The 64879-nt window shown below is 45.7% G+C and overlaps 2 protein-coding genes and 1 pseudogene across 2 annotated transcripts in view; 2 read left to right on the top strand and 1 right to left on the bottom strand.

Moving 5' to 3' along the window:
* th2 (tyrosine hydroxylase 2) overlaps positions 1-11805 on the top strand; it is a 20821-nt gene extending 9016 nt beyond the window's left edge. The window contains exons 9-12 of the mRNA XM_073057710.1: positions 240-296; positions 1935-2030; positions 5669-5802; positions 10678-11805. Of these exons, the coding sequence (XP_072913811.1) occupies positions 240-296; positions 1935-2030; positions 5669-5802; positions 10678-10837 (447 nt within the window). The 3' untranslated portion in view covers positions 10838-11805. The remainder of the gene's footprint in view (positions 1-239; positions 297-1934; positions 2031-5668; positions 5803-10677) is intronic.
* Positions 3411-5446, bottom strand: LOC140735027 (large ribosomal subunit protein eL32-like; annotated as a pseudogene).
* Positions 11806-33607: 21802 nt separating the features above from the next.
* Positions 33608-60352, top strand: igf1 (insulin-like growth factor 1). Its single transcript, XM_073059741.1, has 4 exons — positions 33608-34085; positions 43706-43862; positions 51327-51493; positions 57936-60352. Exons 2-4 carry the CDS (start codon positions 43715-43717, stop codon positions 57999-58001), a joined length of 381 nt encoding a protein of 126 aa, XP_072915842.1. The 5' UTR covers positions 33608-34085; positions 43706-43714; the 3' UTR covers positions 58002-60352.
* The last annotated feature ends 4527 nt before the right edge of the window (positions 60353-64879 follow it).

Below are 64879 nucleotides of genomic sequence, written 5' to 3' on the forward strand. Positions count from 1 at the left end.
CTTTAGTTCTGGTCTCACCCAGCCGCAGTGGAAAAAGCCTGCTTGCATTTACCTTATGTATACCCCTCATAATTTGATGTACTTGGCATGGACTAATCTCAGGGTAGTACATGATTACATATACATACTTGAATAATGAATGTACTTTGAACTATTAACTTTGCAATCACACCAACCTCTCGGTTGTTGAACAGCTGGGGGATCAGTGTAACATTACTCCTTGTGTTATAACTGCTTAGGAACTCGGTCTTGCGTCGCTGGGAGCATCTGATGAAGATATCGAGAAACTATCAACAGTGAGTAATTAAGAGAAAGGGTTAATAACAACTCAAAAACAACCAGATCAGTCACGATCTACTGAATGGTAGATCAGATTCAATGGGCTGGATGCCCTTTCCTGTAAGTTCATACCGTGGTCACATTATTAAAACAATTCTAAATCTTCAGAGGAATTGAATAGAAGGTAACTTGAATTAGATGATGAGGCATAGGATCAAGGATCAACTTTATTCAACTCATACATACATTTACTTGTATTTGGAATTTGATGTGGTGTATTGTTTAGAGTGTGACAAGCAACAAAAAAACAACAATATCCAACAATTATAAAGAATAAAGAATCATATGCAATAAAGTGGCCACTGTGTGTATGTTTGTGGTCTTCCTCTTCTGAAGCCCATGCACTTCAAGATTCGCCATGTTGTGCATTCAGAGATGATCTTCTGCACACCACTGTTGTAATGCATGGTTATTTGAGCTCCTGTCACCTTCCTGTCAGCTTGAACTAGAAAGCCATTCTCCTCTGATATTTCTCATTAGCAAGGTATTTTTGTCGGCAAAACTCCCACTCACTAGATTAATGTTGTTTTCTGCACCATTCTCTGTAAACTCTAGAGATGGTTGTGCGTGAAAATCCAAAGAATCAATTGTATCTGAGATATTCAAACCACCCCATCTGGCACCAACACTCATTCCACGGTCAAAGTCACTTAGATGACATTTCTTCCCCATTCTGGTATTTGGTCTGAACAACAACCTCCTGACCATGTCTGCATGCCTTTATTCATTGAGTTGCTGCCACATGATTGACTGATTAGATATCTGCATTAACGAGCAGGTGTACAGGTGTACCAAACAAAGTGACCACTTAGTGTACATTTACATGTATTAGGAATTTGCTGTGGTATGTTGGCCAGGGTGTGACATTCAACAATTATAAAGAATTGTATAAATTAAGCTAGAGGTTAAAGGGTGGATATGGAATAAAATATGCATATTTACTTAAATACCAACATGTGTTTACAATGTAAACAGCATTATAAACAGTGGTTTAAACTGTTTGCAGTGCAGTACAGTCATGGGGGTAATAGAGAGAGGGGGTGGGGGCTACAGAGCGATAGATCAAGTGGACAGCCAGTGCCTTTTTCCAGGGTAGAAATTGCTAATACGAGAGAGTATAATTTTAAGGTGATTGGAAGAATGTATAGGAGGATGTTAGATATGGTCTTTTTTCACACAGAGAGTGGTGGGTGCATGGAACGTGCTGCCAGGGGTAGTGGTAGAGGCAAATACATTAGGGGCATTTAAGAGACTCTTAGATAGGCACATGGATGATAGGAAAATGAAGGGCTATGTAGGAGGGAAGGGTTAGATTGACCTTGGAGTAGGTTAAACAATTGGCATAGCATTGGTCAGATCTCCCCTCAGCCTTTGAAGTGAAAAGATGTGAAGTTTGTCCAACCTCTTGCTCCAGCTCATGCACCCTAATCCAGCCAGCATCTGCGGAACCTCTTCTACACTCTCTCCAAAGCCTCCCAATCCTCCCTGTAATGAGGTGACAGTAACTTGGCTCACCGCTCGGTAAGGTCATGGCGAATCCTTTCTCCGGTGTTATGGTGATGCACTGATGTCTTGTGTGTTGTTTCCTCCTGCAGCTTTACTGGTTTACAATCGAGTTTGGCCTCTGTAAACAGAACGGATCTCTGAAAGCCTATGGAGCTGGCCTTCTCTCGTCCTACGGAGAGTTAATGGTAAGGAGGTGAGGTACGGTGGGAAGGATACACAGTTCAATATGTCCCATGTGTGGCTGTAACAGTTACAGATGAGTCCACTTCAGATGGGAAGTGGAAGGCAATAGCTATAGAGTTATAGAGACAAATAACACTACAGCACAGATACAGGCCCTTCAGCCCATCTAGTCCATGCCAAAATATTATTCTGCCTGGTCCCATCGACCTGCACCAGGACCATAGCCCTCCCATCCATGTACCTATCCAATTTTCTCTTAAATGTTGAAATCAACCCCACATGCACCTCTTACACTGACAGCTCATTCAAACTCCCATCATCTTCTGAGTGAAGATCTCCTCATGTTCCCCTTAAACATTTCACAATAACCCATGACCTCCAGTTGTAGTCCCACACAACCTCAGTGGAAAAAGCCTGCTTGCATTTACCCTATCCTCATAATTTTGTATACTTCGATCAAAACTTCCCTGATTCTCCTACGCTCCAGGGAATAAAATCCCAATCTATTACACCTTTCCCTATAACACAGGTCCTGCAACAGCCTTGTAAATTTTCTCTGTGCTCTTTCAATCTCATTGACCTCTTTCCTGTAGGCAAGTGACTGAAACTGCAGACAATACTCCAAATTAGGCCTCACCAACGTCTTATACACCTTCAACAAAACTTCCCATATCCTGTACTCAGAACTTTGATTTATGAAGGCGAATGTGCCTAAAGCTTTTTAACTATTCTGTGCGAAGCGCAGAAACAAATATCACTGTGATGATCGTACGCTCTAGTATCAATAGTTTGGTGACGATAAAGTTAAAGTACTTACCTGTGACACCACTTTCAAGGAGGTATGGACCTATATTCTCAGATCCCTCTGTTCTACCACACTCATCAGCGCCCTATTGTTCACCGTGTCAGCCCTTCCCAAAGTGCAGACCTCACACTTGTCTGCATTACATGCTATCTGTGATTTTTCAGCTCATTTTCCCAGCTGGTCCAGATTTGACAGCCTTCCTCACTGTCCGCTATGCCCCCCAGTCTTGGTGTCATCCACAAATTTGCTGATTCAGTTAACTACATTATCATCCAGATCATTGATATAGGTGACAAACAACAAAGGTCCCAATATCAATCCCTGTGGCACTCCACAAGTTACAGACTTCCAGTCAGAGAGGAAACCATCAACTGCCACTCTCTGGCTTCTCCTACAAAGCCAATGTCTAATCCAATTTACTATCTCATCTTGAATGCTGAGCGACTGAACCTTCTTGTCCAACCTCCCTTGGGAACCTTGTCAAAGTCCATGCAGACAACATCCAGTGCCTTGCCTTTATTAACTTTCCTGGTAATATCCTAGAAGATTAAACTTGTTTTGAAGAGTTAGATGGAGCTCAGCAAGGAAGCTGGCAATTGGGATTGCTGATCTTGGTAGCAAACTGGACTGCCCTCATCACAATTGTCTTGCAGTTTTGGGGGGAGACAGTGTGAGCAGTCTCAACACAGTATGCCTTAAGATCATAAGGCATAGGAGCAGAATTAGGCCATTCAGTCCATCGAGTCTGTTCTGCCATTCCATTGCGGCTGACTTATTATCCTTCTCAACCCCATTCTCCTGCCTTCTCCCCATAACCTTTGACACCCTGATAAATCAGGAACCTATCAACCTCCGCTTTAAATATACCAAATGTCTTGGCCTCCACAGTCATTTTTGGCAATGAATTCCACAGATTCAGGACTCTCAGGCCAAATAACTTGTTCCTCCTCTCCATTCTAAATGGACATCCCTCTATTCAGAGGCTGTCCCTGCTGGTCCTAGACTCCTCCCCTATTGGAAACATCCTCTCCACATCCACTCTGTGTAGGCCTTTCAATATTCAATAGGTTTCAATGAGATCCCCCCCCCACCCTTCTAAACTCCTGTGAGTACAGGCCCAGAGCCGTCAAGCACTCCTCATATATTAACCCTTTCATTCCTGTGATAATCCTTGTGAATGACCTTTCAGCCCTCTCCAATAACAGCACATCTTTTCTTAGATAAGGAGCCCAAAATATTTTGTTACTCATGACTGAAACCGTCAGCTCTTACAGATTTTGAACCCAGAATTGTTTGAATCCCAAGGGAAACATGTGTTTGGTCTTCTTGTTGCTGCCACAACCAACGTTTGGCATAAAGATCTGACCCTTAAACCTCCAGTGAGCTCTGTTGTCAATACTCCTCGGTTTCCATCAGTTACGTGCAATTTTGACATGCTGATCTGATTGATGACTGATTAACTTCCTCCTACGTTTCTTCATAATGTTAGGCTTGGTGAGCGATCTTAGGGCATTCGTAGTAACTGCGGAGCCTCCAAAGTTTCCAAATTATGCTTCTGTAGACATAGGTACCCCAGAGCACAATGGGGCAATTATGTAATCTTTAAATTCTATTGTACAGCTCATGATAGAGGTATGTAAGATGATAAGAGGCATAGATGGAGTGGAGTGGACAGCCAATGACTTTTCGCCTGGGCAAAAATGGCTAATACAATGGGGCATAATTTTCAGGAGGGTGGAGGAAAGCATAGGGGGATATCAGAGGTAGGTATTTTACACAGTGAAGGTAAATATGTGGATTGTGCTGCCAGATCTATTATTTACCTGTTTAGAGATATAGTTTGGAAGAGGCTCTTCTAACCCAAGGAGCTACGCCACCCAGCAACCCACTAGTTTAACACTAGCCTAATCAGGGGACAGTATACAGTGGCCAGTTAACCTACTAACCGGTGCATCTTTGGGCTGTGGGGGGAAACCGGAACACGTGGTTCACGGGGAGAAGGCACAAACTCTTTACAGATTGAAGTCTGAACTCTGGAACACCCCGAGCTGTAATAACATCACGTTACCGTGGCGCCCATTAGGGACATTCCAGGGACTCTTAGATAGGCTCATGGATGAAGGAAAAATGGAGGGCAATGTGGGAGGGGAGGGTTAGATTAATATTAGAGTAGGTTACAAGGTCAGCACGACATTCGTGGGCTGAAGGGCCTGTGCTGTGCTGTAGGGTCTGTGATCTAAACTGTTAACATGAAATGTGGCGGCCAATTAGCATAGCGCAGCAATAGCCAGATAGTTCCCTTCTGACAGTGAGGTGCTCTCTCACCTCCACCTTCCCAGTGAAGGTACTCCTTCACTAGCGCCCCCACAGGGGGATGCTCCCTCACTACCGCACTCCAGCAGTAATGCCTACTCCACGGTGCTCTCCCTCAGTACTCCCAGTGAATCATTCCCTCCGTATCATCCCTCCCACATTATTGCTTCTCCAACAGAGCAGCTCTCCCTCAGTACCATTTATCTCACGGCCCTGTGCACCCTCACAAGTGCTTTCTGCTCCTTCGTCACCACTCACACTCAGGCAGATGCTTCCCTCAGTACCACACAAACCCTTCATCTGCCCTTCCAGGGTGTGCAAGTTGGGAGGGGGATGGTGGAGGTGGAACCATTTGGGACAAGGTCCGGGGTTTGGGACTGGACTTTCGGAGATCTCCGGCACACCCGGGTGTACATCACGTCTCTCCAGGCAAGCCGTGGCAGTGTCTTGCCTCTCCCAAACATCCACCCTCGGGGAGCCCGAACCGGCGCTGTAACTAATGACCAGTGTCTCTGTGCACAGTACTCGCTGTCCGGGAAGCCCCAGTACAAATCCTTCGACCCCGAGGTGACTGCTCTCCAGATCTATCAGGACCAGACCTACCAGCCGGCCTACTTTGTATCGGAGAGTTTCGAAGATGCAAAATCCAAACTCTGGTAAGACCCCCGCTCCCTCACCTCACGTTTGTTCATTCTGCATTGTGTGTATGATGTGGGTGATCATGGTCATTGATCACAATTGCTCTTGGCAAATGTTTCTACAGAAGTGGTTTACTGTTACCTTCTTCTGCTAAGTGTCTTTACAAGACCGACGACCCCAAGAGTTATTAATACTCTTCAGAGATTGTCTGCCTGGTGTCAGTGGTTGCACTTGTGATATGCATCAGCTGTTCATAAGACCATCCATCACCTTCTCACATGGCTTCACTTGACCCTGTTGGGGTGGGAGGGGGGCTATGCAGGTGCTACATTTCACCCAAGGTGACCTGCAGGCTAGCAGAGGGAAGGAGCACCATACCACTCCTTTGGTAGAGACTTATCCCACTCCGCCACACTGATGGTAGAAAGAAAGATTTTACATTTCCATAGTGGCTTCACAAATCACACACAATCCTCGCAGCCAATTAAATGCTTCCAAAGTGGTGTCACAGTCAGTAACAGCCGATCAGGACCCACTGAAAATCAGAGTCACACAGATAGGAGCAGAATTAGGCCACTCGGCCCTTCAAGCGCTCCTACCATTCAGTAAGATCATGTACATCGCCTCTTCTGTGCCAGTTTCCCATGGACGTCAGTTCCTTAATCTCTCAAAGAGCTGTCCACCTCCCCTACAGATACCAACAACGATCCGGCCTCCAGAGCTCCAGGGGGTTGGAATTCCAGGAAGTCATTCCGCTCGGTGAGATCTTGCTCCTGCACACCCCAGTTTTAAATGTCTGCCATCTTGTGGAGAGGCACACAGTTCAGAAACAGGCCCTTCGGCCTGACACATGAATGCTGACCCATATAGGTCTGTCCTTTTTACCTCTGTTCGGCCTTGACCCTCTCAACCTTCTTTAACCATACATCCGTCCAAAAGTCTTGCTGTTGTTAAAATATCCATGCCAACCACTTTCTCAAGGAGTTTGTTCCATCTATGGACCACCCTCTGGGTGAAAGATTTTCCCTCTCAGATTCTTGTTAAATCTCTCCTCTCTGCCCTAAACCAATGCTCTGTAGTTCTTGATTCTCTAACCGTGAGAAACAGTCTGCTTCATCATGATTTAATATGCCTCTATAAGATCACTCCCTCAGTCTCCTGTACTACAGTGAAAAAAGTCCTAGCTCTCAACCTCTCCCAATAACACAGTCATGGTCCAGTCCGTGATATCCGCATTCCAGTTCATGGTCCGATCCATGGACTCCGGACTCCGGGTCTTCTGGCTGTCCCTTGCTTCAGCTGGGCTTAATCACAGGCATCTGATTCTCGTCTTGAGCCTGGGAATATAAGTGACCTCCTTCCCCCTTCCCCCTGTCAAGTTCTACTGCTGTAGCAAGACTGGAACCTTGCTGTGACTAGATAAGGAACTGTCTTTCATTGTTTGGAACTGTCTCTGTGTCCATGCCTTTGCTAGGTAGGTCTGGCTGTTTGCTGCTACCTTGTGTTGAGAGCCATCTTGTTGTCTTCAGCTTTCTGTGTATGAGTCCTGGCCCTATGTCCTGTTCTCAAAGAGGGGTCCTGGCTCTGTGTTCCATGCTCCTGTCTCCCAAGACCAAGGCTCTGTGTTCCTGTCCCCCAAGACCAAGGCTCTGTGTTCCTGTCCCCCAAGACCAAGACTCTGTGTTCCACGTTCCTGTCTCCCAAGACCAAGGCTCTGTGTTCCACGTTCCTGTCTCCCAAGACCAAGGCTCTGTGTTCTGTGTTCCCGTCTCCCAAGACCAAGGCTCTGTGTTCCGCGTTCCTGTCTCCCAAGACCAAGGCTCTGTGTTCCTGTCCCCCAAGACCAAGGCTCTGTGTTCCACGTTCCCGTCCCCCAAGACCAAGGCTCTGTGTTCCTGTCCCCCAAGACCAAGGCTCTGTGTTCCTGTCCCCCAAGACCAAGGCTCTGTGTTCCTGTCCCCCAAGACCAAGACTCTGTGTTCCACGTTCCTGTCTCCCAAGACCAAGGCTCTGTGTTCCGTGTTCCCGTCTCCCAAGACTAAGGCTCTGTGTTCCGCGTTCCCGTCTCCCAAGACCAAGGCTCTTTGTTCCGTGTTCCTGTCTCCCAAGACCAAGGCTCTGTGTTCCGTGTTCCCGTCTCCCAAGACCAAGGCTCTGTGTTCCGCGTTCCCGTCCCCCAAGACCAAGGCTCTGTGTTCCACGTTCCCGTCTCCCAAGACCAAGGCTCTGTGTTCCACGTTCCTGTCCCCCAAGACCAAGCCTCTGTGTTCCACGTTCCTGTCCCCCAAGACCAAGAATCTGTGTTCCACGTTCCTGTCCCCCAAGACCAAGGCTCTGTGTTCCTGTCTCCCAAGACCAAGGCTCTGTGTTCCACGTTCCTGTCTCCCAAGACCAAGACTCTGTGTTCCGCGTTCCTGTCCCCCAAGACCAAGCCTCTGTGTTCCAAGTTCCTGTCCCCCAAGACCAAGAATCTGTGTTCCGCGTTCCTGTCCCCCAAGACCAAGGCTCTGTGTTCCACGTTCCTGTCCCCCAAGACCAAGAATCTGTGTTCCGCGTTCCTGTCCCCCAAGACCAAGGCTCTGTGTTCCGTGTTCCTGTCTCCCAAGACCAAGGCTCTGTGTTCCGTGTTCCTGTCTCCCAAGACCAGGGCTCTGTGTTCCGTGTTCCTGTCCCCCAAGACCAAGGCTCTGGGTTCCGTGTTCCTGTCTCCCTAGACCAAGACTCTGTGTTCTGGTCTCCCTAGTCCAAGTCTGAGCTTCATGTCCTTGTCCAGTGCAGGAGTTGCCTTGCCATGTCTTGTCCTTGCCTAGATCCAGAGTCCGAGCCCGAGTCAAGTCCCAGGTTCCAGGTCCCTGTCCAGTCTCTGGCTCGGAGTCCTTGTTCGGGTTCCAAGTTCCTAGTTCCTTGTACAGGTCCTGCTTTCCTAGTCTAGTCTTAGCCCAGGCCCTGTATCCTAGTCTTGTCCAGTGTCATTTCTTCCCCATTTCTCTTGCTTTCTTGACACACCTAGTCCTGTTCCTAGTACTCAGTGTCTGTATCTTGCATTTGGGTCAGCTCTCAATGCCCAACACAGTCTCTCAAGTCTTTACAACATCCTCATAAACTTTGACCCCTTAGGTCCTAAGGCTTAGGATCCTATATTTTTAATCACTTCTCTTTCTTCTATACTCCAAAGGATACAGAAATAAGTACTACTGCCATTTTGATAAGAATATCATTTTGTAACTGTGCAGAACATGGCCAATGTATGAACCCAAATGCATTTGAGATGTTAGAGGAAACTGGAGACCTGGGGGGGGGGGGGGGGGGGGGGAAAGATGATTGGGCAAACCCCACACAGACAGCACCTGAGATCAGGATTGAGTCTCAGTCTTTGACATGGTGAGAGAGTGATTCCACTATCTGCACCATGGTAAGATTTCACCATGGTGAGATTTGTAAGTTAACAAATTTCACGTCACATGCCGGTGATAATAAACCTGATTCTGGTGCTACCCTGTGTGGCGTCAATCTTAGAGTTAGAGAGTCACAGAGCATTGCCGAACAGCAACAGGCCCTTCGGCCCATCTCATCCTTGTTGAACTATTATTCTGCCCTGTCCCATTGACCCACATCAGGACCAGAGCCCTCCATATCCCACCCATCCATGTATCTATCTGAACTTATCTTAAATTTTGCAACCAAACCGGTATCCACTACTTCTGCTCGCACTTCTTTCCCCACTCTCTCTACTCCCTCAGTGAGGAAGTTCCTCCTCGGATTTCCCTTAAATGTTACAACTTACATTCTTAACCTATGATTGTAGTTCTAGTCTCACCCAACCTTAAATGGAAAATTCCTGCTTGTGTTTACCTTATCTATGCCCCTTGTCTCTCTCCCTTGCTCTCCCATGCTCTAGGGAATAAAGTCCTAACCTGTTTACCTTTTCCCTATAACTCAATCCCTCAAGTCCTGGTAACATCCTTCTAAATTTTCTTTGCACTCTTTCAATCTTACTGATATCTTTCCTGTAGGTAGGTGACCAGATCTGCACACAATACTCCAAGTTTGGCCTCACCAATGTCTTGCACAACTTCAATACTCAATATTCATCAAGAGCCTTCAATCTGTGCATCAATCCAGCCATCAAACACCCATCCACACCACTCATACATTCAGCCATTTTACCCCACTCAGTCCACTCAGATCCAACTACTCAAGTAAATAATTTACAGAGGTCGATTGACCCTCCAACCTGCCCCCAGACCATTGCTTTGGGACCTTTCTGCCTGGCTGGGGTGATAGTACAGAACAGTTACCTGGTGTTCCCAGTGCAGCATCCTCTGCACTGTCAGGATCCAGCAGAGCACCTTCATTCTATCCACCACAAAAGATGGGTTTCCTCAATGGCCACCCATTTCAGAACAAAACTCACATTTTCATTACAACATGTCGGTCCATGGCCTCTTCCACTGCCATGATGAGGCCACACTCAGGCTGAAGGAGAAACACCTTATGTTCCATCTGGGTAGCCTCCAAACTGATGGCACTGACATGAATTCCTCTAACTTACGGAAATTCCTCCCCCCCACCCATTTTCATATTCCCCATTCTGATCTCCTCACCTGCCAATCACATCCTGTCTCCCTTTCTCCCATGGTCCACTGTCCTTTCCTATCAGATTCCTTCTTCAGGCTGATACTTCTTCCACCTTCCCCACCTCCCACCCACCCACCTTCTTATTCTGGCTTCTGCCCATTCTGCCCAGTCCTGTTGAAGAGTCATCGGCTGCTTTCTCTCCTCCATCGATACTGCTGATCTACTAAGTCCCTCCAGCATTTTGTGTGTTTTGCTCTGGATTTTCAACATCTGCAAGATCCCTTGTTGATTTCTGCCTTTGTGTTTTTGAGCAGGATGTATGCCTCCAAAATCAGGAGACCTTTCTCACTGCGCTATGACCCACTGACCTGCAGTGTGGAGATCCTGGACAAGCCACACAAGGTCAAGGATGCACTGGCCCAGGTCAGGGAAGACCTGAGAAACCTCTGCTCTGCTCTCAACAAACTTTCCTAAATGAATCTTTACAGGGTGGGGTGGGGGGCAAGAGGGGAAGAACTTTGCTCGGCAGGACTTATCCTCAGGTGTTGCAGGCAGATGGGGCTCATCAGCCATGGTGGCAGTTCATCTGGGAGAAGGAAAACTCTGATCTCAAACCTCCACTGCCTTGTAGCTATACCCACTCATGGGGACGGCTTCAGAAATAAACCCTGAGGAAAAATCTGGAGCTAGGGTCCCTAAGGTAGTCCTACATTGAGTTCAGCATTAACAAGCAACTCCCATGATGCTGCTGGTGCCAAACTGTATTGGTTCCTTTATCTGCCATTCCTTTGGACTAACCAGCTGAATGAAGAAAGGGAGCCCTCCGCTTGGTCAACCGCTTCCTCTCCATATCATACTGTCCTGGCCTGCGTACTGGTTTACATATACAACTAGAATGTAACATCCATGGTCAACCCCAGACAACAGAGGGTCTCAGTCCCTCATGGGTCTCCTTGTTAGAAACCTACCCAACCTCCATACTAATCCCCCTGAAATATAGTCTAGAAATCAACTAAAAATTTATGGAAAAATTCTGTTGGGTTAGACTGTTAAATTGTCATTATCTTTATGTCTAATTATTATTTTCTGTGCAGCTTAAAAATTAGCTAAAAATTAAACACCTGCTTGTATTTTAAATAATTCCTTATATACATGCAACTGTTGATTGTTTCCTAGTGCTCACAGCATGTATATGCATTTGTTCAGCGTGTCCCTGAGCGGTTGCAGTTGTAAGATTCTGCAAAGCTCCGGAAGATTCCCTGGTGCTGTATTATTTGAATGGGGGTCTGATTGGCTGACTCTTATGGGCAAATCTGAAGGGAATGTTTCTCATGCATGAGACTGCACCATCTTCTTTCTTTTTGCTTCTCTCTGCCTTCAGTTAGTAGACGTTTTCCATTTTTCAAACTTCTCTGCTTAATAAAATGATCGTGAAGCAACAAGTTCTGTGCCTCTGTCCTAACTTCGAAAGAACCTTAAATTAAAACCATCAGAATCGAACAATTCCTAAATGCAGAATTTAACATGTCTGAGTAAATATAACAGGCGCTAGAACATGTGAGCTCAGATGTATATTTGTATTCAGATGCACATCAATGTAATGTCAGGAATGGACAGGAGGAGGAGTATAGGAAACTGATACAGGACTTTGTGATATGGTGCAACTCAAACTACCTGCGTCTCAATATCACCAAGACCAAGGAGATGGTGGTGGACTTTAGGAGATCTAGGCCTCATATGGAGCCAGTGATCATTAATGGAGAATGTGTGGAGCAGGTTAAGACCTACAAGTATCTGGGAGTACAGTTAGACGAGAAGCTAGACTGGACTGCCAACACAGATGCCTTGTGCAGGAAGGCACAGAGTCGACTGTACTTCCTTAGAAGGTTGGCGTTATTCAATGTCTGTAGTGAGATGCTGAAGATGTTCTATAGGTCAGTTGTGGAGAGCGCCCTCTTCTTTGTGGTGGCGTGTTGGGGAGGAAGCATTAAGAAGAGGGACGCCTCACGTCTTAATAAGCTGGTAAGGAAGGCGGGCTCTGTCGTGGGCAAAGTACTGGAGAGTTTAACATCGGTAGCTGAGCGAAGGGCGCTGAGTAGGCTACGGTCAATTATGGAAAACTCTGAACATCCTCTACATAGCACCATCCAGAGACAGAGAAGCAGTTTCAGCGACAGGTTACTATCGATGCAATGCTCCTCAGACAGGATGAAGAGGTCAATACTCCCCAATGCCATTAGGCTTTACAATTCTACCGCCAGGACTTAAGAACTTTTTAAAAGCTATTATTAATGCTTTTTGAGATAGTGATTTAGATGCATATCATATTTTTTACTGAGTTAAGTATTGTATGTAATTAGTTTTTGCTACAACAAGTGTATGGGACATTGGAAAAAAGTTGAATTTCCCCATGGGGATGAATAAAGTATCTATCTATCTATCTATCTATCTAATTCTAAATCTGTCTCAGAGTGAGGCATTTATCGTGGAAGACAGATGAGGTCGTTGGATGGGGTATTGGATAGGGATGCTGGATAGTTTTGGATGTTAGATGGGAGTTGGACGTGGTGTTGGATGGGGTGTAGTTTGGGGATGTTGGATGGGATGTCGGTCAGGTTGCCAGAATGGGATGTTGGTAGTGTTTGATGGGAGTGCCAGATGAGGGTGTTGGGATGTTGAATAGGATGTTGGATGGGGCAGGTAGGGTTTTTGGGTGGGGTTGTTGGGGGGGGTGGTGTTAGGTGGTATGTTGGATATGGGGGTTTTGGGTTGAGAGTTGGATGGGGAGTTGGAAAGGATGTTGGAAGGGGTGTTGGATGGGGGTTTTGGGTGGACAGTTGGATGGGGAGTTGGAAAGGATGTTGGATGGGTGAGTTAGAGATGTTGGATAGGGTGTTGGTGTTTGATGGGAATGTTGCATGGGGGTGTTGGCAAGGATGTTGGATGGTGGTGTTAGGGATGTTAGATGGTATAGATGGATGAGCTGTTGGAAGGGGTGTTGGATGTGTGTGTTGGTTGGGGTGTTGAATGGGGTTCTGGGATGGGTTGTTGGCTGTGGGAGTGAGGGGTGTTGGTTTAGGGTGTTGGGTGAGGGAGTTTGATAGGGATGTTGGATTTATTGTTGGATGGGGTGTTGAATGGGAGTTATGGATGGAGTGTTGGATGGGAAGTTGGATGGAGTTTTGGATAGGATGTTGGAATGTTGGATGGCGTGTTGGATGGGGGTCTTAAAGGATGTTGGATGGTGGTGTTAGGGGTGTTGGATGGTTTTGATGGATAGGCTATTGGAAGGGCTGTTGGATGTGTGTGTTGGATAGGGGTCTGGGATGGGTCATTGGATGTGGGAGTGAGGGGTGTTGGATAAGCTGTTAGATAGGTTTTGGATAGGATGTTGGGATGTTGGATGGGGTGTGTGTGTTGGATGGGGGTGGTGGATGGGGTGTTGGGTATGTGTTAGATGGGATGCTGGATAGGATGTTGAATATGGATGTTGGATGAGGTATTGGATTGGGAAGTTTGATAGGGATGTTGGATATATTGTTGGAATGGGTGTTGAATGGGGGTTTGGATGGAGTGTTGGATGGGATGTTGGATATGGGAGTTAGGGGTGTAGGATAGACTGTTGGATGGGTTTTGGATAGGATGTTGGGATGTTGGATGAGGAGTTGGGTGTGTGTGGTGGATGGGGGTGGTGGGTGGGGAGTTGGGTGTGTGTGGTGGATGGGGAGTTGGGTGTGTGTGGTGGATGGGATGTTGGATGAGGAGTTGGGTGTGTGTGGTGGATGGAGGTGGTGGATGAGGTGTTGGGTGTGTGTGTGGTGGGTAGGATAGTGGATGGGATGTTGGATGAGGTGTTGGGTGTGTGTGTGGTGGATGGGGGTGGTGGATGGGATGTTGGATGAGGTGTTGGGTGTGTGTGTGGTGGATGGGGGTGGTGGATGGGATGTTGGATGAGGTGTTGGGTGTGTGTGTGGTGGGTAGGATAGTGGATGGGATGTTGGATGAGGTGTTGGGTGTGTGTGTGGTGGATGGGGGTGGTGGATGGGATGTTGGATGAGGAGTTGGGTGTGTGTGGTGGATGGAGGTGGTGGATGAGGTGTTGGGTGTGTGTGTGGTGGGTAGGATAGTGGATGGGATGTTGGATGAGGAGTTGGGTGTGTGTGGTGGATGGGGGTGGTGGATGGGGAGTTGGGTGTGTGTGGTGGATGGGATGTTGGATGAGGAGTTGGGTGTGTGTGTGGTGGATGGGGGTGGTGGATGGGATGTTGGATGAGGTGTTGGGTGTGTGTGTGGTGGATGGGGTGGTGGATGGGATGTTGGATGAGGAGTTGGGTGTGTGTGTGTGGTGGATGGGGGTGGTAGGTAGGATAGTGGATGGGATGTTGGATGAGGTGTTGGGTGTGTGTGTGGTGGATGGGGGTGGTGGATGGGATGTTGGATGAGGTGTTGGGTGTGTGTGTGGTGGATGGGGGTGGTGGATGGGATGTTGGATGAGGTGTTGGGTGTGTGTGTGGTGGGTAGGATAGTGGATGGGATGTTGGATGAGGAGTTGGGTGTGTGTGGTGGATGGGGGTGGTGGATGGGGAGTTGGGTGTGTGTGGTGGATGGGATGTTGGATGAGGAGTTGGGTGTGTGTGTGTGGTGGATGGGATGTTGGATGAGGAGTTGGGTGTGTGTGTGTGGTGGATGGGATGTTGGATGAGGTGTTGGGTGTGTGTGTGGTGGATGGGGGTGGTAGGTAGGATAGTGGATGGGATGTTGGATGAGGTGTTGGGTGTGTGTGTGGTGGGTAGGATAGTGGATGGGATGTTGGATGAGGTGTTGGGTGAGTGTGTGGTGGATGGGGGGTGGTGGGTAGGTTGTGGGTGGGGATGTTGGTGGGGTGGGGGTGTGGTGTGGTGGGTGGGGGGGTGGATGGGGATGTTGGGTGTGTGTGGTGGGTGGTGGAAGGGATGTGGGTGGGTGTTGGGGGGTGTGGTGGGGTGGGGTGGGTTGGTGGGATGTTGGTGGGTGTTGGGTGTGGGGTGGGGGGTGGGAGTGTGGATGAGGTGTTGGGTGTGTGTGTGGGGTGGGGGGTGGTGGGGGTGTGGGTGGGTGGTGGGTGTGTGTGTGGTGGATGGGGGTGGGTGGTAGGTAGGATAGTGGATGGGATGTTGTATGAGGGTGTTGGTGTGTGTGTGTGTGGTAGGGGTGGTGTAGGTAGGATAGTGGATGGGATGTTGGATGAGGTGTTGGGTGTGTGTGTGGTGTGGTTGGTGGTGGATGGTGGGTGGGTGGGTGTGTGGAGGTGGGTGGTGGGTTGTGGTGGGTGTGGGTGTGTGGTGGTGGTGGGGGGGGTGGTAGGTAGGATAGTGGAGTGGATGTTGGATGAGGTGTGGGTGTGTGTGTGGTGGGTAGGTAGTGGTGGGATGTGGATGAGGTGTTGGGTGTGTGGTGTGGTGGATGGGGGTGGTGGATGGGATGTTGGATGCGGTGTTGGGTGTGTGTGTGGTGGATGGGGGTGGTAGGTAGGATAGTGGATGGGATGTTGTATGAGGTGTTGGGTGTGTGTGTGGTGGATGGGGGTGGTGGATGGGATGTTGGATGCGGTGTTGGGTGTGTGTGTGGTGGATGGGGGTGGTAGGTAGGATAGTGGATGGGATGTTGGATGAGGTGTTGGTGTGTGTGTGTGGTGGGTAGGATAGTGGATGGGATGTTGGATGAGGTGTTGGGTGTGTGTGTGGTGGGTAGGATAGTGGATGGGATGTTGGATGAGGTATTGGGTGTGTGTGTGGTGGATGGGATGTTGGATGAGGTGTTGGGTGTGTGTGTGGTGGATGGGGTGTTGGATGGGATGTTGGGTGTGTGTGTGGTGGGTAGGATAGTGGATGGGATGTTGGATGAGGTGTTGGGTGTGTGTGTGGTGGATGGGGGTGGTGGATGGGATGTTGGATGAGGTGTTGGGTGTGTGTGTGGTGGATGGGGTGGTGGATGGGATGTTGGATGAGGAGTTGGGTGTGTGTGTGTGGTGGATGGGGGTGGTAGGTAGGATAGTGGATGGGATGTTGGATGAGGTGTTGGGTGTGTGTGTGGTGGATGGGGGTGGTGGATGGGATGTTGGATGAGGTGTTGGGTGTGTGTGTGGTGGATGGGGGTGGTGGATGGGATGTTGGATGAGGTGTTGGGTGTGTGTGTGGTGGGTAGGATAGTGGATGGGATGTTGGATGAGGAGTTGGGTGTGTGTGGTGGATGGGGGTGGTGGATGGGGAGTTGGGTGTGTGTGGTGGATGGGATGTTGGATGAGGAGTTGGGTGTGTGTGTGTGGTGGATGGGATGTTGGATGAGGAGTTGGGTGTGTGTGTGTGGTGGATGGAGGTGGTGGATGAGGTGTTGGGTGTGTGTGTGGTGGGTAGGATAGTGGATGGGATGTTGGATGAGGTGTTGGGTGTGTGTGTGGTGGATGGGGGTGGTAGGTAGGATAGTGGATGGGATGTTGGATGAGGTGTTGGGTGTGTGTGTGGTGGGTAGGATAGTGGATGGGATGTTGGATGAGGTGTTGGGTGAGTGTGTGGTGGATGGGGGTGGTGGGTAGGATAGTGGATGGGATGTTGGATGAGGTGTTGGGTGTGTGTGTGGTGGATGGGGTGGTGGATGGGATGTTGGGTGTGTGTGTGTGTGGTGGATGGGATGTTGGATGAGGTGTTGGGTGTGTGTGTGTGGTGGATGGGGTGGTGGATGGGATGTTGGATGAGGTGTTGAGTGTGTGTGTGGTGGATGGGATGTTGGATGAGGTGTTGGGTGTGTGTGTGGTGGATGGGGGTGGTGGATGGATGTTGGATGCGGTGTTGGGTGTGTGTGTGGTGGATGGGGGTGGTAGGTAGGATAGTGGATGGGATGTTGTATGAGGTGTTGGGTGTGTGTGTGGTGGATGGGGGTGGTAGGTAGGATAGTGGATGGGATGTTGGATGAGGTGTTGGGTGTGTGTGTGGTGGATGGGATGTTGGATGAGGTGTTGGGTGTGTGTGTGGTGGATGGGATGTTGGATGAGGTGTTGGGTGTGTGTGTGGTGGATGGGGGTGGTAGGTAGGATAGTGGATGGGATGTTGGATGAGGTGTTGGGTGTGTGTGTGGTGGGTAGGATAGTGGATGGGATGTTGGATGAGGTGTTGGGTGTGTGTGTGGTGGATGGGGGTGGTGGATGGGATGTTGGATGCGGTGTTGGGTGTGTGTGTGGTGGATGGGGGTGGTAGGTAGGATAGTGGATGGGATGTTGTATGAGGTGTTGGGTGTGTGTGTGGTGGATGGGGGTGGTGGATGGGATGTTGGATGCGGTGTTGGGTGTGTGTGTGGTGGATGGGGGTGGTAGGTAGGATAGTGGATGGGATGTTGGATGAGGTGTTGGGTGTGTGTGTGGTGGGTAGGATAGTGGATGGGATGTTGGATGAGGTGTTGGGTGTGTGTGTGGTGGGTAGGATAGTGGATGGGATGTTGGATGAGGTATTGGGTGTGTGTGTGGTGGATGGGATGTTGGATGAGGTGTTGGGTGTGTGTGTGGTGGATGGGGTGTTGGATGGGATGTTGGGTGTGTGTGTGGTGGGTAGGATAGTGGATGGGATGTTGGATGAGGTGTTGGGTGTGTGTGTGGTGGATGGGGGTGGTGGATGGGATGTTGGATGAGGTGTTGGGTGTGTGTGTGTGGTGGATGGGGGTGGTGGATGGGATGTTGGATGAGGTGTTGGGTGTGTGTGTGGTGGATGGGGTGGTGGATGGGATGTTGGATGAGGTGTTGGGTGTGTGTGTGGTGGATGGGATGTTGTATGAGGTGTTGGGTGTGTGTGTGGTGGATGGGGGTGTTGGATGGGATGTTGGATGAGGTGTTGGGTGTGTGTGTGGTGGATGGGGTGGTGGATGGGATGTTGGATGAGGTGTTGGGTGTGTGTGTGGTGGATGGGGTGGTGGATGGGATGTTGGATGAGGTGTTGGGTGTGTGTGTGTGGTGGATGGGATGTTGTATGAGGTGTTGGGTGTGTGTGTGGTGGATGGGGGTGTTGGATGGGATGTTGGATGCGGTGTTGGGTGTGTGTGTGGTGGATGGGGGTGTTGGATGGGATGTTGTATGAGGTGTTGGGTGTGTGTGTGGTGGATGGGGTGGTGGATGGGATGTTGGATGAGGTGTTGGGTGTGTGTGTGGTGGATGGGATGTTGTATGAGGTGTTGGGTGTGTGTGTGTGTGTGGTGGATGGGATGTTGGATGAGGTGTTGGGTGTGTGTGTGGTGGGTAGGATAGTGGATGGGATGTTGGATGAGGTGTTGGGTGTGTGTGTGGTGGATGGGATGTTGTATGAGGTGTTGGGTGTGTGTGTGGTGGATGGAGGTGTTGGATGGGATGTTGGATGAGGTGTTGGGTGTGTGTGTGGTGGATGGGGTGGTGGATGGGATGTTGGATGAGGTGTTGGGTGTGTGTGTGTGGTGGATGGGATGTTGTATGAGGTGTTGGGTGTGTGTGTGGTGGGTAGGGTAGTGGATGGGATGTTGGATGTGAGTATCAGGTGGGATTCAGATTCAGACAGATTTATTCATCATGTGTACATTGAAACACATAGTGAAATGTACCATTTACTTTAACAACCAACACAACCTAAGGATGTGCTGGGGGCAACCTGGAAGTATGATCATACATCCGATATAAATATACAGGACTATGCAAATCTTATGCATATACTCTATATAGCTAGGGTACCTAAGACAATTGCACGTACTCTAGTAATTTTGTGAGGTGTAAGGTTCAATTGGAATAAGGGGATATATGAGGCTATCAGGCAAGAACTTGGAAGCATAAATTGGGAACAGATGTTCTCAGGGAAATGTACAGCAGAAATGTGGCAAATGTTCAGGGGATATTTGCATGGTTCTCTGCATAGGTACATTCCAATGAGACAGGGAAAGGATGGTAGGGTACAGGAACAGTGGTGTACAAAGGCTGTTGAAGATCTAGTCAAGAAGAAAAGAAAAGCTTACGAAAGGGTCAAAAAACTGGAGATCTAGAAGATTATAAGGCTAGCAAGGAAGGAGCTTAAGAAGGAAATTAGGAGAGCCAGAAGGGGCCATGAGAAGGCATTGGTGGGCAGGATTAAAGAAAACCCTAAGGCATTCTACAAGTATGTGAAGAGCAAGAGAAAATGGGACCAATCAAGTGTGACAGTGGAAAAGTGTGTATGGAACCAGAGGAGATAGCAAAGGTACTTAATGAGTACTTAGCTTCAGTATTCACTATGGAAAAGGACCTTGGCGATTGTAGGGACTGAAAAGCTTGAGCATGTAGATATTAAGAAAGAGGATGTGCTGGAGCTTTTGGAAAGCATCAAGTTGAATAAGTCACCGGGACCAAACAAGATGTATCCCAGCTACTGTGGGAAGCGAAGGAGGAAATTGCATCATCATTGGGGACGGTAGAAGTTCTGGAGGATTGGAGGGTTGCGGATGGTGTTCCATTATTCAAGAAAGGGAGTAGAGATAGCCCAGGAAATTATAGACCAGTGAGACTTACTTCAGTGGTTGGTAAGTTGATGGAGAAGATCCTGAGAGGCAAGATTTATGAACATTTGGAGAGGCATAATATGATTAGGAATAGTCAACATGGCTTTGTGAAAGGCAGGTCATGCCTTACTAGCCTGATTGAATTTTTTGAGGATGTGACTAAACGCATTAATGAAGGGAGAGCAGTGGATGTAGTGTATATGGATTTCAGCAAGGCATTTTACAAGGTACCCCATGCAAGGCTTATTGAGAAAGTAAGAAAGCATGGGAACCAAGGAGACATTGCTTTGTGGATCCAGAACTGGCTTGCCCACAGAAGGCAAAGAGTGATTGTAGATGGGTCATATTCTGCATGGAGGTCAGTGACCAGTGGTGTGCCTTAGGGATCTGTTCTGGGATCCTTACTCTTTGTGATTTTTATAAATGACCTGGATGAGGAAGTGGAGGGATGGTTTAGTAAATTTGCTGATGACTCAAAGGTTGGAGATGTTATGGATAGTGTGGAGGGCTGTCAGAGGTTACAGCGGGATATTGATAGGATGCAAAATTGGGCTGAGAATTGGCAGATGGAGTTCAACCCAGATAAGTGTGAGGTGGTTCATTTTGGTAGGTCAAATATAACTATAGTATTAATGGTAAGACTCTTGGCTGTGTGGAGGATCCGAGGGATCTTTGGGCCCAAGTTCATAGGACACTCAAAGCTGCTGCATAGCTTGACTCAGTGGTTAAGAAGGCATATGGTGCATTGGCCTTCATCAATCGTGGAATTGAATTTAGGAGCAGAGAGGTAATGTTGCAGCTATATAGGACCCTAGTCAGACCCCACTTGGAGTATTGTGCTCCGTTCTGGTTGCCTCATTATAGGAAGGATGTGGAAACCATAGAAAGGGTGCAGAGGAGATTTACATGGATGTTGCCTGGATTGGGGAGCATGCCTTATGAGAATAGGTTGAGTGAACTCGGCCTTTTCTCCTTGGAGCGATGGAGGATGAGAGGTGACCTGATAGAGGTGTATAAGATGATGAGAGGCATTGATCGTGGGCACAGTTTTAAGGTGCTTGGAAGTAGGTACATAGGAGATATCGGGGTAAGTTTTTTACGCAAGGGGTGGTGAGTGCATGGAATGGGCTGCCAATGATGGTAGTGGAGACTGGATAGGTACATAGAGCTCAGAAAAATAGAGGGCTATGGGTAACCTTTGGTCATTTCTCAGGTAAGGACATGTTTGGCACAGCTTTGTGGGCCAAAGGGCCTGTATTGTGCTGTAGGTTTTCTATGTTCTATGTACTGCTACTGCAATACCTTAAAACAAAAAATAACAAAAATTTCACGATATATGTGAGTGATGATAACCCTGATTCTGATACGTATTTCTATTGTGGACTGAGAGTAAGAATGGGACAGGGAGTGGTAGGCTTGGTTGGAAAAAGGGGAAAGGAGAGAGGAGAGGGTGGGAAGAAATAGAGACATTCTGGAATGATCAATAAACTATTTGTTGAAATTAAATAACCTTGCCTGATATCTCAAGGCTGGGTGTGTCTGCACCCACACCACCCCACCCCCTGACATTCCTTCTCTGCCACCTGTCCCACTCCCTTCCCATTGCACTCAGCCCTCACCATTCCCAACACCATTTTCCCCCACCAGATTTACAAACATGCTCTCCACTCTGTTGACAAATACAGCACTGTGCAAATATCTTAGGTGCTCCAGCAATAGACACTGTATAATGTATATGCCTAAGAAGTTTAGACAGTATTGTATATGCCTGTTATTGTTCAGTGAATTTTCCAGTAATTGTGGTACAGTTGCTTCTGAATTTTTCCAGAAGCTTCTTAGTTTTCAGTAGCAGGTATCGCACCACTTGAATCTGGCCATTTCATGGGTTAATTTTTATCACTGTGATGTTGTTATCTCTCGTCTTCATATGAGACGCCCACGACTGCTTGTTCTTTGTCTTTTCTTCTCTCAGCACCTCTTTCTTGGTCATCTTCTACTCTTCCAACACTTAATAAAACGATTGAAAGCAATATGTTTTCTGTCGTACTCTTGTATTCCTAAGAACCTTTGGATCACAGAAATATCAGGATCCAACAAGGGGGTATCAGAGGTCAGGCCAGAGTCCAGGTTGGGGAACTCTGCAGTCAAAAGCCAGTGATTCCCATGCATGGATATCGGGTCAGCAAGCGCTGTGGACAATGAGGGTTGGTGAACCCTCCCATCACCCTCCCCCAGTTGGCAGATCCCAGGAGGTTCATGCAGGCAAGGTGCATAAGGCTGTTGGCCCATTAGGTCATCGAAACCAGAGTTTGAGGCCTGGAGTTCTCCATCCTGGCATTGACAAGTCTTGGGGTTGATACTGAAAGCTGAAGTCCGATGGTCAAAGAGCAAATCAGTGACTATGGCAGCCCAAAAGTCAAGGTACAACAGCCAAACCCGTGTGTCTGCTAGGCTACAAGTCCACTCAAGGCTGGAGGCCTAGCAGTGGCTAGTCCTGGAGTTGGAGACTGTGTATGTGTGTGGCTGAATGATTGGGTGGGAGGAAAGGGGTTTGTTTTGCTGTTGTTGCTTGGATTGTTCCACTGAGCATCATGGGCATGCTATGTTAGCACTGGAATGGGTGGCGACACTTGCGGGCTGCCCCCAGCACATCCTTAGGCGTGTTGGTTGTTAACACAAATTGTGCATTTTGCTGTATGTTTCAATGGGCAGAGTCACAGAACTCAACTGCACAGAAAGAGACTCTCTGGCCTACCTCGTCCATACCAAACTGATATTGTCTAGCCCCATCAACCGGCACCTGGACCATAACCCTCGATAACTCTCCCAACCATGTACCTACCCAACCTTCTCTTAAATTTTGCAACTGAATCCACATCGGCTGGCAGCTCTTTCCACTCGGTGCCACTCTCCGAGTGAAAATGTGATCAATAAGTACATGTGATAGATCGACCTGAATCTGAATCCCAGCTGGATGTTCCTGTACTCCCTCCCTGTCAGTACATCCAGGGCTAAACTCTCCGGTGGAAGAGGTCATGGGTTGGGCAACTGCCACTGAAGGAGCCTTGCAGAGTTAGATAGCAAGCACATCATAAACATGTGTGTACATATGTTTGGTAGAGTGCCTAGGTGCATGTCAATGTGTGTGTGTGTGTGTGTGTGTGCACGTTTTGCATCTGAACATAACAATGTCATTATAAACTGTAATAATTAGGAAACCCATTGAGTGAGACAACAGTCATTAGATGAACCATTTTATTTCACCTTTATAAAATTAAACTGGAGATCTAAGCTATTCCAAACATTCAAGAATTATTCTGCTGTTAAAACTTACTTGACAATTTATCATAGTTACAGTAGATGAAAGGAAGAAATGTGGCAAATGTTCAGGGGATATTTGTGTGGAGTTCTGCATAGGTATGTTCCAATGAGACAGGGAAGTTATGGTAGGGTACAGGAACTATGGCGTACAAAGGCTGTAATAAATCTAGTTAAGAAGAAAAGAAAAGCTTACAAAAGATTCAGAGAGTTAGGTAATGTTAGGGATCCAGAAGATTAAAAGGCTAATAGGAAGGAACTTAAGAAGGAAATTAAGAGAGCCAGAAGGGGCCATGAGAAGGCCTTGGTGGGCAGGATTAAAGAAAACCCCAAGGCATTCTACAAGTATGTGAAGAGCAAGAGGATAAGACATGAAAGAATAGGACCTATCAAGTGTGACAGTGGGAAAGTGTGTATGGAACCAGAGGAAATAGCAGAGGTACCTAATGAATACTTTACTTCAGTATTCACTATGGAAGAGGATCTTGGTGATTGTAGTGATGACTTGCAGCAGACTGAAAAGCTTGAGCTTGAGAAAGGATGTGCTGGAGCTTTTGGAAAGCATCAAATTGGTTAAGTCGCTGGGACCGGATGAGATGTACCCCAAGCTACTGTGGGAGGCAAGGGAGGAAATTGCTGAGCCTCTGGCGATGACCTTTACATCATCAGTGAGGACAGGAGAGGTTCCAAAGGATTGGAGGGTTGCAGATGTTGTTCTTTTATTTGAGAAAGGGAATAGAGATAGCCCAGGAAATTATAGACCACTGAGTCTTACTTCAATGGTTGGTAAGTTGATGGAGAAGATCCTGAGAGGCAGGATTTATGAACATTTGAAGAAGCATAATATGATTAGGAGTAGTCAACATGGCTTTGTCAAGGGCAGGTCGTGCCTTAAGAGCCTGATTGAATTTTTTGAGGATGTGACTAAACACATTGATGAAGGAAGAGCAGTAGATGTAGTGTATATGGATTTTAGCAAGGCATTTGATAAGGTACCCCATGCAAGGCTTATTGAGAAAGTAAGGAGGCATGGGATCCAAGGGGACCTTGCTTTGTGGATCCAGAACTGGCTTGCTCACAGAAGGCAAAGAGTGGTTGTAGACAGGTCATATTCTGCATGGAGGTTGGTAACCAGTGGAGTACCTCGGGGATCTGTTCTGGGACCCTTACTCTTCTATCTCCCGTTGTAGTTTGTAAACCACATCCTTAGTACTGTTTGGGGGGTCTGTATACAATTCCTCTCAGGGTCTTTTCACCCTTGCAGTTCCTTAGCTAAATCCACAATGATTCAACTCCTTCTGACCCTATGTCACCCCTCTCTAATAGTTTGATTGTATTTCTTACCAACAGAGCAATTCCGCCCCCTCTGCCTTCCTACCAGGGCAAGTGGTACTTCCAAGCTCAATATCAAGGCTAGACACATGGATAGCAGGGGTGTGGAGGGCTATAGTCCCAGTGCAGGTTGATTGGAGCAGACAGCTTAAATAGTTTGGCATCTACTAGGTGGGCCAAAGGGCCTGTTTCTGTACTGTTCTTTTCTATGACTATAGCTCATAAAATCCTAAAGTGGAAGAAAGAAAAATGATAAAACCAGGAGATAAAAGATGATGAAACACAATCTATCAATTTCTTCAAAACTACTTCACTGATTAGTTAGGGGCTGCTTTGGAATATTTTAAGGTTTCAGGATGAACACTCCTTTGAAAAGTATTCCCGCTATTGGTTAGAAGGCACTCTTGCAATACTGGTTTTTACCACAGGGTGGCAGGCAATGTCCAAACATAGCCTAGTTTGGACTGACTTTAGAGTCCTATGTGTGTTTACATGAAAATTCAGAGCTACCATTGAATTACCTGCTGCAGTTAGAGGAAAGTTCCCCACCCAGGATCCATAGAATCCTGCAAAGCTCTGCCACTTGTGTTTGAACACACTCTCCAGTCCAGATTCAGATTTAGATTTATTTATCACATCTACATGTGTTGTTTGTGTTAACAACCAACACAACCTAACAATGCGCTGGGGGCAGCCCGCAAATGTCATTACACATTCCGACACCAAAATACAGTACTGTGCAAAAGTCATAGGGTGCCTAAGACTTTTGCACAGTACTGTAGTAATTTTATGTTTTACACTGTACTGCTGCTGCAAAAAAAAAACAAATTTCATGACATATGAGAGATGATAAACCTGATTCTGATTCGTGTCTATTGTGGACTGAGAGTGGGGGGCAGGGAGAGGGGAATCATGGTTGGAAAAGGGGGAGGGTGAGGAGAGGGAGCAGGAGGCACCAGAGAGACATTCTGTAATGATCAATAAATTGTTTGGAATTAAATGACCTTGCCTGGAGTCTCAGGACTGGGTGTGTCTGTATCCGCACCACCTCTGCCCCCACCCACCGGCTCTCCTTCTCTGCCACCTGTCCCACACCTCCCGCATGGGACTCCACCCTCGCCATTCCCAACATCCTTTGCTCTCGCCAGATTGACAAATCGCTCTCCACTCCATGTTGACAAATCCAGTGTTGTGCAAAAGCCTTAGGACCCCTAGCTATATATCTGCAGCTAAGGCTTTTGTACAGTACTGAAGCATGTCCACAATACTTGGCAGAACAACACAGAGCACAACAAACAACAACAGTGAAACAAGCCCCTTTCCCCCCTCACATCCACTCACACATGAGGACCAGCTTCCAACTCCAGGACAGGCCTCCAGTCTTTAGATGAACATGTGACAAAGCTGGGGGTGTATGGGATGTCCAGGGAGGGTTAGCACCTCAGGTGAAGGGGCTTGTCGTGTCCATTCTGGGGCAGCTCACTCACCTTGGGTCCCCACCGGACACTCAGCTCTCACCCGTGGCTCCAAATAGCTGTTCGCATGTGACAGCAGCCACACCCCGGTACACCGCTTCGACAGGCGGGGTAAACCAGGTGAGGGTAGCTGGTGAAATATCCCGGGTGAGATAGGGACATGCCTGTCCCAGCATGCGAAGACAGCTCTGGCAGACTGGGCAGATGAGATCTATAGTGAGATCCAATGGCCAGTTAGATGGTACTGCAACGCTCCATGGAGAGCGAAGGGCATAACAAGGCATAGAAGACGCGGTGGTCATACACTACAACCAAATAAGACCCCAGTTTTGTGATGCTTGTTCATATCACTGATCCTGGACTTTCAGGGTTGAGAGAGAGGACCTGCCCCGGTAAAATGGCTTTTCCACTTCAAAAACTCTCCCACACAGGTTTCCTGTCATTGTCGGATACAACGGACAGCCACTACCAACAAATAAAACTAATCTTTAATTTGCAATGTTTACTCATTTACCAGTGAGGGTTAGTGAGTTGTGGGTTTGTTGCGTTAGTGCTAGTGACACTAGCAGTTCCCCCAGCTCGTCCTCAGACTGTGTTGGTCATTGCCGCAGATAATGCATTTCACTTATTTTTCAATGCACTTGCATCAAATAAGCTAATCTTTAATTTTAAAAATACTGTTTATTCCCCTCCGTAGATGCTGCCTGAGCTCCTGAGTACCTCCAGCATTCTGTGTGTCCAAATCAGACTTGTATAAACCCCGCTTGGTTCCATCACAGTGAACGGCTAAGTCAGCACACTGATTAATAAGACTCCGGCCAACCACAGCCTCCACATCCAAAATAATCTACCTGACTGCATCACCAGCTGGCCTTGGGGTGGTGTGTACTGCATAGGAGCAAAGTAAGCTGTAGTAAGTCGTAAACTCAGTCATTTCCATCATGGGCACCAGCCTCCCCAGCATCGGGGACTTCTTCAAGGAGCGGTGCCTCAAAAAGGCAGCATCCATCATTCAGGAGCCCCGTCACCCCGAAATATGCCCTCTTCTCATTACTACCATCACGGAGAGGTACAGGAGCTTGAAGATACACACACAGCGAATCAAGAAAAGCTTCTCCCCCTCTGCCATCAGATTTCTGAATGGACATTGAACCGATGAACACTACCTCACTACTTATTTTTGCACTGTTTATTTAATTTAACAAATATATATACACTTCTTGCTGCCACACAACAACAAATTTCATGATAGATAGATAGATAGATAGATAGATAGATAGATAGATAGATAGATAGATAGATAGATAGATAGATAGATACTTTATTCATCCCCATGGGGAAATTCAACTTTTTTTTCCAATGTCCCATACACTTGTTGTAGCAAAACTAATTACATACAATACTTAACTCAGTAAAAAATTATGATATGCATCTAAATCACCGTCTCAAAAAGCATTAATAATAGCTTTTAAAAAGTTCTTAAGTCCTGGCGGTAGAATTGTAAAGCCTAATGGCATTGGGGAGTATTGACCTCTTCATCCTGTCTGAGGAGCATTGCATCGATAGTAACCTGTCACTGAAACTGCTTCTCTGTCTCTGGATGGTGCTATGTAGAGGATGTTCAGAGTTTTCCATAATTGACCGTAGCCTACTCAGTGCCCTTCGCTCAGCTACCGATGTTAAACTCTCCAGTACTTTGCCCACGACAGAGCCCGCCTTCCTTACCAGCTTATTAAGACGTGAGGCGTCTCTCTTCTTAAAGCTTCCTCCCCAACACGCCACCACAAAGAAGAGGGCGCTCTCCACAACTGACCTATAGAACATCTTCAGCATCTCACTACAGACATTGAATGACGCCAACCTTCTTAGGAAGTACATTCGACTCTGTGCCTTCCTGCACAAGGCATCTGTGTTGGCAGTCCAGTCAAGCTTCTTGTCTAACTGTACTCCCAGATACTTGTAGGTCTTAACCTGCTCCACACGTTCTCCATTAATGATCACTGGCTCCGTATGGGGCCTAGATCTCCTAAAGTCCACCACCATCTCCTTGGTCTTGGTGATATTGAGACGCAGGTAGTTTGAGTTGCACCATATCACAAAGTCCTGTATCAGTTTCCTATACTCCTTATTAAACCTGATTATGATTCTGAATTTTGATGTAGATGTGACAAAGAAAGCTAATCTTTTTCACCTGTATTGTGTATGGTTGTTGTCTCCTTATCTCAGTAGAACTACAGCTCCAAGGCAGTGGGTTCAAATCCACGCCTGGACAGAAAGGACTAAAGATTTACCTTGTCATGGCTGATCTGCCAGTGCAGTAAAGCTTCCAGGGATGGTGTGTTGCTAGCTGAGTCAGACAAAGGCTCACGGTAAAAAACAAAATTCTTACAGGGTTCACCACATGGCAAAATCAAAGTAAATTTGTTATCAAAGTATGTATACCATTATTTACAATATACATAAATATAGTACTACTCATTTACATATTTTTATCATTATTATCTGAATTTGCACAGTTTGTCTTTTGCACATTGGTTGTTTTTGTTAATGTTGTTATTCATTGGTTCTGTTGTACTTCTCTGTTCTGCTGTGAATGCCTGCAAAGAACATGAATTTCAGGGTCATATATGGTGACGGACATATTCTGTGTGTGCTTTGATAATACATTTAGTTTGACTTCATATGTCACCATATCCTGCCCTGAGATTCATTTTCACGCAGGCATTAACAGAAATGTAAAGAAATACAAAATAATTATGGAAAACTGTACTTTGGTTGTGGACTACAAGAGGAATGGAGACAGTAACCCTATTGACATCAATGGATCTGGGGTTGAGAGAGTGAACAGCTTTAAGTTCCTCGGCATAAACATCACCGAGGATCTCACGTGATCTATACATATCGACTGTGTGGTGAAAAAGGCACAACAGCACCTCTTTCACCTCAGTCATGGGCCTCCAAATCCTATGAACTTTCTACAGGGGCACAATTGAGAGAATCCTGACTGGCTGCATCACTGCCTGGTATGGGAACTGTACTTCCCTTAATCACAGGACTCTACGGAGAGTGGTGCAGACAGCCCAGTGCATCTGTAGATGTGAACTTCCCATTATTTAGGACATTTACAGATACAGGTGTGTAAAAAGGGCTCAAAGGATCACTGGGGACCCGAGTCACCCCAAACACAAACTGTTCCAGCCGCTACCATCCGGGAAACAGTACCGCAGCATAAAAACCAGGACCAACAGGCTCCGGGACAGCTTCTTCCACCAGGCCTTCAGACTGATTAATTCACGCTGATACAATTGTATTTCAATGTTATATTGACTGTCCTGTTGTACATACTATTTATTATAAATGACTATAAACTACACATTGCACATTTAGATGGAGACATAACGTAAAGATTTTAACTCCTCATGTATATAAAGGATGTAAGAAATAAAGTCAATTCGATTCATCTCTATTAGTACAGACTGGCAAGCAATCAGTGTGTGAAAGAGGACAAATTGCACAAATAATAAAGAGGAAGAACATAAATGATGCTGAGTTATCGAGTCTTTGCAAGTGAGTCTGTAGGTTGTGGAATCAGTTCAGTGTTGAGGTGAGTGAAGTTATCCACGCCGGTTCAGGAGCCTGGTGGTTGAAGTGTAATAACTGTTCCTGAACCCGGTGGTGTGGGATCTGAGGCCCCTGCACGTCCTGCCTGATGGCAGCAGTGCCTGGATGGTGGGCTCCTGGTGATGGATGCTGTTTTCTTGTGGCAGTGCTCCTAGTTATGCTTGGCTTTCTGTAGACTTCTGTTCCTCCTGCAGGGAACTTGTTTGTCCAGCTGAGGGAAGAAGAAAGCAAGGGAACATAACACCACAAGACATAAGAGCAGAATTAGACCATTCCAATACGGCTGATTTATTATCCCTCTCAATCCCATTCTCCTGCCTTCTCCCTGTAACCTCTGACACACTGACTAATCAATAACTTATCAACCTCCATTTTAAATATACCCAATGAATTAGCCTCTGCAATCATCTGTGGCAATGATTCACCACCCTCTGGCTAAAGAAATTCCTTCTCATTTTGTTGTAAAGCTTTACCCTTTTATTCTGAGACTGGTGGTACACTCCCCCACTTTTGGAAACATCCTCTTCACATCCGCTCTGTCTAGGCCTTTCAATCTTCAATAGCTTTCAAAGAGATCCCCCCTCATTCTTCCAAGCTCCAGGAAGTACAGGACCAGAGACATCCAAACCATCTCATACATTAACCCTTTCATTCCCAGGATCATTCTCGTGAACCTCCTCTGGACTATCTCCATGCCAGCACATCGTTTCTTAAATAAGGGGCCCAAAACTGCTCACAATACTCTAACTGTGGTCTGACCTCAGCATTACATCCTTGCTAAGCACTGCCATTGCTGCTCCCCGGGCTGCTCAGTCTCCTCCCAAAATGCGTAACCTGTCCCACCAAGGAGGGGATTTTGGACCTCAGTATTCTCAATGGAAATGTATTGTTGTGGCATCATCTATCATTAAGGACCAGAGAGGAGGTTAGAGGGAAGATTGGACTCATTTGTGTCTGCTGAGGCACTGGTTCTTTCAGCCAGACCTGGGTGAGAGTCAGCTAGGCTCAGACCGCCTGGGCCTATTGGGGAAAGCAGCGATGTCACGATTCCTGCCCCTCTCATCGCAGAGGGACGGAGGGGTAATGGGCTAGAGGCAGTAAATGGGGACATGGTGATCAGAATTGTGTGCTGCGTGTTTCTATAATTCCCTTCCATGATCCAACATTGGGCTGCCAGTGAAGTGTACACACACGTCTGTAACACGGGAGGTGCCTCGTCTGCTGGGAAGCTTGTACTTCCTCAGGGCGTAGAGTGACAGCTCTCAGAGTGATCACTTCAATCCCATTAGCACCACCTATCCCCTCCCCCAATCTATTCATATTCTCTCTCTCCCCCTCCCTCAGTCCTATCATCTCCCTCCAGGTTCACCCACATGCTGGGACCAATTAACCCACAAGTTCTTTGGGAGACTAGCGCACTCAGGGGTCATGAGGGCAGATACAAACTACACATCCAGAGAGCACCTGAGGTCAGGATCGAACCTGGGACTCTGGAACTCTCTACCAGCTGCACCAATCAGCTGCCTCAACAGGACTGAGTTCCATCCAATAGCGTTGCAGGTAATGGGCAAATAATCATTTTCAGGGATCCTGACAGGGGGTTAAATCTTGGGCCTAGGACACACTGAACCACTTTTCTTCAGAACAGCATCACAGGTGCCTTAGTCAGCACGTTGGACCCTAGGTTAATTTCCTAGGGCTATAAAGATAAAAATTAAACGTTAGCTCTATTTGTCACATGTACATCAAAACATGCAGTGAAATGTGTCACACACAAAATGCTGGGGAGCACAGCAGGTCAGGCTGCATCTATGGACATGAATAAATAGTCAACGTTTTGGGCTAAGACGCTTCATCAAAAGTGTCTCAGTCTGAAATGTCAACTGTTTATTCCTCTCCGTAGATGCTGCCTGACTGGCTGAGTTTCTTCAGCACTTTGTGTATGTTCCTCTGGATCTCCAGCATCTGCAGAAAAAGTGTCATTTGTGTCAGTCCGAGGATGTGCCGGGGGCAGCCCGCAAGTATTGCCACCCTCTGGCACCAACAGTGCCTACCCACAACTTACTATCCCTACCCCCAAGTCTTTGGACTGTGGGAGGAAACCCACACAGTCACAGGGAGAACGTACGAACTCCTTACGGACAGCAGTGCTGTTGTGAAATGTTACGCTCGTTCCTCAGGGCACCACGGCAGCGAGGCAGTTAGTGCAATGCTATTACTGCTTGGGGCGTCTCAATGTGATGTAATCTGCAAGAAGTTTGTTTACCGTGAGCGTGAGCATTTCCTCCTGAGGCTGCACTTTCCTCCCACACTGTCCCATGCTTACGCTTGGATTAAATCGATGGGTTGCTAGCATCGTGGCTCAGATGGCAGAAGGACTTGTTCCGTGCGGTGTCTCTAAATACATAAACAAATACCTTAGGTGGGGCATTTAATGATGCTGTCTGAGGCAGCAGGGTGTAGGCAGAATCCATGGAGGAGAGCTTTGTGCACAGCTCTGCAGTTACAGGCAGAGCAGATGCTGTGAATTATCTGGAGAGGATTCCCCTGGCACATCGATAGAAATTGATAAGGGTCAAAGTGGAAATATCAAACTTTACTCAAAGGTGCGAAGAGAATCTTCCCAGGCAGCCCCTGTGTGTGCCTTATTGTCTACCCTTTCTCTGTAACTGTGACATAGTTGCTCTGCTATTGACTGACCGTCAGTGCCCTTTGTAATGATGAATTGATTTGTATGAAGTGTCCTTTAATTTTAGTTTTACTTAGAGTTGCAGCACAATAAGAGGTGCTTCCGGCCCAGCAGGCCTGCACCACCCAGCTGTACCCATCTGTCCAACTAACCGGTACGTCTTTGGAAGCAGAGCGCCCGGAGGAAACCCATGCAGTTACAGAGAGAACACGCAAACTCCTTACAGACAGCGGCAGGAATCGAACCCGGGTCACTGGCACTAACGACTGCACTACCCTTGCATGACAAGCTGCTCACTTATGCCCCTGTATGTGACAATAATAAACCAATTCCAATATGTTCACACGTCCCCTGTCCTGAGAGAGCTCATGGAATCCGCCATCTCACTGTTTGACAGGGAGTGCTCAGGAGTAAGCACAGCTGGTCAGTCAGCATCTGTGAAGAGAGAAGCAAGGACAAAGCACATCAAAGACCCTTAGGTAGAATTGGGACTGGGATGGTCTGTTGGAGACTGGCTTCTTAAGGATGAAGGACTGCAGTTTCAAGAGAATTTTATTGATTGTTAAACAGTCCATTTTCAACAAACGTCTTTGTTTAACCACTTGAAGTCCTCTCATTCAGACTCCCGCCCATATGACTAAAACACTATAAGGCACGGGAGCAGAGTTAGGCCTTTCGGCCCATCAAATCTGCTCCGCCATGCCATCATGGCTGATCCATTTCCCTCTCAACCCCACTCTCCAGCCTTATTCTCCCCATAACTTTTGACACCTTTACTAATCAAGAGACTATCAACCTCCCTTTAAATATTCCCGAACACTCGGCTCCCTCAGCCGTCTGTGGCAACCAATTCCACAGACTCACTACGCTCTGCCTCTATCTTTTTCCAGTCCCGATGAAGCGTCTCCGCCCGAAACGGCGACTCTTTATTCCTCTCTATGGAGGCTGCCTGACCTGCTGAGTTCCTCCAGCATTCTGTGTGTGTTGCTCTGGATTTCCAGCATCTGCAGAGACTCCCGTTGCGCCTTGGTCCTGGGAATTTAACATTTGTAAGGGACTGAGTGACCTCGTTATTCTTTTTCTTGTTTTGTTTTTGTAATCTACAGCATTTTTTATGCTTTTGCGCTGCACTGCTGCCTAAATACAACAAATTTCACGTTATTTGAATCTGAATGTCCGCGGAGACAATTCGCTTTGAACTCGATTGTTCACGCACTCAATAAAGTATTACTTTTAAAGCCGTTCTGGGGATCGGCGAGGATTTCTGCAGCTGTTTTCCTGTGTGTGTGTGTAAACTCGCTGCACACGGAGGAGGGGGGAGTTCTCAAATTGCCCTTGACTGAGATGAGATAACTGGTCAGTGCTCCCTCACCCCCCGCCCGCGTCCAGCCAGGCACTCAGTGAGCTGCGACTCCACCGGGGGATCTGTCTTCCCATTCGGCTGCGGGCTGGAGAAACTGAGGTGATGGAAGATCCCGGGGATCGTGCGGAATTATCCCCGTCTCGCTTCCCTGGCCGCTTTGCGCTCCCTGCACAGACCGTGCACAGCTGGTAAAGACCGCACAAATGAACTTCCAAAATTGCAGGGACGAGGCGTCAAAGAATAACTAGGTGTGAAGTCCTGATGAGGGATCTCCATCCGAAACGTCGACTCTTTATTCCTCTCCATAGATGCTGCCTGACCTGCTGAGTTCCTCCGGCAATTTGTGTGTGTGTTACTCTGGGTGCGAAGACAGCTTTCGATTAATTGCGCGCAGTCCCCAATCCTGAGGTTAGTTTTAGAATTGTTTGTGGAAATTTGAATATGTGAACGCCGTACTGCAGTTGAAACCGATGGGGTTAATGCTCGGTTTACACCGCTGCGTGTCCAATTGACCGGAAACACATTTTAAAATGTAACGAGCTAATATTTTCCATTAGGCGAGTTTTTTTACGCCCGGGATAACGGGGTGCTTGAGGTTATTAGGGAGTTAAATGTTTCCGCAGATTCAGAGGAAAGTTGGAGTGTTGGAAGCCCATCGCAGTTTGTACGAACTCATCAGACCGTAACACATGGGAACAGAATCAGGCCGTTCGGCCCATCAAGTCTGCTCCCCCATTCCATCATGGCTGATTTATTATCCCCATTATCCTTCTTCTTTCCGTAGCCTTTGACACCCTGACTAATCAAGAACCTTTCAACCTCTGCTTTCAATGGACCCAGTGACTTGGCCTCCACAGCCGTCTGTGGCAATAAATTCCCCAGATTCACCATCCTCTGGATAAGGAAATCCCTCCTCATCTCTGTTCTGAATGGATGTCCCTCTGTTCCAGGGGTTCACGGACCCCTTGCTTAATCGCATTGGTCCATGCCTAGCCTGCTCTATTCCGAGGCTGTGCCCTCTGGTCCTGGACTCCCCCACTCGGGTGAAGTTACTGTCTCTGCGGGTGGTATTGGCCCACTCGGAGCAACGCTGTTAAACAGGATGACACCTCTCTTCCCACCCCTCCCCCGCCGCCTCTTCCAAATGACCTGTTACCGTTGTGCGAGCGTTACAGTGTAATTGTTTCCATTTCAGAATCTTTATCCACTCTCTCTACCTGACTTACATTGAATTCACCTACGTTAATTTGCATGGTTTCGCTGTCAACGGTAGCGTGAGGTATTACAGCTCGGGGCGTTCAGGAGTTCGTCCTCTGGCAGGAGTATGTACATTCTCCCCGAGATCGCGTGGGTTTCCTCCCACAGTCCAAAAATATCTGGTTAATTGGTTTATTGTAGATTGTCCCGTGGTTTGGCTAGGGTTAAATGGGTGGATTGATGGATAGTTGGGTCATAAGGGCTTGTTCCCCACTGTATCACCAATAAAAATAAAAATAAATAAACTCGCAGTCTGATTGGTTAAAGAGATACCCAATCATTTACCCTGTTCTTATCTTAAAACCTGCTGCCATAATGGGCAACTTTCAACGACCTGTTTACCTGTGAGTGATTGGGTGAGGGTAAGGTGGATCTAGTGATCATATGGAGAGCCTGTATGAATGAGCTGTCTGAGGTATTCGAGACACACTATTTAATAAGTTGCTATTAAAATTTGTCAGATTTTATTGGGTGGAGAATGTTAAAGTATTTTCCCTTGGAGAACCAAGGGAGCCTTAATTCGGGAATGTTTTTGATTTTCATTTTGTTTTTCCTTCTCATCACATTTGCCAAAGCCTAGAGGACATCAAAGCTGCAAGAACATTTATTATCAAAGAATGAATTCCTTAGCCAACCTTCAGATTCATCCTCTTGCAGGCAGCCACACCCCCACAGCCACACAGTATCACAAATACTGTCAAAATTCAACAAATTGTGCAAATGGTTAAAACTAAATAAACAAATAACTCATAGACTCTGGTCTGCAAATTTCCCAGAAGTGAGTCCGTTCAGTGCTGGGGCGAATGAAGACGATCCGGGAGCCCAATGGCTGCAGGGAGCAAGGACCTGAGATACAGGACATAGGATATGGAGTATAGAACAGTACAGCCTGGGACAAGCGTTTTGACCCGCAACTTTGTGCCAACCTTTTAACTTTCAGTCAACTTGACTGGCCACGTACTCTTATACGTAATAGAAATTTGCTGTGGTGTGTTGGGCACAAAAAACAACATTCAACACTTCTAAAGAATGAAGATTTATATACAGATAAGTTAGAGGGTAAAGTAGAGATATGGAATAAAATGTGCATAAATAAATAAATACTAACAGGCAATAACAATGTAAACAGCATTATGAAAAGTGGTTTGAAAATATTTACAGTACAGTGACTGAGGTAATAGAGAGTGGCTACTTTATTGGGTGCACCTGTACACCTGCTCGTTATGGCAACTATCGAATTAGCCAATCATGTGGTTGCAACTCAATGCATAAAAGCATGCGGACGTGGTTAAAAAGTTCAGTTGTTATTCAGACCAAACATCAGAATGGGGAAGAAATGCAATCTCAGTAACTTTGACCATGGAATAATTGTTGGTGGCAGATTATCTCAGAAATGGCAGATCTCCTGGGATTTTCACACACAACCGTCTCTAGAGTTTACAGAGGATGGTGCGGGAAAACAAAATAAACATTGAGTGAGTGGAATTCTGTCAATGAGAGAGGTCAGAGGAGAATGGTCAGACTGGTTCAAGCTGACAGGAAGGCAGCAGTAACTCAAATAACCATAACCACAGTGGTGTGCAGAAGAGCTTCTCTGAATACACAACACATCGAACCTTGAAGTGGATGGGCTACAGCAGCAGAGGGCAATGAACATACACTCTGTGGCCACTTTATTAGGTACAGGAGGTAGAGGGGGTGGTGGAGGGCTATTAGAATGGTTGATCAGATTAACTGCCTGAAGAAAGAAACTAAAATTTCAATTTAAGGGACTTTGACCATGGAATGATTGTTGATGCCTTACTGGGTGGTTTGAGCATCTCACTCCCATATAGCCCTCCCATTTTCTTTCATCCATGTGTCTATCTAAGAACCTCTAAAAGGACCCTGATGTGTCTGTTCCTATCACCACCCCGTCAGCGTGTTCCACACACTCTGTGTAAAGGAATTACCTCTGACATTCCCCCCTTTGCTTTCCTCCAATAACCTTAAAATTATGCTGCATCTAATTAATTATTTCAGCCCTGGGAAAAAGACCCTGGCTGTCCACTTGATCTTTGCCCCTTAGCATCTTGTATACCTCTATCAAGTCATCTCTCACCCTCCTTCACTCCAAAGAGAAAAGCCTTAGCTTGCTCAACCTATCCTCATAAGACATATTCTCTAATCCAGGCAACAATCTGATATTTTTCATTTGCATCCTCTCTAAATCTTCCATAAATGAGATGACCAGAACTAAACAAAAAATGTGTTCTAACCAGGGTTTAGTAGAGCCGCCACATTACCTTATGGCTCTTGAACTCAATTCCCGACTAACGAAGACCAACATACCATATGGCTTCCTAGCTACCATCTCAATTAGTGCAGAAACTTTGAGGGATCTATTGACATGGGCCTCAACTTCCCCCTGTTCCTCCACACTGCTGAGAATATTGCTATGAACCCTACATTCTGCCTTCGGTTTTGACCTTTCAAAGTGTATCATTTCATACTTTTCTGGATGTAAGCTCCATTTGTCACTTCTCAGCCCAGGTCTACATCATGTCAATGTCCCCAAGATGATCTTCTACGTTATCCACAACACTACCAGCAGGTGCTGGGGTTCATGGACTCAGAGGTGGGTTTTCTGTAGATATCATTACCATCACCTTCCCCACCAGCTAATGGGGTTTCAGGGACTTCATGCAGCCTAGATCCATTATGGAGCAAAACTGAAATCTCAATCCAGGTCCATCTACAACACACCACTCAAAGCCACGGCCTCCCGACCTGGAGCAAGGCAAGGCAAGTTTATTTGTACGGCATGAAGCAGTTCAAAATACTTTACGCAAAAGAAGATATAAAAATCAAATATCAAATTTCAGATAATAAAAGAGAATAAAATAATACATAAAAATAAAGAATTAAATGTTACAGTGCAGGAGATTGTAATTATAAGCTACAGTGAAAAGAAAAATGTTAAGTCTCGATTTAAAAGAGCTTTAAGTAGGGACAGTCTTCAGATCCCCTGGAAGATTATTCCAGGTATGTGGAGCATAGTAACTAATCGGGGAACAGGTTAATTTTGAAGGATGTGGTGTAGAAGAATGAGGGACTGCCCGGGCATAGAACAGCTCCCACACTTGGCAGATGTTAGCCAAGCTACACCTTGCATTGAGAGAACTCTGTCGACACAGTAAGAGTCCAAGGGGCTTCACTGGAGACTGAAGACTGTGCTGTCTGCAGAGATGGTAGTGGGAGGTTGAATGAGTGAGTGAAGAGGGAGAACTCGAACTGGGCGCATCACCATTTGGTCTGGCGGGGACACTGCACAGGACCGGAAAGAGCTGCTGGGGGCTGGAGACTCAGTCAGCTCCTCTTTGGCACCAGCCTCGAGGACACCTTCAAAAAGGCAGCACCCATCATTAAGGATGCCCAAAACCTAGGACATGATCTCTTCTCATTGCCACCATCAAAGAGGCAGTACAGGAGTCTGTACCCAGTGTTTCAGAGACAGCTTTTTCCTCTCTGCCACCAGATACCTGAATGGACATTAAACCCACGTATACCCTCAGTATTTTATCCCTCTCTTGTTTGCACTAGCTATTTAATTTATTTTTGTATATATTGTAATTCACTGTTTTTATTATTATGTAATGCAATGTACTGCTGCCACAAGACAACAAATTTCAAAGCAGATGCCAGTCTAATTAAACCTGATTCTGATTCTGATCAATAGATTAGAATTGGAGAGGAGTTAGGAACTGTGGGTAACTTTTGTTTATTTGTTTACTTATCTATTTATATCTACCATATTTATTTATTGATCGATTGATACAGCACAGTAGTGAGACTGCACTGCCCAATTACACCATGCGTCCAAATAACCTACTAACCTGTTTGTCTTTGAATGTGGGAGGAAACCGCGGCACCTGAAGGAAACTAACGCAATCACAGGGAGAACGTCTCAGAGACAGCGGCAGGAATCAAACCCAAGTCACTGACCTCACGGTAGCATTACACTAACCGCTACACTACCATCCGTATTTTAAGAAAACAAGAATGCTGTTGCTAAAAAAGACCACACTTGGAGTGTTCTGATCAGATTTTGTCAGCCTGTTATGGGAAAAATATTATTAAATTGGAAACAGTGTAGAAAAGATTTACCAGGATGATGTCAGTACCTGAGGGACTGAGTTACAGGGAGAGGTTTGGCAGGCTCAGAACTTGTTCATACAGTCATAGAGCACTAGAGCAGGGGAACAAACTCTTGGGCTTATTCAGTCCAGACACAACTGTTACTCTGCCTAGTCCCATCAACCCGCACCTGGACCATGGCCTTCCATAACCTCCCATCCAGAACATATCCAAACTTTTCTTAAATGTTGAAATCGAACCAGCATCCACTACTTCCCCTGACAGCTCGTTCCACATTCACACCACTCTGAGTGAAGAAGCTCCACTCACGTTCCCCTTAAATATTTCATCTTTCACCCTTAAACCACAACCTCCATCTCTAGTAGAACTAGGGTTCATAGGCTCGGACAATTCCTTGGGGTGTAGGAGACTGAGAGGTGGTGTTTTAGAGGTGTATAAAGTGATGAAGAGTAAATCCACTCAGTCTTTTTCCCCAGAGTTAGGGTATCCAGAACTAGAGGGTGGGAGGGCAAATATTAAGGAGGAACTTGAGGGATAACCTTTTTACACAGAGGGCGGTTTCCAATTGGAACAAGCTGCCAGAGGAAGGGGTTGTGGCAAGTATAATAACTGTGGCCTCCGTCGGTCGTGGCTAACTATGGGTACTGTGCCTCTGGTAGTCCCTGGGAGTGGCCTCTCTAGAGCACAAGCCAGGGCAGAGTTGATATGGAGATCCGGCTCTTGCCCCTGCAGTGGGACCCCCCCTCCCTCCATGCTAATGACAGGTCCAAAGGAACGACGAAAGTCGATACAGTTTGGTGCCAGCAGCATCGCAGGAGTTGCCGTGCCGATGCTGGGTACAGCAGTCAGCCGCCTTCGGGACTCCGACTCCGGATTTTTCCTCGGGGTTTACTCCCAAAGCCTTTCCCGTGAGCGGGTATAGCCGCAAGGCAGCGGAGGTTTGAGATCGGTTGTGGCAAGTACAATAACAACTTTTAAAAAGAGAGTTGGACAGATGCGTGGATAGGAAAAGTTTAGACTGATATGGGCAAATGGGAATGGCTCGGATGGGGCATCTGTGTCATCACAGAGCAAGGGCACAATAACGTCAGCTGTAAGAGACCAGGTTACTGGCAGTGAGCATGGGTCCGTGCTGCAGAAGGGGGGAGCGGTAGTGATAGGGGACTCAGTAGTCAGAGGAACAGATGGGAGATTCTGTGAATGTGAACAGGGCACCCAGGGATAGTATGTCGCCTCTCAGGTGCCAGGGTCAGGGACGTCTCAGATTGTGTCCAGAGCATTTTTGGAGGGAGGGAGAGCAACCAGATGTCTTAGTACATATTGGTACCAACGACATAGGAAGGAAAAGCAAAGAGGTAGTGAAGAGAGAATTAGAGAGCCAGGCAGAAAGCTGAGAAGCAGGACCTCCCAGGTAGTAATTTCTGGATGTGCCACATACCAGTCAGGGTAGAAACAGATGATTTGTCAGATAAATGCTGGTGCAGGGGGCAGGTTCTTGGATCATTGGGATCTCTTCTAGGGGACATTTGACCTGTTCAAAAGGGACGGGTTGCACCTGAACTCGAGGGGGACCAATATTCTCACAGGCAGGTTTGTTAAAGGTGTTGGGGAAGGTTTAAACTAATTTGGCAGGGGGTGGGAACCAGGGTGAAGGGACTCAGGATAGGACGGATGGTAAAAAAACAAAGACAGTGCGCAGTCAGACTGTCAGGAAGGGCAGGCAGGCAGATGATAGGACAAAATTGCAGCCAGCACAGTGAGTATCAGTGCATTAGGGATGCAGAATCGAAAGGGATAGCAAATACAGTACTTAAAGTGTTATATCTCAATGCACAGAGTATAAGAAATAAGATGGACGATCTTGTTGCACTTTTACACATTGTCGGGTTTGATGTTGAGGCCATCACAGAATTGTGGCTGAAGGACGGTTGTAGTTGGGAGCTGAATGTCCATAGTCACATGGTATATTGGAGGGATAGGAAGGAAGGCAGAAGTAGGCAGTGGCTCTATTGCTAAAAATGGCATCAAATCATTAGAAAGTTGTGACATAGAAATGGAAGTTGCTGAATCCTTGTGGGTTGACTTAAGAAACTGCGAGGGTAAGAGGATCCTGATGGCAGTTATACACAGGCCTCCAAAAGCAGCTGGGATGTGGACCACAGATTACAATGGGAAATAGAAAAGGTGTCTCAAAAGGGCAATGTTATGGTAGTCATGGGAGATTTTAACATGCAGATAGATTGGGAAAATCAGGTTGGTAATGGATCTCAAGAGAGTGAGTTTGTTGAATGCCCCTGAGATGGCTTTCTAGAGCAGTTTGTCGTTGAGCCTACCAGGGGATCAGCTATTCTGGATTGACAGACAGACAGAAAGACAGACATACTTTATTGATCCTGAGGGAAATTGGGTTTATGTAACAAACTGGAGGCATTAGGAAGCTGAAGGCAAATGAACCCTAAGGAACCAGTGATCACAATATGATTGAGTTCAGCTTGAAATCTGATAGGGAGAAAGTAAAGTCTGACATAGCAGTGTTTCAGTGGAGTAAGGGAAATTACAGTGGTACGAGAGAGGAGTTGGCCAACGTAAAATGGAAGGAGATGCTGGCAGGGGTGACAGTAGAAAAGTAATGGTGTGAGTTTCTGGAAAAAATGAGTAAGGTGCAGGATAGATGTATTCCAAAAATGAAGAAATACTCAAATAGCAAAATGGTACCACTGTGGCTGACAAAGTTAATCTAAAAGCAAAAGTAAATTACTGGGAAGAAAGAGGATTGGGAAGCTTTTAAAAACCTACAGAAAGCAACTGGAGGAATCATTAGGAGGGACAAGATGAAATATGAAAGAAAGCTAGCAAACAAAATCAAGGTGGATAGAAAAAGCTTTTTCAAGTATATAAAAAAAATAAAAGAGAGATGCGAGTGGATAAAGGACCACTAGAAAATGAGGCTGGAGAAATATTAACAGGGACAAGGAGATGGCAGATGAACTAAGTGAGTATTTTGCATCACTTTTCACTGTGGAAGACACGAGCAGTGTGCCAGACGTTGAAGGGTGCGAGGGAAGAGAAATGGTGTTGAGGAAACAGGAAGGCTGCAGAAGGACTTAGACAGATGAGGAGAATGGTCAAGAAAGTGGCAAATGAAATACAATGTTGGAAAATGCATGTTCATGCACTTTAGTTGTAGAAATAAATGTGCAGATTGTTTTCTAAAAGGAGAGAAAATTCAAAAATCTGAGACGCAAAGGGACTTGAGAGTCCTTGTGCAAAACACCCTGAAGGTTAACTTGCAGGTTGAGTCGGTGGTGGGGAAGGCAAATGCCAATGTTAGCATTCATTTCAAGAGGTCTAGAATACAGGAGCAGGGATGTGATGCTGAGGCTTTATAAGGCCCTGGTGAGGTCTCACCTTGAGTATTGTGAACAGTTTTGGGCCCTTCATCTGAGAAAAGATGTGCTGGCATTGGAGAGGGTCCGGAGGAGGTTCACAAGGATGATTCCGGGAATTAAAGGATTATCATACTAAGAGCGTTTGATGGCTCTGTTCCTGTACTCACTGCAACTTAGAAGGATGAGAGCTGGAACTCATTGAAACCTTGCAGAAAAGATGTTTCCCATGGTGGGAGAGTCTAGGACAAGAGGGCACAGGATAGAGGGGCATCCATTTAAAACAGAGATGTGGAGAAATTTCTCTAGCCAGAAGGTGGTGACTTTGTGGAATTTGTTACCACAGGCAGCTGTGGAGGCCAGGTCGTTGGATGTATGTACTTACGGAAGAGATTATAGGTTCTTGATTCAAAGCTTACGGGGAGAGGGCCAGGGAGTGGGACTGAGGAGGGGAATGAAGGGTCAGCCATGATTGAATGACAGTGCAAACTCGAGAGGCCAAATGGCATAAGTTTGCTGTTCCATCTTAGATTGGGGTTTGACTCCTGCTGCTGTCTGCATGAATTGGTACGTTCTCTTCTTGACCGCGTGGATTTACTCTGGGTGCTCCAGTTCCCTCCCACATTCCCAAAGACGCATGGGTTCGGGTTAGTAAATTGTGAGCACGTTATGTTGGCACTGGAAACATGGCACCACTCGCGGGCTGCCCAGCACAAACCTTGCTGATTTGATTTGACGCAAATGACGCATTTCACTGTATATTTCAATGGTTTGATGTACATGTGACAAATACAACTAATCTCTATCTCTTGGAAAGATGTCAGTAAGATGGGAAGAGTGCAAAGATAAAATCACTAGGATGTTGCCAGGACTCGAGAACCCTGGCAAACAAATAAAGATAATCTTTTAAATCTTTTTTTAAAAATCTGATATTGGGCTGAAGGGCCTGGTTCCACGTAGGATAGCTCTGTGATTCTAAAAGTCAATATTCACGGTTTTTATTGCCTCTACCTTTGACAATCAACTGGAACTTGAATGTTTGCTTTTTTAAAATCTGAGATATTGCTCAACTAGAAGCCGATACAGATCATTGCGCAAAGGTGAATGGGACCTGGTACAAGTTAGGACACGGCCCGAGGTTTGGATGAGCTCAAGGTTATGTAGGAAGCTTGTGACTGCTGTCTGCATTAGTCAAACACTGGTGGCTGGGTGATGGGCCTTTGACCATTGTCTCTGTTCCCTCTGCAGGCTGCGAGGATGCACCTTGCCTTCTACCCACCCACGTTCTGCCTGATGCTGTGCACGCTAGCCCTGCGTGGGGCAGACGCCGGCCCGGAGAATCTCTGTGGGGCAGAGCTAGTGGACACACTGCAGTTTGTCTGTGGTGACCGAGGCTTCTATTTCAGTAGGTACAATTCCTTCATCTCTCGCAGTTAATGATAGCCGGGCACTGGAAGCCACGGGTACAAACTGTAAAGATCAGTTTTATTTGTCACGTGTACATTGTAACATATAGCAAAATGCACCACTTGCGTCAACGACCAACACAGTCCGAGGATCTGCTGGGTGGGGTAGGGGGGGAATCAGCCTGCAAGTGTCGTCACACTTGCCGTGCCAATGTAGCATGCCCACAACTTAACCGTTATCAACCTCCATGTCTTTGGGATGTGGGAGGAAATGAGAGTAGCTGGAGGAGACCCACGCAGTCATGGGGAGAATGTACAAACTCCTTACAGGCTGTTAGAGACATGGGTCATGACTGGGTTAAGGGAAAATGGCTGGAGTTGTAAGGGTTTTAATTAATGCGTCAAAAATCAAACCGACAAAAATCGACAAAAACAGAGAAAAGAAAGCTGCCATTACTTACAAACAGATACCTACCAGAAAACACCATAACGGCTCCAAACTTAGCCCAGAGTCCCTGGCAATCTGATCTCTTTCTCCCACTGAGGGTGAAGAGCTCCTTTAAATCGGCTCCAGGTCATACCATCTTTAATTACCCACAAAGTTAACTTAAATCTGTACGTGAATTAGAATATGATGCACCCCACAGTGTAGTTAGAATCATTTTACAAAATAAACAAAGTATCTGCCTTAAAAGCAGCATACAAACAACATATACACATGTACACATGCCCATTACTACAAAAATGGAATATTTCACTGTCTATGTTTGGAAAGGGTCCATAAAGACAAACCCGTTATAAGAATATACTGGGGGAAGACATTGAATTGCATATATTCAGCACAACAACAGCAGAATAACGTGTGCGTGTGCGTGTGCGTGTGTGTGCGTGTGTGAGTGTGTGTGTGTTTGTGTGTGTATGCGTGTGTGTGTGTATGTGTGTGCGTGTGTGTGCGTGTTTGTGTGTGTGTATATGTGTGTGTGTATGCGTGTGTGTGTGTATGTGCGTGCGTGCGTGCGTGTGTGTGTGTGTGTGTGTGCGTGTGTGTGTGTAAGGTGCATGGTTACTCAGTGCTCTCCATTACGCAGACAGTGATGGGAATTGAACTCCTATCGTTGGCGCTGTAAAGTGTTATGCTAACCACTACATCTCTGCAGACTTAATAATCCACCCTCCCACTTCCTGACCAAGTCAATAGACAATAGGTGCTGGGGTTAAGCAGGTGAGTTGACAGATGGAGTGGCCCAGAGTGCTGGAAAAGGGCCTGTTGCACACTGTATCTCAATCAATCAATCGATCAATCAATAAAAGGTCGGTGTGCTATCACAGGCTGAAGGACCTGCACTGTTTTGTACGCCGCACCAGGGGAGAGATGTGATTAAGTTAGAGAAGGTGCAGGACAGATTCACGGGATTTGCTGAAGCCGGAGGGTTTCTGCCGCAAGGAGAGACTAGGTAAACTGGGTCTGATTTCCCGGGATCGAAGGGAGGCTGAGGAAAGTTCATGAAATCATGGAAGGACTAAACAAAATGGATTTTCAGTTTGTTTTCCCCAGGGTAGAAGAACATAAAACTTTAGAGCACAGTTTTATGATGAAAGGGAGAAGGTTTTAAAGGGGAACCAAGGGCCAAATATTAGCAAAATGCTATTACAGCAACAACAATCCAGGCTCAATTGCTGCCACTGTCTGTAAGGAGTTTGTATGTTCTCCCCGTCCCCACATGGGTTTCCTCCCACGTTTCAATGACGTAGAGGTTAGTCGGTTAAATTGGTCACATGGGTGTAACTAGGCAGTGGAGGCTGACTAGCTGAAGGGGCCTGTTACCAAGCTGTATCTCTCAATACAGTTACATAAATTCATCACGTAAAAGGCGGTGAGTGTTTGGAACGAGGAGGTGGTAGACATGAGTACGATTACAATATTTAAAAGATATTTGTATAGGTACATAGATAGGAAAGGATTGGAGATATTGAGACAAAATGCAGGCATATGGGACCAGCTCAGAAAAGTACCTTGGCTGGCATGGACGAGTTGGGCCGAAGGGCCTGTTTCCATGGTGTATGACTTCATCAGACATATGGGACCACCACCCCACCCTCCAACTCACACCAGTGTAATATTGCTGGTCCTCATCCCAACCACCTGGAGAGTGTGTTAACGCTGACCTTGTCAGCAACACACAAATCCTGTAAGTGAATTTTAAAACATATTCAACTCTATAGAAGAATGTGTGGGGATCTCATTGAAACCTGTCAAATATTGAAAGGCCTAGATAGAGTGGATGTGGAGAGGATGTTTCCTATAGTGGGGGAGTTTAGGACCAGAGGGCACAGATAGAGTGGATGTGGAGAGGATGTTTCCTACAGTGGGGGAGTCTAGGACCAGAGGACACAGATAGAGTGGATGTGGAGAGGCTGTTTCCTGTAGTGGAGTAGTCTAGGACCAGAGGACACAGATAGAGAGGATGTGGAGAGGATGTTTCCTATGGGTGGGGAGTCTAGGACCAGAGGACACAGACAGAGTGGATGTGGAGAGGATGTTTCCTATAGTGGAGTAGTCTAGGACCAGAGGACACAGATAGAGTGGATGTGGAGAGGATGTTTCCTATAGTGGGGGAGTCTAGGACCAGAGGACACAGATAGAGTGGATGTGGAGAGGATGTTTCCTATAGTGGGGGAGTCTAGGACCAGAGGACACAGACAGAGTGGATGTGGAGAGGATGTTTCCTATAGTGGGGGAGTCTAGGACCAGAGGGCACAGATAGAGTGGATGTGGAGAGGATGTTTCCTGTAGTGGAGGAGTCTAGGACCAGAAGACACAGATAGAGTGGATGTGGAGAGGATGTTTCCTATGGTGGGGGAGTCTAGGACCAGAGGATACAGATAGAGTGGATGTGGAGAGGATGTTTCCTGTAGTGGAGGAGTCTAGGACCAGAGGACACAGACAGAGTGGATGTGGAGAGGATGTTTCCTGTAGTGGAGGAGTCTGGGACCAGAGGGAGCAGCCTCAGAATAGAAGGATGTCCCTTCAGAACAGAGGTGAGGAGGAATTTCTTTGGCTAGAAGGTGGTGAATCTGTGGGATTTGTGGCCACAGACAACTCTGGAGGCCAAGTCATTGTGTATATTAAAAGCAGAGGTCGATAGGTTCTTGATTAGTAAGCACGTCAAAGATTACAGGCAGAAGGAGAATGGGGTCGGGAGGAATAATACATCAGCCATGATGGAATGGTGGGGCAGGATCGATGGGCCAAATGGCCTAATTGTGCTCCTATGTTTTAAAGTCAAACCGTACACTGTTTCACACCAAAAATGTGAATAAAAGGGGCACAGGCAGTAAGTGTTTGATAATTGCAATACGGTTAAGTCAATCCTTTGAATGGCCATAGGATTGACTTCAATGGCACAAAACTACTGTGCTGTGTCAATGGTTTTTGGGACTGCCTGATTAAAGAAGCCATTGAAATAAAACTAGAGGAAAATAATTTTAACAAAGACGAAGGTCTCGCTCTAAGTAAGAACTGGAATTCCATTCAGAACAAAATGGGACAACAGAAACCTGATTGGATGAGGGCTAACCAATTAGGAGGGACGGATGATGGGGTGTAAATGCCACCAGACTAGATGTGCCCAGACATCATCGCTGATGAAGATGGCAGAGTTTGTTATCGAAGCATCAGTTAAAATTGATAGCTGTATCCGGCTCTGAGTCTGAGAAGAGGTTATTCATTAAGACCCTTTGTGTAAGATGTTTTAAGGGTCCCTAAAGGTTAATTTGCAGGTTGAGTCTGTGGTGAGGAAGGTAAACACAATGTTAGCATTCATTTCGAGAGGACTAGAACATAAAAGCAAGGACGTAATGTTGAGGCTTTCTAAAACACTAGAGAGGCCTCCCTAGTATTACTGTGAGCAGTTTTGGTCCCCTTATATTAGAAAGGATGTGTTGACATTGATGAGGATTCAAAGGAGGTTCACAACAATGATTTTGGGATTGAAAGTCTTGTCATATGAGGAGCATTCGATGGCTCTGGGCATCTAACTGGAATTCTAAAGAATGAGGGGTGACCTTGTTGAAACCTATTGAAGGTTGAAAAGCTTTGACGGAGTGTGTGTGGAGAGGATGTTTCCTATACTGAGGGAGACTAAGACCAGAGGGCACGGCCTCAGAATAGAGGGACATCCTTTTAGAATGGTGATGAGGAGTCATTTATTTAGCCAGAGAGTGGTGAATCAGAGGAATTCATTGCCGCTGTGAACACCAAGTCAATGGGTATATTTAAGACAGAGGATGATAGATTCTTGATTGTTCGGGGTAGGAAGGGATATGGGGGTAAGAAAGGAGACTGGGGCTGAGAGAGAAAATAGATCAGCCATGATGAAATGGTGGATGGGCCAAATGGCCTAATTCTGTTTCTATATCTTACAGCCTTATCCTGATTAAACCAACAGATAGTTGTTCTTCAGTAAAATAATTCTGCCTTTAATATTATCAGCAATTTTGATCTGAGCAGCAACTTATCTGGGGAAAACACACCTTTTAACAATAGATGAGCAACTTTAGCCGAAATCTTGACTTTAAAAAAAAACACGCGTTTCCTTTCCAGAAATAGAAATGTACAATGCAGCATTTCTTCTTCCAAGTGAATTCTTTTTCTGGCACGAGGGCTGAGCTGGGGCTGTGAGCCTGCAGATTCTGGCAAGGAGCTGCCTACACAGCCTGAGCCAGAGTCTCAGATGATACATCAAATCATCAGGGCTGTTTGGGTTTCCAGTTGTCTGCTGGTCAGGACAAGTTTAGAATGCAAAGCAATGTGTGTTGATTGGGGAAAAATGTCTACAGTGTAAATCTAGGCAATTCAGCACAGATATATCATCATTTTTTTTTCTCCTGCTTCATGTCTCTTCTTCCCTTCTGTTCTCAACATAGAACACAACAGCAGAATACAGGTCCTTCGGCCCACAATGTTGTGCCAGCCTTTTAACCTACCTGAAGATCATCAGAATCAGGTTTAATATCATGAAATTTATTGTTTTTCAGCAGCAGAACATTGCAAACATAATGATAAAAAAATATAAATTACAATGAGAAACATATATATAATTGAAATGAAATAAGAATAAAGAGAACAAAAAAAGAAAAGAAGTAGTGAAGTAGTGTTCATGGGTTCAATGTCCGTTCAGAAATCTGATGACGGAGGGGAAGAAGCTGTTCCTGAAACATTGAGTTCTGGTGTGTCACTGGAATTTATTATAGATAACATAGAGCATTAGAGCACACTACAGGCCCTTCCGTCCACAATATTTTAACCTACTCCAACATCAATTTAAACCAACCCTCCCACATCACCCCCCACTTTTCTTTCATCCATGTGTCTATCTAAGAGTCTCTTAAATGTCCCTAATGTATCTGCCTCCACCACCACCCGGCTGTGATTCCATGCCCCCACCACTCTCTATGTAAAATAATTACCTCTGACATCCCCCTATACTTTCCTCTAATCTCCTTAAAATTATGCCCCCTCATATTTTTGCCCTCTGAAAAGGTCTCTGGCTGTCCACTCTATCCATGCCTCTGATCATCTTGTCCACCTCCGTCAAGTCACCTCTCACCCTCCTTCGTTCCAAAGAGAAAAGCCCAAGGTCGCTCAGTCCTGGTAAGTCTCCTCTGCACCCTCTCTAAAGTCATTAAATGGTTCTGCACTCTGGACAAAGACTTTGGAACTGACAATTGGTTTATTATTGTTACATGTACCAAGATATCTTAAGGCTTTCTCATTGCCTGCCACCCAGACAGATCATTCCATACGTAAGTACACTGAGGTAGTCAAAAAGGAATACAATGCAGAATATGTCATCGCAGATTCAGAGGAAGTGCAGTGCAAGTAAACCATAAAATGCAAAGGTTACAACAAGATAGATTGGGGGTCATTTTTTATCATATGAATTATGCTAAAAATTAATAACTCATATTATATGCTAAAAGATAGCATTCTAGCCTATGGCATAACCGTTTCTACTGACAGGAGATGGGGCGAAGGCGGGTTACTGGCGCCTTAAAACCAGTCGCTTCGGGCAGATGGGGCTCATCAGCCGCGGTTGGCAGCTCATGTAGGAGAAGGAAAACTCTGATCTCAAACCTCCGCTGCCTTGTGTCTAGACCCAGTCATGGGGAAGGATTTGGGAGTAAACTCTGAGGGAACAATCCAGAGCTGGAGTCCCTAAGGCAGTCCTACGTTGAGTTCAATGCTGACTGGCAACTCCTGCGTTGGTGCTGATACCAAACTGTATCGGTCTCTGCTGTTCCTTTGGGTTAATCAGATGCGTGGAGAGTGGGAGCCTGCTACATGGGTATGTTCCCATATGCAGTACTGTGCAAAAGTCTTAGGTGCATATATATAGCTAGGGTGCCTAAGACTTTTGCACAGCACTGTAGTGATTTTATGTATTGCTGTGTACTGCTGCCGGAAAAAACCATGCCATATGTGAGTGATGATAAACCTGATTCTGATAGGGGTCTCTATTGTGGACTGAGAGTGGGAAGGGGGCAGGGAGAGGGGAATCATGGTTGGAAAAAGGGGAAGGGAGAGGGAAGCATCAGAGAGACTTTCTGTAATGATCAATAAACTAATTGTTCAGAATCAAGTGAGCTAGCCTGGTCTCTCATGACTGGGTGTGTCTGCACCTGCACCACCCCCTGTCCCTGGCATTTCTTCTTTGCCACCTGCCCCACACCCCTCCCACAGTGCTTAATCCTCAGCGTTCTCAACATCCTTTGCTCCCGCCAGATTTACAAATTGCTCTCTGCTCCACGTTGACAAATACAGTCCTGCTTGAGAGTCATTTTCTTGCAAGCATTTACAACAGAAGTTTCAAAAATCAGAGAAAAACATAACAAAAACAAACAAATGATGGGCAAAAGAAGGCAGATTATGCAAGTAACAAGTAAATAAATAAATGAATAAATTGATTGATACTGAGAAGATGAGTTGTAGAGTCCTTGAAAGTGAGTCTGTAGGTTGTGGAATCAGTTCAGTGTTGAGGTGAGTGACGTTATCCCCACTGGTTCAGGAGTCTGATGGTTGAAGGGTAATAACTGTTCCTGAACCTGGTGGTGTGGGACCTGAGGCACCAGTACCTCCTGCTGACGGTAGTAGTGAGAAGAGGACATGGCCTGGATGGATCAGAATTGGCACAGACCCCCTGGGTTAAAAGGCCTTCTCCTCTTCTGTGAACTCCAGGATTTGATATTCCATATTGTCCCCTTCACAATGGTAAAGATGTCTATCAGGACAGCTTCTGCTTCCTCACAGTGTATGGAACCATAGTCTGTTAGGCCCGTCCCTGTTGGTTTATGACCTCTCGGGTCCAGCAAACCTTTACGCTCTCTCTGGTACTTCCCTGCCCTGGAGCTCAGAGTCCAATGTACTGTACACCTTTTCATCCTTCCCACTCTACCCCCTGCAGACAAACCCACAGGCTACAGATCGAGCATGCGAAGGTCACACCGAGGGATCGTGGATGAGTGCTGCTTCCAAAGCTGTGATCTCAAGTTGTTGGAGATGTACTGTGCAAAGCCCCAGCGTTTGGACAGTTCTGCGCGCATCCAGCGTCACACCGAGAAAGGACAAGTGGTAAGTGTTGCAGTAGAATTAAACATTTCTACTGAGTCGGGTTAGTAACGGTACTGGCTGTGCAACTTACAGTGTGGGGAAGACGAGTCGGCCACTGAGACGAAATCATGCACACTCAAAGAGAACAACCTTCCGCACATAAGAAGCCCAAATGACAGGCCGCACAATCAGTCGGCCATGTGCACACTTACCACATTCTCGCAATTTTGTATACCTCTATCAAATCTCCTCTCCGTCTTCTACATTCTAAAGAACAAAGTCCTAACCTATTCAATCTTTCCTTATAACTCAGGTCCTCCAGACCCAGCAACATTCTTGTAAATTTTCTCTGTCCTCTTTCAACCTTATTTACATCTTCCCTGTAGGTAGGTGACCAAAACTGCACACAATGCTCCAAATTAGGCCTCGCCAATGTTTTAATCAACTTCAACATAACATCCCATCTCTTGTACTCAATGCTGGAGAGAAAAAAATTGAATGGCAGAGCAGGCTTGATGGGCCAAAAGGCCCAATTCTGCTCTTATGTCTTATAAACCTTTTCTATCCATGTATCTGTCCAAATGCCTTTTAAATGTTATTAATGCACCTGCCTCAACCATTTCCATGTGTAGCTTGATTCATATCCACCTTTTGGGTGAAAACCTTGCCCCTCAGGTTCCTACTAAATCTCTCCCCTCTCACTCTGAGCTTATGCCCACAAGTTCTCCATTTCCCAACCCCATGGGAAAGACAGCATGCATTCGCTGTCTTTATGTACCTCAGTTGTAATTGAGGGCACACGTAGTGTGCTGATTAGCACAACACTTTACAGTACAGGCGATCAGGGTTCAATTCTTGCTGCTGCCCGTAAGGAGTTTGTATGTTCTACCCATGACCAATTGGGTTTCCTCTGGGTGCTCCGGTTTCCTGCCACAGTCCAAAGGATGTATCAGTTTGTAGGTTAATCGTCCATTGTAAATTGTCCCATGATTAGGCCGGGGTTAAATCTGGTGATTGCTGGACAGTGCAGTCCAAGGAGCAGGAAGGGCCTATTCCTCGATGTATCTCGATAAATAAATAAAAATAGGATTATCTCTCATTCTGTTACACTACAATAAAAAAACTACTCTTCCTCTCTGTATAACGCCTCTGTCCGTGAATAAGGTCCCGGCCTCTAAGGAGGGAAATAGATAGGCAACACGTCAGGCTGAGACTCTTCATCAGGACTGGAAAGGAAGGGAGAGGAACCCTATGTTCTTCTTCTGGCTCCTGCCCCCTTTTCTCCAGTCCGGAACAAGTATCTTGGCATGAAATGTTGACTATTACCCTCCATAGATGCTACCTGACTTGCTGAGTTCGTCCAGCATTTTGTGTGTGTTGCTCAAGATTTCCAGTATCTGCAAAATCTCTTGTGCTTAATGCCCTACCTGCTCGACCATAACCCAATCCCCCAAATACTGGTAAATTTCTCATAATTATTTTCTGTGCTCTTTCCAACTTAATGGCATCTTTTCTATGTTAAGAAGTCATGGGGGGGGGGGGGGGGTTTCAATATTCAGGTAGATTGGGAAAATTAGGTGGGTGTTGGATCCTAAGAGGGGAAGTTGTTAGAATGCCTATGAGATGGCTTTTTGGAGCAGCTGGCGGTTGAGCCTACAAGGGGAACAGCAATTCTGGATTGGATGTTGTGTAATGAACCAGATTTGATTAGGGAGCTTAAGGTAAAGGAACTCAAAGGAGGTAGTGGTCATAATATGATTGAATTCTCCCTGCAGTTTAAGAAGGAGAAGCTAAAATCGGAAGTATCAGTATTACAGTGGGGTAAAGGGAATTATAGAGGTACAAGAGAGGAGCTGGCCAAATTTGAATAGAAGGGGACACTAGCAGGGGAAATGGCAGAACAGCTGGAGTTTTTGGGAGCAATTTGGAAGGTGTAGGAAATATACATCCCAAAGACAAAGAAGTCCTCTAAAGGGAGGATAAGAGAACCATGGCTGACAAGGAAAATCAAATACAGCATAAAAGCAAAAGAGAGGGAATATAATGGAGCAAAAATTAGTGGAAAGCTAGAAGATTGGGAAGCTTTTCAAAACCAACAGAAGACAACTAAAAAAGCCATAAAGAGAGAAAGGATTAAAAATGAAGGTAAGCTAGCCAAAAATATAAAAGGATACCAAAAGCATTTTCAGATATGTGAAGTATAAAAGAGAGACGAGAGTGGATAGTGGACCACTTTAAACTTATGCTGGAGATGTAGTAATGGAGGACCAAGAAGCGGCAGATGAACTTAAATAAGTATTTTGCATTAATATTCACTGTGGGAGACACTAGCAGTATGCCAGAAATATGAGAGTGTAAGGGACCAGAAGTGAATGTAGTTGCTATTGCTAAGGAGAAGGTGCTTGGGAAGTTGAAAGGTCTGAAGGTAGATAAGTCACCTGCACCAGATGGACTTCACCTCAGGGTTCTGAAAGAGGTAGCTGAAGGGATTGTGGAGACATGAGTAATGATCCTTCAAGAGCTACTAGATTCTGGAATCGTTCTGGAGTACTGGAAAATTACAAATGTCACCCCACTCTTTAAGAAGGGAGGGAAGCAGAAGAAAGGAAATTATAGGCTAGTTATCCTGACTTCAGTGGTTGGAAAGATGTTGGTGTTTATTCTTAAGGATGAGGTTTCAGGGCATTTGGAGGCACATAACAAAATAGGCCAAAGTCAGCATGGTTTCCCCTTAAGAGGAAATCTTGCCTGACAAATCTGTTGGAATTCTTTCAGGAAGATACAGGCAGGATAGAGAATTGGTAGATGTTGTGTACTTGGATTTTCAGAAGGCCCTTGACAAGGTGCTGCACATGAGACTGTTTAACAAGATAAGAGCCCATGGTACTACAGGAAAAGTATAAGCATGGTCAGAAGATCAGCTGATTAGCTGCAAGCAAAGAGTGGAAATAAAGGGGACCTTTTCTGGTTGACTACTGGTGACTAGTGCTGTTCCACAAGGGTCTGTGTTGGGACCGCTCCTTCTCATGTTCTATGTCAATGATTTGGATGATGGAATTGATGACTCTGTGGCAAGTTTATGGACAATACAAAGGTAGGTGGAAGGGCAGGTGGTGTTGAGAAAGCTGGGAGTCTGCAGAAGGACTTAGATTAGAAGAATTGGCAAGGAAGTGGCAGATAGAATATGGTGTAGGGAAGTCCTGCACTTTGGCAGAAGGAATAAAGATGTGGACTATTTTCTAAATGTGGAGAAAATTCAAAATTCAGAGGTGCAATGGGACTTGTGAGTCCTTGTGCAGGATTCCCTGAAGGTTAACTCAGAGGTTGAGTCAGTGCAATGCAAGTTTTGCATTCATTTCGAAAGATCTAGAATATAAAAGCAAGGATGTAATGCTGAAGCTTTTTAAGACATTGGTCAGACTGCACTTGGAGTGTTGTGAGCAGTTTTGGGTCTCTTATCTAACAAAAAGATGTACCGACATTGAAAAGGGTCAAGATGAGGTTCATGAGAATGATCCCTGGAATGAAAGGGTTAACATATGAGAAGTGTTTGATGGCTCTGGGCCTGTAATTGCTGGAGTTCAGAAGAATGAGGGGGGATCTCATTGAAACCTATCAAATATTGAAACCTATCAAACATCCTAGATAGATTAGATGTGGAGAGGATGTTTCTTAGAGTGGAGTGTCTAGGACCAGAGGACACAACCTCAAAATAAAGGGACGTCCATTTAGAATAGAAATGAGGAGGAATTTCTTTAGCCGGAGGATGGTGAATCTGGGAAATTCATTGCCACAGATGGCTGTGGAGACCAAGTCACTGGGTATATTTAAGGCAGAAGTTGACAGGTTCTTGATTAATCAGGGTGTCAAAGGTTACAGGAGAAGGCAGGAGAATTTGAGGATATAATGAGTGCAGTGGATGGAGGGGAACAGGTGGATGTCGTATGCTTGGATTTCCAGAAGGCATTCGATAAGGTGCCGCACAAGAGACTTATAAATAAGATATAGATGCATGGAGTCGGAGGAAGCATATTGGCATGGATAGTTGATAGGTTAACCAATAGAAGGCAGAGAGTTGGTATAAATGGGTGTTTCTCCAGTTGGCAGTCAGTGGTGAGTGGGGTGCCACAGGGATCGGTGCTGGGCCTGCAGCTGTTTACCATTTATATTGATGATTTGGAAGAGGGGACTGAGTGTGTTGTAGCAAAATTTGCTGATGACACTAAACTGAGTGGAAAAGCAAATTGTACAGAGGATGTGGAGAGTCTGCAGAGGGATATAGATAGGTTAAGTGAATGGGCCAAGGTCTGGCAGATGGAATACAACATTCATAAATGCGAGATCATCCACTTTGGAAGGAATAATAGAAGAGCAGATTATTATTTAAATATTGAAAGATTGCAGCATGTTGTTGTGCAGAGGGACTTGGGAGTACTTGTTCATGAATTGCAAAAAGTTGGCTTGCAGGAACAACAGGTTATTAAGAAGGCAAATGGAATGTTGACCTTCATTGCTAGAGGGATTGAATTCAAGAGCAGGGAGGTCATGCTGCAACTATACAGGGTACTGGTGAGGCCGCACCTGGAGTATTGTGTGCAGTTCTGGTCTCCATACTTGAGGAAGGATATACTGGTTTTGGAGGCAGTTCAGAGGAGGTTAACCAGGTTGATTCCAGGGAATTAATGGGTTAACCTATGAGGAAAGATTGAGTCACCTGGGACTATACTCTCTGGAATTCAGAAGAATCAGAGGGGATCTTGTAAAAACACAAAATTTTGAAAGCGATAGATAAGATAGTAGGAAAGTTGTTTCCATTGGTAGGTGAGACTAGAACTAGGGGACATTGCCTCAAGATTCAGGGGAGAAGATTTAGGATGGAGATGAGGAGAAACTGCTTTTCCCAGAGAGTGGTGAATCTGTGGAATTCTCTGCCCAGGGAAGCAGTTGAGGCTTCTTCACTAAATATATTTAAGAAATAGTTAGATAGGTTCTAACATAGTAAGGGACTTAAGGGTTATGGGGAAAAGGCAGGTAGATGGAGCTGAGTTTACAGACAGATCAGCCATGATCTTATTGAATGGTGGTGCAGGCTCGATGGGCCAAATGGCCTACTCCTGCTCCTATTTCTTATGTTCTTATGTTCTAATTTGTTCGAGAGGGATAATAAATCAGCTATGATGGAATGGTGGAGCAGACTTGATGGGCCGAACTGTGTAATTCTGCTCCTATGTCTTATGATGACCAAAGCTCAACCCAGACTCATAATCTCCATCTTTTTGACTTAGTCTAAGATCAATCTAACCCATCCCCCTCCCCCGCTACATTGCCTTCCATTTTTCTTTCATCTAATCACCTCTTAAATGTCCCTAATGTATCTGCCTCTACCACCTTCCTCGACAGCACATTCCACGAACCCACCACTCTCTGTGTTTCTAAAAAAAACCTATCTCTGAGATCCTGCTTATACTTTCTTCGATCACCTTAAAGCAGGGGTTCCCAGTCTTTTTTATGCTACAGACCCCTACCATAACTGAGGGGTCCATGAACCCCAAGATGGGAACCCCCACCTTAAAGTTATGTCACTTCTTCCCTGGGCAAAAGTCTCTGGCTGTCTACTTGATCCGTGCTTCTTACTGTACACCTCTATCAACCTACCTTTCACTCCCAAGAGAAAGGTTCTGACTTGCTCAACCTATCCACATAAGGCATTCTCTCTCCTCCAGACAGCATTCTGGAAAAATGAGATCCTCTTACTTTTCTAAAACCTTGGAAACAAGACTTACATTGTTCGATCTCTTCTCTCCACTTTGTCTAGAGAACCTGGATTGGATTCCTTTGAAAGCAAGTCTATCACTGTTTACATTAGGAGACCAAAACTCTCCATAGCTTTCCAGATCCAGGTCTTGGTCCTTTCCAGGAGCTAAACTGGAGAAGGGCCAAATATGTGCAGGACTCTTGAGGCAACCAACTCAAGTTCACTTGGTTACTGGATGAGGATCGTTTGATGGCTCTGGGCCTGAACGCACTGGAGTTTAAAAGAATCAGGGCAGAATTAGGGAGATCTCATTGAAACCTACCAAATATTGAAAAGCTTAGATAGAGTGGATATGGAGAGGATGTTTCCTATGGTGGGTGAGTCTAGGGCCAAAGGACACAGCATCAGAATAGAAGGAAGTCCTTGTTGAACAGAAGTTAAGAGGAATTTCTTTAGCCAGATGATTGTTAATCTGTAGAATTCATTGCCACAGATGCCTGAGGTATCATTGGGTACATTTAAACCGAGGTTGCTGGGTTCTGAATTAGTCAGGGTGTCAAAGGTTATAAGGAAAAGAAAGGAGAATGGGTTTGAGAGGGATAAGAAATCAGCCATGATGGAATGGTGGAGCAAACAAATTGTGTTCCTATGCCTGTGGTTTCATGGTCTTATGATCCTAATATCTTTCTTCTTCCTCTGGTGTTATAGGAGACCCTCTGGAAGAATCCCAGCCGAGCTAATGCCAGTACTGTCAACAGGAATTATCGGATTTGACATTGGAAGATGTGTGCTGGGTGGACTACGTTTGGTGGTCTTTGTGTAAACATTGCCAATGATGGAGGCACTCTCTGGTCACAAGTTATTGAAGGATTCTGATCAATACACGAACTCTCTCTGTAGAATGTGTGTCATACTCCATGTAATCGCTATTCATGGAAGGCGGCCACTTTCGTCGTTGTGGGGTGAAGTGTACGAATGGACAAGTAATGAGTTTTGTTTCTACAAGTGCGCCTTTCCAAGCGCATTCATTGTCCACAGAACCACCACCTCCACGTACCTAAGGCAACAAAGATGTAGAACTCATTTGAATTTGTGCCTTATTATTGTTCTCTTTAATATTATCTGTGAATTGGACTAGATTGAGCCATGGACAATGCTTGGTATTACAAGCCAGCTTCTATGTAACAAACAATCTGTTGAGAGAGACCTATGGATCAAGCAAAATCTGTGGAAGGAAAGGGATTGTCAAAACCTTGCATCAGGATTGGGAATGGAGTGGGAAGATAGCCAATACTGAGCCAAGAGAGGCAGAAGTTGGACATTATAATGTCTTTCCTATCACAGAAGCTGCTCAACCTGCTGAGTTCCTCCAGCAGATTGTTTGTTGCTCCAGATGTCAACATCTGGATTCTCTGTTGTCACAAGTTTTATCCATGTTTGAAAAGCATTCAAGTTGGGAGTGCTCTTAAGAGATTAATACTTTTGATCTCTACACTGGAAGGGCAGAGTGATGGATGAAGTGAGATGAAATGAATGGGACCATGCGAATAAGGATCAAGTTTGGGGTGCTGCTAACAAGCAGGTGTGACACATATGTGTGACAATATGGTAACTGGGCTGCTCACCAGAAAAATGCCGGTCAGGTTTCAAGTACTTTCAATATTTGTACTCTTAAGTGGACTGTTGACACAGGTTGATGAGTATTGCTGATAACCTGAAAAAAATGTGAGATTAACTGATCTTTGCTCCTTCATTGGTAAAATTCCCTAACTTGTAATTTGTATCCAAAGGGCAACTTTCTAAATGTGTTCTGCAGCCTCAATCTCTGACATTGATTCACTCTCCTGGTGAGACTCCAGGTAGAGAATAGACCATAGCTCCCAAAACATGAAGATGACAATTCAAATTAATCCATCTTTCTCTTTTCCATGGTGTGAACATTGGATAGCTAGAAGCGAGCTCATTAAACTCCAATACGACATGACTCAACTTTGCAATCACTGTCCTGTCCAACCAAGTGGACCATCAGGATTTTGAGCTGCACTAGGTTTTTGATTCCCGTTAAGGGTGTACGTTGGGGCCCAGGGCTGGTGAGATTGGACTTTGACAGAAAGGAGATGGTGAATCTGCATTCCCATGTTTTACACTACTCTCAATTTTATTCTATTTCTCTGTAAACTAGTGCTCAATGCAAGCTGAATTCCAATATCCTGTCAGCTTTATAATCTTGTGCTAGCCTCTGAACTCATCCCACTGCAGGCTTAGTGGGGCTGACACTATGATCTGTAGAAGATACCAGTTTTGTACATGAGGTGGTCACCACCTACCAGGGAACAAATTTTAGCATCAGAATCATGCTTATTACCAGTTTTATACGATAAATATGTTACTTCATGGTAGCAGTGCAATACATCAAATTACTATAAGAAATATACTGTATATCTATAAAAGAAGTCGTGGAGAAACAGCGCTGAAGGTGACATAATACACCTGGCTTCATGGTCTGAAATCAGATGGTGGAGGGGAAGAAGCTGTTTCTAAAATTTTGAGTGTGTCTTTAAACTCCTGCCTGTTGGTAGCAATGAGCCGAGGGCATGTCCTGGGTGATGGGGGTCCTTATTGATGGATGCCACCTTTCTGAGGCATCGCCTTTCGAAGATGTCCTCGATGGTCTGGAGGCTATTGCCTATGATGGAGCTGACTGAATCTACAACCCTCCACATCTTTTTGCCGATCCTGTGCATCGGAGCCTCCATAACAGATGGTGATGCAACTGGTCAGATTGCTCTCCAAGGTACATCTGTAGAAATTTACTAGAGTCTTTCATGACCTACCAAATCCCCTCAATATTCTCAAACATTTGCACTATATTCACTCTTTGCTCTTCCTACAGTGCTGGAGAACCTTTTAAAGAGATGTTCTTTACATTATGTAGCAGATGTCAAAGTCCAAACTGGTGTGCAAACAGGGTGATGACAGTGTAACCCGTAACCCTGCTGTAAATAGTTTGTGATGGGGCTGATATAAGAACCTGCTTGTTTTAGAGGTCGACATTTTGTGTATGGGAGGGAACATAGTTTATTTGCAATGTGATGTTCTATCTGTTCAATACAAAGGTGCTATTATGTTGTTTGTTTGTGAATTTGACCTTAAGAGCAATATGTTTCATGTAACAGAATGCTGAAACTTCATTTCAGATGTTGACAAATAGTAGATGTGACCAACTTTGGTTAGAATTCGTCCTGCACTGGGTTACACAGTGAGCTCCTATATCGTCACCAACCTCTCGGCCCACACAGTGAGGTTTCCGTTTGAGAGGCCCTTTCCTGAACGATGAAGAACCAACTCTATCAGTGTGCGCTCGCAGGACTGTATCCACTGTGACAGAGAGAGTTGCTGTTCCTCAGCTCCTGGGGCAATTCCTGAGCCTGCCGCCCACCACTCCTGGGTGAGTCGGTGCCCACAACCATTGTGACAGAGAGAGTCAGACTTGGGTCCAGTCCTGCAAGCACGCACCATAACAGAATGACTCTGCTAATAATGGACCCAGCAGAGTCCTACTGCATTGGAGAGAATGGTTGGTCTGGCGGTGTCACCCAGTCGTCCCTCTGAGTCTCTGTCTCTGTTGGTGTTCCTATGCCTAACCTCTTAATTCCGTCTTTTCCTGGGGATTCTGCCGTTCCTCAGGTCCTGGGTGGAGCAGTGAGCCTGCTGTCTGCCGCTCCTCGATTGAGTTGGTGCCCACAGTTGCTGTGACAGAGAGTCTGGTGGTCCTCCACACTTGGACCCAATGCTGTAACACCACCATGACACAAATCACTGGTCTGTTCAGGCATTCTATCAGGCAGATGAACCTCACTAGCAAAGTTAACCTTGGAGGCCTAGGTAGATGTGGGCCGTCCCCTTGAGCTGCTTCAGTCCCCTTCCTGAGCCAATCTAGCTTTGCTTCTTTGCAATAATGTTTTATTCCAAAATGTCCCATTTTCTAGACTTTGGTCAATAACCTTGTAAACATTTCCAGTCCATGTACCTAGCATGATAGGTTCATAGAACATTACAGCACAGAAATAGGCCCTTTGTCCCATCTAGTCCACACCAAAACATGAACCTCCCTAGTCCCATTGACCTGCATCTGGACCATAGACCTCCATACCTCTTCCATCCATGTACTGTACCTATTCAAACTTCTCTTAAGTGTTGAAATTGAACCTGCATCCTCCACTTCCACTGGCAGCTCATTCCACACTCTCACCTGTCCATGGGATTGTCATCATTCAATGAACAAGAATGTCTCCTCTTTGGATGCTGGCATTGATTTCCAATGTTAATGCAACTGAAATGACATGAAAAATTCTCAGTATCACTAAACCAGTCATTCCCAGAACTTGATCAGTTAAATTTATCTTGGCTTCACTGTAATTTTTTTATCTTTGCTGGTGACTCAGTGATTCAGGAACAACTTCTTCCTCTCTGCCATCTGACCTCTGAATGGACATTGATCCCACGAACACTACCTCACTATGTTTTTGCACTGCTTATTTAATTTAACTATTATATATATATATACATACTCATACAGTATATATTGCAAACTCACTGTTTGTTCTACTATTATATATTGCATTGTACTGCTGCTGCAAAGACAATAAATTTCACGATATATACCATTGATATTAAACCTGATTCTGATATTGTCAGGAGCAGAGTCAGAATCAGCTTTAATATCACCATCATGTGCTGTGAAATGTGATGTTTTGCAGCAGCAGTACATTGCAATACCTAATAATAAAAAACTGTAAGTTTCGACCAGAAGTATAAATGGAATAAGCCGTGTGAAATAAGAGAAAACGCAGTAGTGAGGTTGGGAAATCCGACGGTGGAGGGGAAGCAGCTGTTCCTGAAACGTTGAATTCTGGCGTGTCACCAGAATTTATCATAGATAGCATACAGCATTAGAGCTCAGTAAAGGCCTTGCAGCCCACAATGTTGTGCCAACCTTTTAGCCTACTCCAACATCAATTTAACCTGTTCCTCCCAGATAGCCCTCCATTTTTCTAAGAAACAATGTCTCTATATAAGAGTTTCTTAAATGACTCTAGTGTATCTGACTCTACTATCGCCACTGGCAGGGTGTTCCATGCACCCGCTACTCGCTGTGTAAAAAAAACTACCTCTGACACCACCCCTATACTATCCCCCAATCACCTTCAAATTATGACCCTCATGTTTGCCATTCTCCACTGGGAAAAAGTCTCTGGCTAGCCACTTGATCTGTGCCTCTTATCATCTTGTACGCCTCTCATCCTCCTCTGCTCTGAAAGGAAAAGCCCCAGCTCACTCAACCTATCCTCATAAGGCATGCTCTCAAAACCAGACAGCATCCTAGTAAATCTCCTCTGCTCCCTCTCTCTAAAGCTTCAAATTCTTCCTGTAATGAGGTGAGAACCGAGCACAGTATGAGGGGTAAGAGAGTAGAGTTTTAGATGAGGAAAGATGGCCAGTAGTTGGGTTGAAGCTTGATAGTATAGGGCTAATCAGCCTGTTTCTGCATTGAATGCACATTTGGTAGTTCGATTTAGATTCAAAGTCTCTGCCATGCCAGTAACAGCATTCCCTGGGAAAGTCAGTAAGTGATTGGAAAAAAAGAGAGAATGAAATGGACTTGGATTTGATGAAAATGTTATTTCAAAATTTTGAATATCAAGCCATTGATTTGACTAAAAGACCTAAAACTCCCAACTGATTCAGCATTGCTCAGTGAGAAGGAACTATCAGCCTTCTATTAGAAGCAGCAGATCCGAGGCAAGGAAGAGTTGTGGCGTTGGAACCCAGGCCCGAGAATGAGGAACAAGTCAATGTTTGGCTGATTTAGGCACTGGCCTTAATCGAGGCAGCAGGGCCCAGGCTTTAGAGTGTACTGAAGTGGCGGGCATAGACCCGAGAGCAAGGAATGAGTCCATATCAGAATCAGAATCAGACTTTAATCGCCAAGTACCTATGCACATACAAGGAATTTACTTCTGGCAGATGTTGTCTCTCTGCTCATAACAATAATAATGATAAATATAAATGAAAATATAGATTATACATACAGGTAGTGCAATCCAAGTAATAGTTAGCCGACAGTTAACCGGCAGTTAACTGTTCAGCAAAGTGACCGCAGTAGGGAAAAAACTTCTCCAGTGCCTATTAGTCTTAGTCTGGAGGGATCTGAAGCGCCTACCAGACGGAAGCAGATCAAACAGTCCATGCGCAGGATGGGAGGAGTCCTTTATGATGTTCCCCGCCCTCTTCTTCAACCTGGAAGAGTACAGGTCCACAATTTGTCCAATTTAAGCATAGGGCCAGATTAAAAAGGACAGGAAGCAGAGGAGGGGGATGGTCTAGTGTTTGGCTTGCTACTCCACAAGGTTTACTCGTCTCTGCTGAACTGAAGCTGTGATCTGCAACCAACGGGCTCCTACACCAACTGCAGTAATGACTGGCTTCTTGGCTGTGAACTCACTTCTGTGAATTTTACTTGCTTACTTCTGATTGTTTGCACGATTTGTTCTTTTTTTTTGCACATCGGCTGTCTGTCTTCTTCATCAATGGGTTTTATTGGGTTTCTTTGTTTAGTGGCTGCCTGTAAGGAGACGAATCTCAAGGTTGCATATAGTATACATTCCTCGTTAATAAATGTACTTTGAACTTTGGTCTTCTATCTGTATCTGGCCTCGTTCGCCGCAGGAGTAACCTGCCGTGGGCAGCCCGTCAGTTCTAGGAGAGCTAAGGTGGGAGAAACAGAACAGTGCAGCCACACCCTGAGAATTTAAATGCAAACCAGATGCATCACGGTAAATACTTCCATCACTGTTTACCGTTCATGACTACAATTCTCAAGTGAAATTTTCTGTGAATATTTTTCATCTCGATAGATTGGATGTGGAGAGGATGTTTCCTATGGTGGGAGAGTCTAGGACCTGAGGACACAGTCACAGAACAGAGGGCTGCCCCTTTAAAATAGAGCTGAGGAGTTTCTTAAGGCAGAGGGTAGTGAATCTGTGGAATTCATTGCCGCAGGTGGCTGTGGAGGCCAAGTCATTGGGTGTATTTAAGGCAGAGGTTGATAGATTCTTGATTGGTCAGGGCATGAAGGGATACAGGGAGAAGGCAGATTGCGTTTGAGAGGGATCAGCCATGATGAAATGGCAGAGCAGGCTCGAGGGGTAAATGTTCTAATCCTGCTTCTACATCTTAAGGTTTTATAACAGACACCATTGGGAGGTTGGCTAAGTAAAACTCTTCAATATTCTTTTGTTGTTAGTGGTTGATTTGATTTATAATAAATTTAGATTATTTATCTTTTATTTATTTATTGAGATACAGCACAGAATATGCCCTTTCCGCCATTCGATCCACGTCACCCAGCAATCACCTATTTAATAGACAATAGACAATAGGTGCAGAAGTAGACCATTCAGCCCTTCGAGCCTGCACCGCCATTTTGAGATCATGGCTGATCAATTACTATCAATACCCGGTTCCTGCCTTGTCCCCATATTCCTTGATTCCCCTATCCATAAGATACCTATCTAGCTCCTTCTTGAAAGCATCCAGAGAATTGGCCTCCACTACCTTCCGAGGCAGTGCATTCCAGACCCCCACAACTC

Source organism: Hemitrygon akajei, chromosome 10 (assembly GCF_048418815.1).
Source record: "Hemitrygon akajei chromosome 10, sHemAka1.3, whole genome shotgun sequence".
Lineage (NCBI taxonomy): Eukaryota > Metazoa > Chordata > Chondrichthyes > Myliobatiformes > Dasyatidae > Hemitrygon > Hemitrygon akajei.

Coding starts and splice junctions, on each gene's coding strand:
- igf1 (XM_073059741.1), top strand. CDS start 43,715: ATGCACCTTGCCTTCTACCCACCCACGTTCTGCCTGATGCTGTGCACG. Junction 43,863..51,326: donor TGACCGAGGCTTCTATTTCA/GTAGGTACAATT, acceptor TACCCCCTGCAG/ACAAACCCACAGGCTACAGA. Junction 51,494..57,935: donor ACACCGAGAAAGGACAAGTG/GTAAGTGTTGCA, acceptor CTGGTGTTATAG/GAGACCCTCTGGAAGAATCC.